Source organism: Apium graveolens, chromosome 11, assembly GCF_009905375.1.
Source record: "Apium graveolens cultivar Ventura chromosome 11, ASM990537v1, whole genome shotgun sequence".
NCBI classification, from domain to species: Eukaryota; Viridiplantae; Streptophyta; class Magnoliopsida; order Apiales; family Apiaceae; genus Apium; species Apium graveolens.
The window spans coordinates 26065334-26137422 of NC_133657.1; the positions used below are offsets into that span (position 1 = coordinate 26065334).

At 37.1% G+C, this 72089-nt stretch overlaps 1 protein-coding gene and 2 non-coding genes across 3 annotated transcripts; all 3 read right to left on the reverse strand.

Annotated features, from left to right (window-relative positions):
- Positions 1-16945: 16945 nt before the first annotated feature.
- LOC141698834 (small nucleolar RNA R71) lies at positions 16946-17052 on the reverse strand. Its single transcript, XR_012565334.1, has one exon. It is a non-coding gene; the product is annotated as a small nucleolar RNA R71 (small nucleolar RNA).
- An 18862-nt stretch (positions 17053-35914) lies between these two features.
- On the reverse strand, positions 35915-36376 carry LOC141695418 (uncharacterized). The gene has a single exon (XM_074499665.1). It carries the CDS (start codon positions 36374-36376, stop codon positions 35915-35917), a length of 462 nt encoding a protein of 153 aa, XP_074355766.1.
- Positions 36377-55132: 18756 nt separating this feature from the next.
- Positions 55133-55239, reverse strand: LOC141699390 (small nucleolar RNA R71). Its single transcript, XR_012565857.1, has one exon. It is a non-coding gene; the product is annotated as a small nucleolar RNA R71 (small nucleolar RNA).
- Between the last annotated feature and the right edge of the window lie 16850 nt (positions 55240-72089).

Genomic DNA, 72089 nt, shown 5'->3' on the forward strand with positions numbered 1-72089 from the left:
TGAAAAAGGTTGATTCACCTATGTTCAAGGCATGTGAAGTTAAGTTCAGTGAAGAAGAGTTGATTATCAAGCAAGGAATTGCTGATGAAGACAATGAGAAGAAAGATGCAGAAGTAACTCAATCTTTCAAAACTGAAGAGAAGCTCATGGATAATCAAGGTTCCAAGACACCTGGCAAAGAAATCAAAACTGAAGATGTAAGATAGAAAAAGAAAAATAGAAATGCAAAAATAGGAATAAACAAAAGCAATAATTTTTCGTATGTTGCAGATACTCTAAGAAAGAAATGTGAAAAATGTGGCTCTGTGAATCACCTAACTCACCTTTGTAAAAAGGTTGTTAGTAAGCCAGCCGAAGGAACCTGCAAATATAATGAAGCAGATGCAAATGATCCATACTCATTCTGTGAAAAGTTTGATTGCATCCCTTGCAACTTGAAAGTGATGAAAAGTTGTCACAAACTGAGAGTAGACCTTAAAGAAACAAAAATTGGGTCTACAGCAGATAGGAAAAATGCACAACAGTCATTGAATTCTATTTTATCTGAAACAATTCATTCTAGTTCTGCTAAATCAGTTAACAAGAAGAAAGTGCCCAACACTGTTTGGGTTGCTAAACACGCTTAAAACTCATTGTGTGTAGAGCTAAATGAAGAAGATCATATGGATCATATACAGTGGGTGTTCCAGACATATGACAGGTGATAAGGCCCTGCTATCACAGTTTGAGGAGAAGTCTGGCCCTTTGGTGACCTTTGGAGACAACAGTAAAGGATTCATAATGGGATATGGCAAGATTGTTTCTGGAAATGTTGTCATTGATAATGTAGCACTGGTAGCTGGTCTTGAAGTGAATCTTCTCAGTGTTAGTTAATTTGCAGATAAAGGTTTTGAAGTTTTATTCAACAAAGAATAATGCACTTTTATCACCAAGAAAACTGGTGAAGTTGCTCTGAAAGGAGCAAGAAAAGGAATCTTATTTGTTGTAGACTTGGACTCAACAAATAAGGATGATATTTGTTGCTTCTACACCAAGGCATCAAAAGAACAAAGCAAGCTATGGTATAAAAAGTTGTCTTACTTGACTTTCAAGGCAATTAACACCTTGGTCAAAAAGGAGTTAGTAAGAGACATGCCTAATCTGGAGTTTGCTCAAGTTGAAGTTTGTGAAGCTTGTCAGAAAGGAAAAATGAAAAGATCAAGTCACAAGTCAAAAACTGTGAATTTTATAGGTGCACCATTGCAACTTATTCACATGGATTTGTTTGGACCAGTAAATGTCTTATCAATTTTAACAAACAAATATGCACTTGTGATGGTAGATGATTCTCAAGATACACTTGGGTAGAGTTCATGCACTCTAAAGATGAGACTCCACACATCATAATTGAGCACATCCGGAAGATAGAAAAATAAGTTGAAGATCATAATTGTGTAAAAAGATTGAAAAGTGACAATGGAACAGAATTCGGGAATGCAACATTGAGTGAATTCTGCAAAAGCAAAGGCATTGTTCAAGAATTCTCAGCAGCTAGAACACCTCAACAAAATGGAGTAGTTGAAAGGAAGAACAGAACATTAGTTGAAGCTGCTAGAATAATGCTGCAAGATGCCAAGTTGCCAATAAGTTTCTGAGAAGAGGCTGTTAACACTGCATGCTACACTAAAAACATATATCTCATTAACAAGGCTCATGGTAAATCACCTTACTTAATCATGTCTAAGAGAAAGCAACTGTAAAGCATCTTCATGTGTTTGGAAGCAAGTGTCACATTTTGAAAGACAACTCTGAATATGTGGGAAAATTTAATTCAAAAGTTTTTGAAGCAATTTTTCTGGGATATTTATTGGAGAGAACTGCCTACAAAGTCTATGTGATTGATTAAAAGAAGATTATGGAAAGCACATATGTGACTTTTGATGCTGACAAGTGTTGAGGCTTGGAATGCCTTGATGAAAATTAAGCTGAAGACCTTGCATTTGAAAACCTCAATATTGATAGTGATTCTGATGGTGAAGATGAAGTCAATGCACAACAGATGTTGAATGAAGAAATTAATGAACAGGAAAATCATGTGAATGGAAGCTCATCTCAAACACCTGAATTTGATAGCATAAACTCAAGGGGAGAAAGAGAAGAAGGATCTAGCAGTCATACCAATAAGGAAGAAAATGATGAAGGCACAAGTCAACAAACTCATACAAGGAAGTGGGATAAAAGTCACACTAGAGAAGCATTTATTGGTGATCCTACTGCAGGTTTGACGAATAGAAGTGCAACTGCTAATGAGTGCCTACATGCATGCTTTCTGCCTCAAATAGAATCCAAGAAAACTGAAAAAGCTCTAATGAATCCTGATTGGATATCTGCAATGCAAGAGGAGCTTAATCAGTTTGAAAGGAACAAAGTTTGAGTGTTAGTTCCTGCACCAAAGAATAGAAGCATTATTGGAACAAAATGGGTGTTCAGGAACAAGATGGATGAAAATGGTATAGTTACCAGAAACAAGGCAAGGTTGGTTGTAAAAGGCTACTCACAAGAAGAAGGAATTGATTATGATGAAATTTTGATCCAGTTGCATGACTCGAAGCAATAAAGATTTTTCTAGCATTTGCTGGACATTCAAATTTTAAAGTATATCAAATGGATGTCAAGAGTGCCTTCCTAAATGGTGAGTTAGAAGAAGAGGTTTATGTGTAATAGCCACCTGGCTTTGAAGATCCAGAATTTCTAAATTTTGTGTACAAGTTACTCAAGGCTCTATATGGACTAAAGTTGGCACCTAAAGCTTGGCATGATACATTGTCAGAATTCCTACTGAAATATGGTTTTACTAGAGGTACTATAGACAAGACTCTTTTCTAGAAGAAACATGGTGAAAATATGATCCTAGGTCAGATCTATGTGGATGATATCATCTTTGTTTCTACAAATGAAAAGCTTTGCCAAAGATTTTTTAAGCTTATACAGGGTGAATATGAAATGACTATGATGGGGTAATTAAGTTACTTTCTTGGACTACAAGTCAGTCAAAGAAGTGATGGAATCTTCATCATCCAAACTAAGTATGTCAAGGACTTATTGAAAAAAGTTTGGTATGGTTGATTGTTCACCTGCTTCTACACCTATGTCTACAGCAACAAAGTTGGATGAAGATAGAAAAGGCAAGAGTGTAGATATTTTAAACTACAAGTAGACCAGACATCATGTTTGCAACATGTCTATGTGCAAGATTTCAACCCAATCCAAAAGAATCAAATTTGATGGTTGTAAAAAGGATTTTCAGATACTTAAAGGGGACTCCAAACTTGGAATTGTTGTATCCTAAGGGAACTGATTTTGAAGCTGTTGGCTACACAACAGATTTTGCTGGATGTAGGGTTGACACAAAGAGTACTAGTGGAAGCTGCAAATTTCTTGGACAAAGTCTTGTATCCTGGTATAGCAAGAAACAACAATATGTATCAACTTCTACAGCAGAGGCTGAATACATAGCTGCAGGAAGTTGTTGTGCTCAAGTGCTTTAGATTAGAAATCAGCTAATGGATTATGGTCTAGTGTTACACAAAATTCCTATCATGTGTGACAATACTAGTGCTATATCTATAGTAGCTAATCCAGTTAATCATTCTAGAATAAAGCACATTGATGTAAGGTACCATTTTATTAGAGAACATGCTACTAATGATACCATTGAGCTCACTTTTGTTCCAATAGAAAAATAATTAGCTGTAATAAACCTTTGGATGAAGCAACTTTCACTAGACTTGTAGGTGAAATCGGAATGCTTAATTCTTCATCCCGAGGCAAAAACTCAACTAATGTGTTGCAACAGATTAATTTCTAGTAAATCAAAATTAATTTGATTTAATTGGAAATTAACTTAAATATGAATTATAAATATTTCAGAAATCTCTGCATATTTATTTTTTAAAACAAAATTTTAACTTGGAATTTTTCAAATTCTAAGTAAATTACTTAAGTGTTAATTTACATCATTAATATGTAAAATTAATACAAGGCAGACTTAAATTGTTCAAATGTATATAGAGAACTGAGTTCTCGATAAGTAAAATTGACTTATCGACAAGTCATTTTAAGACTTCTCGAATGAGTTCTCGATAAGTCAATTTACTGACTTCTCGAGTGACTTCTCGATAAGCTTAATTGTGACTTATCGATAAGTCATTGTAGAGTTCTCTACAAGTATAAACTTACAGAGTTCTCTACAAGAGTCATTTTTAGACTTATCAATAACTTAAAACCATAATAATTTAATCTGATACATTATTTTGGTAAAATACTTTTGGCAAATTTATTCTGATTGTATTTTGATTTATTTAAATAAAAGTTGGAATTAATTCAGTCCATTTCTGGACAAACTGGGTATTTATTTGACATCTTGATAAGTCAATTTTTAGTTCTCTATAAGAATAATTTAAAATGACTTATCGGTATGTTTTTCATTCCTTAAAAAGACTTCTCGATAGACTAATTTCAAACGTCCATTTTTGAGTTCTCGACAAGTCATTTGCTTTTACTATAAATACCCAGACATCTTGATACATATACATACTTACAACTTTTGAGATCTCAAGTGACCTAGCTTTTCAATCCAAAACCGATTTCTCTCTCGTTTTCACTTCTTTCTCACCAATTTCTTTTACCCACTAAACTTCATACTCATATCAATGGCAGCCAATAATATTTTACCCTTCATCCCCAAGGAGACTAACTTCCTTGCATTTCTGGATGCAAACCAAGAACCTGAGAATTTCCAATGCTTTGTTACGTTCCGTTCTGAGACCTATTTGTAGGTGCTCTTACTGCTAATCCTGTGTTGTATTTGGATGTGTTAGGGAATTTCTGGAATACAACTACAACAAGGACAGTTGTGCATGAGAATCAAGCTGCAACCATTGTGATAAACTGCACAATCAAGGGACAACATGTGGAGATTCTTGAGGATGATGTAAATAGTGCTTTGGGCATTCCTACTGACAAACTGGTGGAGGCTCCAACTCAGGATGAGCTGTATGAATTCATGGAATTCATTAATTATTCTGAAAAGATCAACCTGGCCAGCATGAACAAGAAACATCTAAGGAGGGAATGGTCATTTCTGTTTGACTATGTGATAAGGGCATTCACCTATAGGAAGTCAGGGTTTGACAACATATCCAGTGTTGTCCAGAAGCTGGTTTACTCAATGGACACCAACAAACATATTAATATAGGACACTGCATACTGGAGGAATTGAGCACCGGGCTAACAATGCCATTTGAATCAAGTGGTAATGAAATTTTTCTACCTAAATTTATTATGTCAGCTTTAAACTATAAGGTTAATGACATACATATGTTAGAAGGAGTAAACATGTCATCAATTGGCAACTATAAATAAGTATCTAAAATTCTATTTGGATCACTTCTTACTAAGAATAAGGTTCCAGTAAGTCTTAAGTTAACACCTTTCATGATTGAAAGATTTAAGACTTACCCTTATTTTATGCCAGACATGAGAACTAGTGCAAGTCAACTCAGTGCAACAATGGTTCCTGAGCTTGTGGAAGCACAAACACAGGCACACCCACAGGAACCTATCCATGTTGTGCTTGTTCTTTCAAAACCATTAGTAGCTAGGAAACCAACCACCTCATCTTCTCAAAAGGATGAGGTGAGTAAGAGGAAGAGAAAGGAGGTAACCTTAACTGTTTTGACCGAGAGTGGTGAGGACCAAACAGAACCTGAGTCACCATTAGTCAAGAGATCAAAGAAAAGTAAGAAACATGAGCTGACCACTCAAGCCACCTCTCTATCCTCCCAACATGATGCAGTTATAAAAATGGGGACTAAATAGACTTTAGATACATCCTCTCAACAGGATGTGTATATTGAAAAGAGCACTCACCCCAATGCACATTGTACAGAGTCTGCACAACCTGCACTTGAAGTAATTCAAGTGTATGGTAGGAGAAATAGGGATGACATACACAGTGAGGGCACATCTTTTGAAGCTCCCTCATCCATTCAGGGTGAGCTGCCAACACTCATTTCTGAGCAACAACTTCCAATATAAAAAATTTCTTCTTTACCTACAGTACTTGAATCCATTTCTCAAGTGTAAGCTAAATCAAGTGACTTAGTTCAAGAAACCTTGCTCACCACCTAGACACAACAATCAGATGGTGAGAGGCTGCTAGTTGGGATAGACCTTGATGACACCATCAAAACCATGGGGAGTTCATCAGTTTTTACTGAAGACCCCGTGGAGATACTAAATACACCTTCATGTGCAAATCAGTCTTCATAGACTGTAAGGTTTGAGGGTAGTACTCTTGAGGGGAGCTATCTAAATCCTCTCCAATTTAATTTAAAGTTCCTCATGTAGGGACAACTCCTCTCAAAATCCTAGCAGAAATTGCTTTGGCAGTAGATGCTAGGAGTACAATTGCCAATGATCCTGCTATGGGGAGGCAAGGTTATCACATTCAAGTGACAGTGCCTTGTAAGAAGCACAAGAGTTTGAGACTGGTGCACATGACAGTAACCAAGTCAAACCCCCTCCAATTCAATTGGAGGTTCCTACTTTATGTGAGGAACAATAACTTGTCAAAACCACAGAACAATCTGTGAGTTAAACTGTGACTTCAGTCACAGGTGGTTCTGATTCACAACCTTCCATATCTCAATCACACCTCACCTCCCAATGGCTCCAAGACACTGAAAATCAACCTTCTGCAATTGAATATCTTAGAGTTGATCAACTTGGAGGCCTTGCTCAAATATCACAACAGCTACTCACATCCAACATATCAAATCAGGACTACCAAGCTATCATGCTCTCCTACCAGGATGATGTTGAAGATAATCAAGCAAAAATCATTGATGAAGCTGGTCAGGATGCTAACTGTGATGCTTGGTTGGACAAGGAATTCACAATTGAGATGGATGATGTGCTAGCTACATTTAGGGAGGAACACATTACAATTCTGGGAAGTAATGCCAGATCCCTCTCTCCATAAGAGGTGTATGATGCGATTAATGAGGTCTACAAAGCTCAAATCAAAGCTTTCCACAACTTTGGAAAAGCTCTACAAATCACATTGAATGGACATCAAGATAAAATCATGAAGATGGTCAGGGAAAAGATGGACCAAATCATACCCTCTCAAACTGAGATCAAAAACCAATTAAAATCCTTCTCAGAACAAATGTCAAGGTATGATCTCAGTGGGATAGATAAAAGTGTAAATCAACTCTAAGAATCATTTGTAGCCTTGCACAAAGTAGTTCAAGATCACATCACTAAATCCAATGACACAAGGTTGAAGTTGGATCAAATGCACACTGCAAGATACACTCCTTCACCTTTGGTCATAGATGAAATTCAGAAATTTGTGCAAGTTACTTTTGGATCGTCTACTGCTATCTCTATATCAAACTCTCATCCACCTGCATCTACTTCAACAAATCTTCAAATTCAAGCATTTCAACAACACGTCTCCACTCTGCAAACCTCTAATGACAATCTCACAGCTCAGGTGCAAGCTTTCACTACTCTAGCGCAGAGCCAACATGATGACATTCAAACATTGGTGGACTCCTACAAGCACATTCAAATGCAAAACTCTGTTGCCTTGGGAGCTATTATGGGAAAGCTAAACATTCCATTGCCAGCATTGCCTGAAGATGTGAGGCCAGAACTGCCAACTCCCCTAATCATGCCTGTCACCAAGACTAAGGGGGAGATAAAAGTTAGGATTCAACAATCCAAGGATGCTGGCAAGTCAAAAGAAGTCATCTCTATAACTCAACATGGTCAAAGCTCTTCAACAGTTCAAATCACCCATGATATTGGAAAAGAAAGACTCTTAAAAGCTGCATAAGGACCTTGTCAAGATAATGAATTTAATGAACTTCTGACAGTCTTGAGGGTGTCTCTTCACAACAATTATGCTACATACAAGAAAGCTTTGGCCAACAATATAAACTTTCTCAGAGTGGTGCTAGTCAAGGTTGACAACTTTCTAGAAAAGAGAATAGTGGCAAATGTAAATGACTGGGGACTAGACAGATGTCTCCAAGTGTCTCTCACCAATCTTCAAAAACTGAGAGCATCTGAGATGGATGTAATAATTGATAAAGTACACAGAGTTATTCCAAAGGACATCCAGCTGCTAAAGGAACTCAAAAATGCTCAGATAGCTGCTTTCCCTGAAGCCTATCTCCATCCAAGCAGGGGGGATTGCCTATATATGTCCACAAACTAGAAAGTGCAGACACTTCACAGTTCCTAAACACTGTGTGAGAAATAACTTGAGATTGATCGTGACCCTTGAAACTGATCTAAAGACCAAAATTAACAAAAATCCTGAAGATGAGGAAATGATCAGGATCTTAGGGAGATGTCTACAAAATGTAGAAACTATGTTGCCCCCAACAGACTATAATTTGAAGGAAGACGGGGATGATGATGAGTAGAAGGATGACAATCAAAAACCTTCTGGCTCAAATCCAAGTTAATCCAGTAGGGCAGCTGGAAGCAAGGGTGATGAGAAGAAGAATGATGAGAAAAAGAGAGTGCGTGAGAGGAGAAGCAAGAAGAATCATGATGGCTCAGAAACATATCAACGAACCCTAAAAATCCAAACAACTCTAGCTCAACCTCCAAAGTCAACAACCTCAATCATCACCTTCTCTAACCTCTAAGCCAAAGTTTCTATACAAACAAACTGTAAACACCTTTCTTAAAACACCAATCACCTCAAACCAAACATGTCTCAAGAATATCACTACCTTACCTTTAGAAAAGCCTTCACTCAGAATTAATTTCAAGTATGTTGGGAAGAAACCTAGAAAAGTCAAGCCTACAGAAAAAATAGAAGTCACTGAAAGGGCTATCTGGAATTATTTCAAGAAAAATGACTTTCTACCCTTGAATTGGTGCATCTCAGATGAAGATTGTTTTCAAAAACTAGTTGAGGAAATAGTTAGTGTCTGGCTTGTATCTTTAAAGGAAGTCAAAATTTATTATGCAGATGGGTCCTTTGGCTGTGCTGTAATGGATTCTCTCTTTCCCACAGAAAATTTAGAGTGTGATAAGTTTGCTATAAGACAAGGATACTGCTACAAGAGCATGTAGATCAGTTTTGGCTGTGAGATTACTAGAGATATGTGAGATATCGACAAGTCAAAATGTCACTAGAGATCTCAGATATATCGACAAGTCAAATATCACTAGAGATATTTGAGATAACGACAAGTCAAAATGTCACTAGAGATCTCAGAGATATCGACAAGTCAAAGTGAAGACATGAAGCTGAGAGATCTCGACAAGCCAAATTCTCTTATAGAGAACTCAGAGACCTCTACATGTTAAATCATCTATGGAGAATTAGAGATCTCGATAAGTCATTATACTTATCGAGATGTCAAGACCTCTATATGCCTAACTGGAGATCTCGAGGTAAAATCTCAAAGTACAATTTGCAGACCAATTCAATATCCAAGATTAATAATCAACAAACAATCCAACCAGTTGGATTGAAAAGTCTACAAAAAGAAGCTTGAAAAGTGTGCAAGATCAAGGGTGAAGATTAATTGACAAAGGAAGATTAAAGTTAACATAGTATGCAAAGATATGCTAAACCAGCAATGGAGGATATACTTTTCCTAAAATGGAAATGATTAGTGACAGTTTACTAAAGTAAATAGAATATCTTATTGTACACTGTGTAAACCAGCAGTTAACTAGAATATAAAGTTAACACTGGTCCTTTGTTATTTTGTAACAATTAGATCAGGAATTTTTGTATTTTCTGTCAAGTAGAAGCTAAGCTCTTTATCAACAAAGAGCCTACAATTTGTAGCAAAACATTTTTAATTTTAATATAAACTTAAGTGAGTTTTGAAAGATCAGTGTTATTCATAGCTATTCATAGCTGCATGTTTAACTTCTGGTATAACACATCTTACTACAATATTTGATTTACTTTGTTCAGAACCAAAACAGTTCAAGGAAAGCATAAAAACACTAAAACACATTCACCCCCTATGTAGTTCATTACCTAACAAGCTGCAAGTATTTTAAATCATCTGGGGTGCTCTGCAGTCACTCACAAGTAGCTCTTAAATGCTTGCGTATTGATAAGATTCCAGATCGTTATAGATTACAGAAGGACAAGAATATGCCCCTGGTCCTGCTAAAGGAGTTCATTCTACCGTGCAAATGAAGAAATTTCACAAGCTAAAGCGTGGACATGGGATTCTGAATTTGATGCCGGTAGATGAATTTTGTAATGCTTCAACTAGCCGGTACTTTGTAAATGACTCGTTCATATTTGGGGTAGAACTTTTTGTTATAAAGAACATGACTAGTAAGGCAGTGTGTTTGTCAAATGTTCAAATGCCAAAGAAGGGCCATTGTATTATGAGAGCTCATATTTGGAAGTTTGAAAACTTTAGCAAGAGGAAGAACAAAGTTTACTACTCCAATTCATTAACGGCCGGAGAAAGAAAATGGTATTATATAAATCTTTTTTCTATCTAACAATGCGGTGATTAATGTTCTGTAACAGATTTCTGATAGTTAGTGTAAATTTTACTTTTTAATGTGTCTAGGAGACTGCTACTTCATCCCAGATGGGATAAAAAGTGCTTAGCGGTTGGCATGGAACTAGCGGATATAATTAGATTGTTTGGTTTGGATAAATAGATTAAAAGGTCTTATTTATCATCAGAAGTTGTATGCAATGTTCATAATTGTCGTGCATGATCAGTTTGTCGACTCAGATGTAAACACCAACTTTGGAAAAGCATGTGAGTGAAGTATTTTCATTTCAAGCCAAAAGTATAGTTTATTATGTTTGTATATACAACCAACTTGAGTAAAACCCGAGTCCCCATGTCCGCTTTTCTCCGCTCGCAACCACAAATCTATTAAACATGTTTGTAGTCTGTTGCTGATATTAGTTTCTTTTTTTGACTAAGTATATATGCCAGATGTTGCATTTTGGGGAGTTTTCATTGGAGCAACAACCTGCAAAGTGCTTAGTTTATACAGTAAAATGCTTAGTTTATATAGTAAGAGACTCTGAGTCCTTAGCCATCTTCATTTATAGTTAATGATCTTGTCGGTAAACTTCATTGTCTTGCATGTAAATTCCCTTTATTCGTGCTTTTACACTTTACTGTGGTGCCAGACCTGCAGGTGAAGTGAATGCCGTGTTGTTCATGTTAAATAAGGGTGAGTATTGATTGACTAAAAATTATTACTAAATATAAATATATTAATGAATATTCGAAATCTGATCGGTAATTCATTAAATTAAATGGAGCGGATATGGATTGACATGTAAAATATCCGGATTGTGACCTGATCCGATTAGAATCCGGTAAATTTAAATGGATTTGGAGATGATTTAGGCCAATCCGATCTGTTGACAGGCCTACCTCCATCCCATCCAATTATTTATATTGGGTTTGGACACTGGGGTTAAAAAATATGATTAATTGATGAGAAGTAAGAAACGTGAGTAATAATGTATAAAGTGAGTTGAGTTGAAAAAATAGTGGATGTAGTTCATTTTAATATTATAAATTTTTAGTACTTCATGAAACTTTTGTAATAAAAAGAAATGAGAGAGACATTCAAAAAAGGAACATGTAAAGAAATAGATGGGACAAAATATATATTTTAACATTATTAAAACTTAAATTATTAAAAGAAGATACAAAATTTATATTTTAAAAAAATATTTTGCAAAAGTACGGGAGAAATAACTTTCTCCAAGGATATTTGGATCCAAAATAATTTTATGAAGTAGTCCTAAACATACGCTTTAAATCTGGTATTTTTTTGACGGAAACGCTTCAACTAGTATTTATTTTCTTTTAGGTTAATAGGCAATTTCTATCACTAGTAATCTTCAACTGATCTATCTAGTCAAAAACACTTTCAAACGAATCACTAACTAATTAAAAAAAATTAAATTTGTTATTCTATATTAGCCCCCGTTAACTTTTTGATAAAATATTTTGAAAAAAAATAAAAATTTACGAAAAAATAGAAAAATATTTAAAAAAATGAAAATTTTGGAGAATACTTTAATATTTTGGCTATATTTACTTGTGAATTTTAATATTATATTATAATATCTAAATTTGTTATACATTTAAGATTTTTCAGATTTTTTTCGGAGTTTTAAAATGATTAGATTTTTTAGAATTTTCAGATTTTTCGGATTTTTTTAAAAAATTATATTTTTTGTACGATTTGATTTTAGTTTTTTAGGATTATTTTTCTTAAATTTTTTCGTTTTTCCAAAATTTCTGTATTTTTTTAAATTTTCTTTTATTTTTTTCGAAATAACATTGTTTTCGTATTTTTTTCAATATTTTTTAAGTTTTCTGTTAAAAAGTTAACGGAGCTAACGAAGAATGATGAATTTGAAATTTTGTAATTATTTAATGATTCGTTTGAAAGATTTTTTGACTCGATAAGCCGGTTCAAAGTTGTAGATTACTTCAGTGATGAAATTGTCTATTAAACCTTTTATTTTCATTTCAAATACAATATACCACTATACAAGTATAAAGAGAGGTGCAAACTAACAGAAACCGAGCCTAAATTTGTCCGAAGCCGAGCATAATTTTTTTTTAAAATGAACCGAGCCGAAAAAATGTTCACGATCGGCTCATTTATAAACCATCAGAGCTGAGCCGAAAACGAGTTTGCTCACGAACAACCAAGTTGAGCCGAACTCGAGCCGAGTCGAGTTGTCTACTAGTAGTTCGCTTATATTTTTTAATAGACCAACCTTAAAGTATAATATATAATTTTACAAGTTATATAGAGATAAAGTACTAGTTTCATTTTATAATTATATACGCACACTCACACTCTACACTTGTTTCTTAATCCATATAATTTTATTAATTTATATTACAAGTCGAGTTTTAAGAACATAATTAATTTTATTTTAAATTATTGAGACATTCGTAACTTTAAAGATCGTACTTTACTTTTAAATTGTTGATGTCCATGGTCAATGATTTAGTAATTTTTGATATTTCAGTTAAATTGGTTTAGATTAGGAAAGACATATAAAATAAAATAAAGGAAGCAAGACCCCTTTAGCTGGCCGACAAATATAATTATTCAAAATTATTTTATCTTTTTCTTAAAAATATCATAATATTATAATCTATCTCTTCTATATATAATAGGAGAACATGGTGATGAATTCATGAGATTAAAAAGTCTCATTGAAATGACTAATTTACCCCTTTACTTTAAATTTATATAAAAGAAGTTGTTGGAAGGAATTGAACCCGAATCTTTACATTCACAAACATGTCACCTTACAACTACACCACACTATTACTTAAGTTTTTTTAACATACACATAATATGTGAGTGTCATAAATAGCAACAATTAATTTAACTTTAAACATGATTACTAAAATATTTGTAGAGTTAGTTTTGAACAATTGAATTTCAGATATAAAGTTAAGCATAGTACATAAACGGATCATTCCCTTATTTATTAAACAATATTTAATTTGAAAAGTATGTCTCGTACATTTTTAATATATATTTTTAATAAAAAATAAATGGTACATATAATTAATTTTTTTACATGTTAAAAAAATATACACTTATATAAATAATATATATGTGTACTACATATTTAGATAAGTTTTAACTAGCGTATTTCAATTTATTCCGAATTCAAAATCAGAACTTGACCCATTTTTTAAAAAATACTCGAAATTTGACTAAATGACCTGCCCGTAAATACCACGTCACTGCCTAGGTTTAACTTAAATTACGAGTTCGACTAGAAAATCTTACCAACAAAAAAAAGTTTTGTGATATCTTATGTTGGTAAAAGTTAATATCTTTGAGGTATCTATAGAATCAAGTCAATTGAAAATATGTATCAAAATTACTAATTTCAAAATCAGAACTTTACCCATTTTAAAAAAATAATCGAAATTTGACTACATGACCCGGGCAAAAATACATCATCACTGTCTAGGTTTAATAAATTTAAATTACGAGTTCGACGAGAATATCTTACCAATAAGGATAAATTTTAAAATATCTTATATTAATAGAAATTAAAAATTTTGAGGTGTTTATACGATCAAGTCAATTGATATTATGTATCAAAATTACTAACTAATTGGTTTTATATTACTACATCTGGAACTTGATCCAATATTTAAATATATTCAAAATTTGACATGACATGTCACAAGCTCCGTTAAAACTACGAAGATATACTAAATTGACTTATTTATTAATGTTTCACTTTAAAAAAATTAGGTTCAAAATGTTATTCAATGATGGTGAATTTCTAAAGAGGTGCTACTAAAATCCAATTTTTTTCATTCTCTTTAGAAAAAATTAAACTACAACTATAAAGTAAAATTAATAATATTTTATTAACAAGTTATTTGAAAAATGGTAAGACATTTGATGCTTTTCATAAAAATTAATAATAGTTTATTTATTGTAATATTTAAGTAAAGATATATTTATAATTTAAATATTTGTGAGACAAATCCTAAATTTTATAATATTCAATTTGATATGGTTATTATAAGTAATCATATACATAAAGTCCCTATATTTTTTTGTGGAATTCTGGAGTTTAAAATCCTAACTTTATATTACAATTCAATCTAATGGTTCAGGTTTTACGTTTCTAATAATTAAAAAACTAAAATAATAAATTACATGATATACACGTGTGTTATGGTGTTATATCTTTAATGTGCAGCAAGTTAAATATTTATGTGTTCTTGATAAGTGGCATTTTATACCACTTAGAACGTCTTAAAATGGCTTAAATTGGTGTCTTGAAATCAAGTATTTTGTGTATTTGATGCGTTTTTCTAGTGTTTATGCATTTCAGGGTATTAGTTGCATTTCGGAGGAGGAATCATCAAGAATAAGCCTTGGCATGTGTTCACCATTGCGAGAGGAAAAGAACGGGCAGATTACGGCGAAGAAACGGAGCAAACCTGAAAATTTTCCAGTAGGGTCCTGCGCGCCCGCGCAGCAATGCTGAGCGGCCGCGCAGCAGCCTTGCGCGCCTGCGCAGAAATGCTGAGCGGCCACGCAGGGTCGGGGAAAATAATATATTGTTTTAGACTTCTACTTCTGTTTGGCTTCCAACTTCTATGTAATCTGAGTTTTATGGGACTATTATATAAGTAGATTTGAGACGTTTTTCACAGAGTATTAAGAGGGGATTATGTTTTAGATTGTGTTACGCAAGAAGCGAAGGAGATAAGGAAGAAGACCGATTTAGCACACAGCAACGGAGAGGAAGCATATAATTCTTGTGATTCTTGTTTCGTTGTAACGTTGGATGCTAGTTTTCTTGCTTTGACTTATTTACTCTTGTGACGTACTCTGTTTTAATCTAATTAGTTTAGTTGTTATTTTCTTGTGTTCGTTTATCATGATTTCATATGAACCCATGATGACGATAAGTTCTATTATGGGCTAATCGTGATCATGGGGTTGCAACGGATTTATTATGGAATTCTTTAGTTAATTGTTTAATACTTTAGTGTGTGATGATTGCATGATATCTAGTATTGGTTGTGCGTATTCGTCTTATGTGCGTCGCGAACATATAAGATAGGGTGTTAATCTCTTGTGAAGCGACGGTGGATCTTGAGATTTAGAACTTGCCATGCTAGCATAGGTTCATGTACGTTGTGCATGATTAGTGGGTAACTCTAACAGTTTTATTTGCCCTATGTAATCAAAAGGAATAACTTGTGCTTAAATCGTTGTGTTGTCAATTTCTGTAGACATATAGGAACTCAACATAATTGATGACTATTCAATTTCTATCTTAATTGTGGATGTTTGGTAGAATGGTATTAGTACAATGAAAGTTGGCTTTTATTAGTTTCGTGTTATTCGATTAATATCATCACTGTCACATGCTAAAGGTAATAACTATGGCTATAGAAGGAAGTAATAATGAAGTTGTGATCTCATGAGTATTTTATTATTGATAAATTGAAGTGTTAGTTAAGTGGTTAATTAAGTAGTTAATTATAGTTAATATTTAATCAATAATTTTAAGTGTTATTATCTTAACATTGAGAAGTAATCATACATTGGTGAGTGAGTTAAATTAGACAATAAATTAGTCTGAGTCTCTGAGGGAATGAACTAGAAAGTATTCTATATTACTTGCGAACGCGTATACTTGCGTGAATATTAGTGCGTGATTTCGCCCTAACAAGTTTTTGACGCCGCTGCCGGGGACTCGGCGTATTTGTTTAGTTTATGTACTTACCATCATTGGTCATTAGGACTCAGTGATTAGGACGTAGTAGTTAATTACTCTTTTCGGTTGTGTTTCAGGTACTTTAGCAAATGTTTATGCAAACTCGTTCTCGTGCTCGCAAGAGGACCTTAGATACAGCTGAGGAGAAAGACGAAGTTCTTGATACACCGGAGAAGTTAGATTTTGAGGATTCGGATTCAGGAACTGAGCAGAAAGAACCAGTAAACATGGGAGATCATATTGTTCAAGCTGATCCAGCTCTTATGGATTTTTCTCGGCCTAAAATTGATGACATTCAGTCAAGCATCCTTCATCCGGCTATTCAAGCTAACACCTTTGAAATCAAGCCGGGCACTATTCAGATGGTGCAGAATTCTGTTTCTTTTGGAGGAGCGGCAACTGAAGACCCCAACATGCACATAAGGAATTTTGTCGAGATCTGCAGCACTTTTAAGTATAATGGCGTGACTGATGAGGCTATCAAGTTGAGGCTTTTCCCATTCTCACTGAGGGATAAGGCTAAAGACTGGTTACATTCTGAACCAGCTGGGTCAATCACTACGTGGCAAGATCTTGCGAAAAAGTTTCTGGTGAAGTTTTATCCAATGGCAAAGACTGCTGCTATGAGGAGTGCTCTTACTCAGTTTGCGCAGCAACCTACAGAATCTATGTGCGAGGCTTGGGAACGCTACAAGGAAATGTTGAGAAAATGTCCACATCATGGAATGCCGGATTGGATGGTAATCACTGGTTTTTATAATGGTTTGGGGGCTCAATCTCGGCCCATACTCGATGCAGCAGCTGGAGGCGCCTTATGGGCTAAAAGCTATACTGAGGCGTACAATCTTATTGAGACGATGGCTGCAAATGAGCATCAAAACCCAACTCAGAGGATGACATCAGGCAAGGTAGCAGGTATTCTGGAAGTTGATGCAGCCACCGCTATTGCAGCCCAGCTCCAAGTGCTATCAATGAAGGTTGATTCTTTGGCTACGTATGGAGTTAATCAAATAGCTATGGTTTGTGAGCTTTGTGCAGGTTCTCATGCTACGGATCCGTGTTCTCTTGTCAACGAATCTGTTCAGTATGTGAATAATTATCAGCGACAACAGCAGCCTGTGCCAGCGACCTATCATCCTAACAACAGAAATCATCCAAATTTCAGCTGGGGAAATAATCAGAATGCTATTCAGCCACCATATCAGCAAGGAGTGAGTAAACAGTTTAACCCACCTGGATTCCAGCAACCACAGTAGTATGCTACAAGACAATCATATCCTCAACAGGGAAGTGCAGCTGCACCTACTAGTGCTGATTTTGAGGAACTTAAGCTGTTGTGCAAGAGTCAGGCGGTTTCTATCAAGACCTTGGAAAATCAAATCGGTCAATTAGCCAATGCAGTGCTCAATCATCAACCTGGCACTCTTCCCAGTGACACGGAAGTACCAGGAAGGAAGGAAGCTAAAGAGCAAGTCAAGGCTATTACCTTAAGGTCTGGAAAAGTAGCTGATGCTGAAAAGGCAAAAGAAGTCGAAGCTGAAGTTCGAGATGAAGAATCTAAGCAAAGGGAGAAAGCGGCGGAACCAAGGAAGACTACTGTTGAACACACTCTGCCTGAGGCTAATACAGGGGAGAAACAGCTCTATCCTCCACCACCTTTTCCTAAGAGATTGCAGCAACAAAAGCTGGATAGACAGTTCGGGAAGTTTCTGGAGGTGTTCAAGAAACTTCACATCAATATACCTTTCGCTGAGGCTCTGGAACAAATGCCTAGTTATGCGAAGTTTATGAAGACTATTCTTTCAAGGAAGGTGAAACTGGATGACCTTGAAACCGTTGCTCTCACGGAAGAATGCAGCGCGGTTCTGCAACAAAAGTTACCACCAAAACTGAAAGATCCCAGGAAGCTTCACCATTCCTTGCACCATTGGCAATCTAACTTTTGACAAGTGCCTTTGTGATTTGGGAGCAAGCATTAATCTGATGCCGTTGTCGATCTTTAAAAAGCTGGACCTACCTGATCCAAAACCCACATACATGTCGCTACAATTGGCGGACCGTTCCATTACTTACCCAAGGGTCATAGTTGAGGATGTGCTCGTCAAGGTGGATAAGCTCTTCTTTCCTGCTGATTTTGTTATTCTGGATTTTGAGGAAGATAAAAAGATTCCCATAATCTTGGGGAGGCCTTTCTTGACGACTGGCCGTACCTTGATAGATGTGCAAAAAGGAGAACTTACTATGCGGGTTCAAGATCAGGATGTGACCTTCAACGTATTCAAGGCAATGAAATTCCCTACAGAAGATGAGGAGTGCTTAAAAGTGGATGTGATTGATTCTGCGGTTACTTCGGAACTCGATCACATGCTAATGTCTGATGCATTGGAAAAGGCCTTAGTGGGGGAATATGACAGTGATGATGAAGATAGCAACGAGCAATTACAATATCTGAACGCTTCTCCCTGGAAGCGAAAGCTAGATATACCATTTGAATCTCTTGGTACTTCTGACCTCAAGAACGCTGAAGGGAAGCTCAAACCATCAATAGAGGAAGCGCCTACCTTAGAGCTCAAACCATTACCTGAACACTTGAGGTATGCCTTTTTAGGTGATTCATCTACGTTACCTGTTATTATTTCAGCTGACCTTTCAGGTAGTGAGGAAGACAAGCTCTTAAGGATTTTGAGAGAATTCAAATCGGCTATAGGATGGACTATAGCAGACATCAAGGGGATAAGTCCCTCATATTGTATGCATAAAATTCTGTTAGAGGAAGGTAGTAAGCCAACTGTGGAACAGCAGCGAAGACTGAACCCAATCATGAAGGAGGTGGTGAAGAAAGAAATTCTGAAATGGCTAGATGCAGGTATCATTTATCCTATTTCTGAAAGCTCGTGGGTGAGCCCTGTACAATGTGTTCCTAAGAAGGGAGGTATCAATGTGGTCGCAAATGAAAAGAATGAGCTCATCCCTACTCGAACAGTTACAGGATGTAGAGTATGCATGGATTATAGAAAATTGAACAAAGCCACAAGAAAGGATCACTTCCCTCTCCCATTCATTGATCAAATGCTTGACAGATTGGCGGGACATGAGTATTTTTGTCTTCTGGATGGGTATTCCGGGTATAATCAGATTTGTATTGCACCAGAGGATCAGGAAAAGACTACCTTCACTTGTCCATTTGGCACATTTGCTTTTCGTAGAGTTTTGTTTGGGTTATGTGGCGCCCCGGCCACCTTTCAGAGATGTATGATGGCTATATTCTCTGACATGATTGGAAATAACGTCGAAGTGTTCATGGATGACTTCTCCGTCTTTGGACACTCATATGATGAATGTTTGAATAATCTGCGCGCCATACTCAAAAGATGCGTGGAAACTAATTTGGTGCTTAATTGGGAGAAATGTCATTTTATGGTGCGTGAAGGCATTATCCTTGGGCATAAGATCTCTAGCAAAGGTCTGGAGGTGGACAAGGCTAAGGTGGGAGTCATTGAAAATCTTCCCCCACCTAATTCAGTGAAAGGAATCCGTAGTTTTCTCGGTCATGCGGGTTTTTATCGGCGATTCATCAAGGACTTTTCAAAGATATCTAAGCCGTTGTGCAATTTACTTGAGAAAGATGTGCCTTTCAAATTTGATGATGAATGTTTGGCAGCATTCGAGACTCTTAAGGAGAGTTTGATCACGGCACCAGTTATTACAACACCAGATTGGACAGAACCGTTTGAGATGATGTGTGATGCGAGTGACTATGCGGTAGGTGCAGTTCTGGGACATCGCAAGAAAAATCTCTTCCATGTGGTCTACTATGCGAGTAAGACTTTAAATGGGGCCCAATTGAACTACACCACTACTGAGAAGGAGCTTTTGGCTATAGTCTTTGGCTTTGAGAAATTTCGATCTTATCTGCTTGGTACGAAAGTGACAGTATTCACTGATCATGCAGCTATTCGCTATCTGGTTTCTAAGAAGGATTCGAAGCCGAGACTCATTCGTTGGGTGCTTATACTTCATGAATTTGAGTTAGAGATCAAAGATAGAAAAGGTACCGAGAATCAAGTAGCTGACCATCTCTCTAGGTTGGAGAATCCCGATTCTACTTCACAAGATAGGACGTTAATCAATGAATCTTTTCCGGATGAGCAGTTGTTTGCAATTCAGGAGGAAGAACCATGGTTTGCAGATATTGTAAACTATCTTGTCAGCAATATAATGCCTCCCAATTTGACATCCGCGCAAAAGAAGAAGTTTCTGCATGAGGTGAAGTGGTATATGTGGGATGAACCATATTTGTTTAGACAGGGAGCTGACCAGATCATCAGGAGATGTATCCCGTTCTGTGAGACGGAGGGGATATTACGAGACTGCCATTCCACGGTTTATGGTGGACACTATGGAGGTGAGAAGACGGCAGCTCGTATTCTGCAAGCAGGTTTTTTCTGTCCTACTTTGTTCAAGGATGCTCATCAGTTTGTTTTAAGGTGTGATCGTTGCCAAAGAGTGGGAAATTTGTCAAGGAAGGATGAGATGCCATTAAATGTGATGCTTGAAGTCGAGGTCTTTGATGTATTGGGAATCGATTTCATGGGGCCTTTTATCTCATCTTGCAATAATCAGTACATCTTGCTGGCAGTCGATTATGTCTCAAAATGGGTCGAAGTTAAAGCTTTACCGACAAATGATGCAAAGGCAGTGCTAAATTTTCTTCATAAGCAAATTTTCACAAGGTTTGGAACACCGCGGGTAATCATAAGTGATGAAGGATCGCATTTTTGCAACCGTAAGTTCACTTCTATGATGCAGCGTTATAATGTGAATCATCGAGTAGCTACTGCCTATCATCCGCAAACAAATGGTCAAGCGGAAGTGTCTAACAGAGAGATAAAGCGCATTCTAGAGAAGGTTGTTTGTCCATCAAGGAAGGATTGGTCTTTAAAGCTCGATGAAGCTGTTTGGGCTTACAGAACAGCATACAAAACTCCACTTGGGATGTCACCGTTTCAGTTGGTGTACGGTAAGGGATGTCATCTACCGGCGGAGCTTGAGCATAAGGCCTACTGGGCATTGAAAAAATTGAACCTGGATTTAGATGCAGCTGGTAAGAAAAGAATGCTTCAGCTTAATGAACTTGATGAATTTCGACTTCAAGCGTACGAGAATAACAAAATGTATAAGGAAAAGGTGAAAAGGTGGCACGATAGGAAGCTACATCCTAAGTTGTTTGTGCCAGGGCAACAAGTTCTGTTATTCAACTCTCGGCTCCGACTTTTTCCTGGGAAGTTGAAATCAAGGTGGTCTGGACCTTTTATTGTCAAAACTGTGTTTCCACATGGAGCGGTGGAAATTTTTGAGAATGATTCGGACCAAGCATTCAAGGTTAACGGTCAGCGGTTGAAGCACTACTATGGGGACATGGCAAACCGAGAGGTGGTTAGTGCCATTTTGTTGACTACGTGAGAAAGGAACGGAACGTCAAGCTAATGACGAAAAAGAAGCGCTGCGTGGGAGGCAACCCATGAATTGTTGTTACAGGAACCCTTAGAAGTTAATAACCTATCTAAAAACACAAAAAAATCAGAAAACAGGGGCTGAAAAATTTTTTTTCCAGAGACCCTCTGCGCGCCCGCGCAGCTATGCTGAGCGGCCGCGCAGCTTGCTGCGCGCCCGCGCAGAAATGCTGAGCGGCCGCGCAGGGGTCGAGTTCCAGAAATTTTTTTTACAGTTCAGAAAAAAAAAAAAACAAAAAAACAAAAACACAAAAACCCATTACAGCCCATAAACCCCCGAATTCTTTTCCCATTACCCCATGATTTTATCCCTCAACCCGACTCCTAATCTAATTTAACCTACTCCACACCCTATATATACATACACCTATCCTACATATCTCCCACAATTTCCTACACTTAAACCCTCTCATAAACATCAAAAATCAGTTCTTACACACTTTTATTCACAAATCAATGGCACCCAAGAGAGCACGCACTATTGACAGCAGCAGCACAGTTCCTACTGCTGCTTCATCAAGGGGTACTGCTGCGAGGCCTCGGTTAACTGACAGAGCCGCGGAGGAGGAGTACACTAGGCTGTTGGGGAAGCCGATTCTGAAGGAGAGGGGGTTTTTACCATCAGGGAGGGATGGTGAGTTGTTGCCCATGATTGCAGAGAAGGGGTGGATAGCTTTTTGTGAGTCACCCGAAGCAGTACCGATGAGTGTTTTTCGCGAGTTCTACGCGAACGCGAAGGATGAAAAGAATGGGTTTTCTGTAGTTCGGGGGCTGACGGTTGATTATCATCCTGCGGCGATTCGCCGAGTGATTGGACAGCGAGAGAGGAAGCCCGAGGAGGAGAACTGGAATGAAAAGACTGCTGAGGATTTTGACTTGGATTTGATTTGTGCGACTCTCTGTCGACCGGGCACAGTTTGGAACCGCAGTCCAGCCAATAATGAGTATCGTCACTTTCCGGCGATCGCCATGAACAGGTATGCCCGTGCATGGAACGCATTTATATGTGCTAATATTTTGCCTTCTTCACATGCACACGAGGTCACAGTTGAGAGAGCACAGTTGTTGTGGGGAATTCTGAATGAGGAATACTATGTGGACCTTGGTGAGTTTATCTACCAAGGAATTCTGAAGTTTTTGAGGGGAGCAAAGCATATGAACATCCCTTATGCATCCACGGTTACAAAGCTATGCCGTGCAGTAGGAGTGAACTGGCCGTCTCATGAGTAGTTGCAGTTGCCAGCAGCTCCTATAGATTCTGGCACTCTGAATGGGATGCAGGAGTGGACCGGTGGTGAGCCTGAGGAGCATGGGCTGGGTTATCGTCTTCCAGGAGGGCGTCCAGCACGAGGTGCTACTATGGCCAGGCCAGGGCGTGGTGAGGCTAGTTCTTCGAGAGCTCAGGAGGGTGCTGGGATGGGTGATGCCCAGTATAGGAGGCTTTCACGACGGATGGATGCCATGTATGAGACGCAGAGCAGGTTTGCTCAGGAGCTCACCCTTGCGTTAGGGACTGCTTTTCGAGGCCTTGGAGCTGATATCCAGTGGCCAGTTTTTGGTGAGGACTCTGCATACCCGCCGCCTGATACTCCACCCACTGAGGGTGATGATGATGATGACTCCGAGTAGGTATACCCTGTGTTCCTTTCTACTACCTTCACTGGGGACAGTGAAGATTTTAAGTTTGGGGGTGGTAGTTAAGGAATATTTTGTGTGTGTCATATAGTTGCATATTCATGATAGTTAGTTCATATAGTTGCATAATTTTTGCCATATAGTTTTTTTTATATATAGCTTTATTTGTTGTCATATCATATAGCTCATGCATATACCATGATCCCTTTTGCAATGATTTATCGACTGAATTGTGATATTGATGCGAGTGTATAGCATTAAAGTGATATTAAGTTCTGTAGGTTGATATGCATGCTAGAAGCACTTGTATTGTCACTAAGTCTTAGAGAATGCTGAAGGACTAGATTGTTGTTATGATCTGATTATTTTCGAGGATAATCTATTTATTATGCTTAGAATTTGATAATAGGTTCTTAGTGGTAAAGGCATGAAAAAGAAAAAAAAATAGAGTAAAAATGGAATTTGTTGCTAGTTGTGGCTAGGCGTCAAATGGCTAGTAGCCGGCTCGCATGTTATGCGAGTAGTCTAGGGTTGAGCAAGATGGAGCGAAACGCACTTGCTCAGAGTTAAAAAAAAAAAAAATTACGTAATTGATCAAGAGTGGGCTCTTTGGTATTCGAGTTATTAAGTTCTTAGGGGACTTTGTGCCTAGTGACCTAAGGCTTTTAGAGTCTGGGATCCGCTAACCTAACGCTCGTTACATGGATACCATTGTATAAGTCTTTTGTGGACCTCACTCACTGCACGGTCAAATAAGCATTTGCGTTGTAAATAAAAAGCACGATTCCGTAGTAAGCTCCAAAGTTCTTGTAGTGTTGTATATCACTTTGTGCCTAGAATTTTTATTCTTTGTATAATCGTAGGATTGCCTTGAGGATAGTCTAGTCATAGTAATTGGTCTAGTTCCGAAGCATATCTGTTAAGCATTTGCACACACCACGTTTCTGGTGGTATGTCCGTTTGCATGAGTTTCTTGATCTTTAGTGTCTAACTGCATTCGTTGAGACGTGACAATTTGGTTGGTTAATTGTAGTAAGGGGGATCGTTGCATTTTCATATAGATTGCATTCATGCATATTTTTATTTGTTTTTGAGTCTGTGACGCTTGAGGACAAGCATCGATTTAAGTTTGGGGGTGTGATAAGTGGCATTTTATACCACTTAGAACGTCTTAAAATGGCTTAAATTGGTGTCTTGAAATCAAGTATTTTGTGTATTTGATGCGTTTTTCTAGTGTTTATGCATTTCAGGGTATTAGTTGCATTTCGGAGGAGGAATCATCAAGAATAAGCCTTGGCATGTGTTCACCATTGCGAGAGGAAAAGAACGGGCAGATTACGGCGAAGAAACGGAGCAAACCTGGAAATTTTCCAGTAGGGTCCTGCGCGCCCGCGCAGCAATGCTGAGCGGCCGCGCAGCAGCCTTGCGCGCCTGCGCAGAAATTCTGAGCGGCCGCGCAGGGTCGGGGAAAATAATATATTGTTTTAGACTTCTACTTCTGTTTGGCTTCCAACTTCTATGTAATCTGAGTTTTATGGGACTATTATATAAGTAGATTTGAGACGTTTTTCACAGAGTATTAAGAGGGGATTATGTTTTAGATTGTGTTACGCAAGAAGCGAAGGAGATAAGGAAGAAGACCGATTTAGCACACAACAACGGAGAGGAAGCATATAATTCTTGTGATTCTTGTTTCGTTGTAACGTTGGATGCTAGTTTTCTTGCTTTGACTTATTTACTCTTGTGACGTACTCTGTTTTAATCTAATTAGTTTAGTTGTTATTTTCTTGTGTTCGTTTATCATGATTTCATATGAACCCATGATGGCGATAAGTTCTATTATGGGCTAATCGTGATCATGGGGTTGCAACGGATTTATTATGGAATTCTTTAGTTAATTGTTTAATACTTTAGTGTGTGATGATTGCATGATATCTAGTATTGGTTGTGCGTATTCGTCTTATGTGCGTCGCGAACATATAAGATAGGGTGTTAATCTCTTGTGAAGCGACGGTGGATCTTGAGATTTAGAACTTGCCATGCTAGCATAGGTTCATGTACGTTGTGCATGATTAGTGGGTAACTCTAACAGTTTTATTTGCCCTATGTAATCAAAAAGAATAACTTGTGCTTAAATCGTTGTGTTGTCAATTTCTGTAGACATATAGGAACTCAACATAATTGATGACTATTCAATTTCTATCTTAATTGTGGATGTTTGGTAGAATGGTATTAGTACAATGAAAGTTGGCTTTTATCAGTTTCGTGTTATTCGATTAATATCATCACTGTCACATGCTAAAGGTAATAACTATGGCTATAGAAGGAAGTAATAATGAAGTTGTGATCTCATGAGTGTTTTATTATTGATAAATTGAAGTGTTAGTTAAGTGGTTAATTAAGTAGTTAATTATAGTTAATATTTAATCAACAATTTTAAGTGTTATTATCTTAACATTGAGAAGTAATCATACATTGGTGAGTGAGTTAAATTAGACAATAAATTAGTCTGAGTCTCTGAGGGAACGAACTAGAAAGTATTCTATATTACTTGCGAACGCGTATACTTGCGTGAATATTAGTGCGTGATTTCGCCCTAACAGTTCTACAACGTGAATACTTATCTTTTTCAAACTGATCATGTTCTATAAAATCATATGTTTTGCATATGTTTTGCAGTGTTCAACTTGTCAAATGTTTGAGATTTGCATGATATTTATTAAAATAGTGATATTTGTGGAACATGATTCACATTATAATACGTTTTACAAAATATTTTACATTATTTTACTTGTAGAACAAATATGGACCCCCGTACTCAACTAAAAATAAGGACTGCATCGAATTTAACTTATATATATATATATATAAGAAAATTAAAAAATTATATAATTCAATTTTTTGAAAAAAAAAATATATTTAAAATTCATAATAATAAATTTTATAAAAAAATATTTGGTGTTGGAAAATATTGTACAGCTATTTTGAATTATTTGAAAAATGTTAAAACTATAATGTATTGTACTATTTGATTTAATCCATTTATGCTATCTAAATAAAAAAAATTAATATTAGTCGATATTTTGAAAGGATTAACAAGTTCAACTAATATTTAAAAAAATTCATCAAATTGAAAATATTTAAATTTAGAAAAATAATATGCAATGTTATCAAGTTACCATAAAAAAATATTAGAATCATAAATGAAAGAAACTTCAAAATGATTTGAATGATGATATTAGTACAAATTTATCTTCAGATTCTTGAAAAAAAAAACTTTTGAATATGAGTAGTTAATATTTAGGATATATGAATTATTTTTATGTCACATCCATGACTGATGCTCCGTTGAATAAAAACAGATATTGTTTGATTGTTAGTGCTACTACGACTACGATATATAAATAATTGTAATCATAAATACATGTTATTTGAGTAATTTACTGAATAACAATTAGATATATACATGACCAAGATATCTAGCATATAAATAAACGAGACCAACATAATTTAGTCGAAAAAATAATAAATAATAATTTACGTACACACACGTGACTTTACCTTTACCAATATTAAAAGATTCAATTTTAATGGTGTATTTCAGAGTTATTGATATATATACTAGAAGAAAATAACAAAAGCCTTTTATGGTTTCAAAATAAGAATGATCGATTAAATTAAGTTTTTTCAATGTGTTCAAAACTAAATAGATTATGTCAATTTTAATTTATGAATTGACAATTATCTGACATCTTATAAAATTAACTTTGTATAATAGAAATGATTAAAAACTAAGTACACGACCGAGATCAACTTTAGTTAATGAATTAAGACATTAGCAATGATATTAAGGCTCGGTTTGAGATTGCTGTTAAAAAATTGTTGTGTTGTTAGAAAAAATGCTGTTGAAAAAAGTGCTATTGTAAAAATCAGATGACTGTTTGGTAATTTTTTTGATATGTACATGTTTTGATGCAAAAAATTAAAAATAATAATGTTTTTGATAAGGTTTGATGGCGAAATCAACATCTGCTTCCCGCAAAAGCTAAAAACAGCTTTTTCCAAAGGTATGGGGGACTTAGGCCCCATTTGGTATTGCTATTGCAGACAGCTGCAGCAGCTTGTTGCTGAAAAGCTGTCAGAAAGGTGTTTGGTAAATTCTAAAAGCCGTTGTCTGGAAAAGCGTTTCTGGTCTAAAAGCTGCTGTTAACAAAAGCATGTCTCCCATACTTTTGAAAAAAGTTGTTTTCAGCTTTTGCAAGAAGTAGCTATCAGTTTCACCATCAAACTTTTTCAAAAATATTATTTTTATATATTATATCTCAAAATATGCATAAATTAAAAAAAGTTACCAAACAGTCATCTAATTTTCCTGACAGCACATTTTCGACCAGCACATTTTCTCACAGCACAACAGTTTTCAACAGCACTACCAAACGGAGCCTTACTTTCTCTAACAGCAGCTTTTAGGCCAAAAGCACTTTTCCAGAAAACATCTTTTGAATTTTACCAAACAGTTTTTTAACTGCTTTTCAACGAAAAGTTACTGTTGCTGTCAGCAACAGCAATACCAAACATACCATTAATCAACATAAACGTAGTAAAGAATAAACTTATATTAATTATAGTGTAAATTTTACTTTGTTGAATATTACGATTGCAGGTCTTGACCACTTTAATTATCCATTACTAATCCTTTTAAATTAAGCAAGATAATTATAAATTAGTAATAATTTTAGTAAGAAAATATCTCATTACTCCGGGTTTACTTGACCAAAACTCAAAAAATTTACTCGACTCTATAATATACATATATGCTAATTTTTAGTTTTTTTAATAAACATATTGACACTATATGATGGATTAACTTCAATCTTTCCTTTTACACGTACAGTGACTATCCTGCTTGTATTCATTTAGTAAATACAAATTACACGACACAAACAAGAAAATATGTATTATGATTAATGAGATATATTTGTAACGTTATGAACGTAATTAATGTTTTACATACACATTGATAGATATACTCAACTTGTATTTGATAAAATCTAGAAATGACCCGTGCCTCGCACGGGTTATTATGCTAGTTATATATATATTAGAGCAACTAGGGGGTTGATTGAGACATTTTTTCCTTGTAAAATTACTAAAATACCCCTCATAATTATATATGTTAATAACTTTTTATTTAATATACACATATTAATTACAACTAATGTGAATATATTAATTAGTCTAACTCATTATGACATATATTTATTACTATTTCATCATTTAAAACAATTTATAACTATATATATTGATTACATTATCTTAATATATTTTAAAAGTGAACATAATTTTAACACAATTTTAAAATTTTATTATTTTGAGTGAATTTATTAAATACGAAGACAATTTTTAAGAAAAACATAGGTTAGTGTACTGAGACTGCATGGTGAAAACTGAAAAGCACAAATTATTTTTACATGATTGGTATAAGGAACTATCATAAAAAAACATAGTTGTCATCAGACGACCAAAATTTAGCGTACCCAAATATTAAATCGAAAGGTATATGTGATATAATGTTGAAAGTTTTAAAGGCATAATGTAACAAATATCGAACTTCAATGTATATAAAAAAATAGTTGAGCAAATGTATGGGGTCATTAATCTTACGACACATACTACTCGGAGATTATTAATCCCACAATACGAAGATTTCAGGGTGACGAACACAAATTATTTTTATGGGAATGTTATAAGAAACTATTATAAGAAAGCATAGTTGTCATCATACGACTAGAACCAAACGTACACAAATATTAGATCGAAAGATATATGTGATATAATGCTAAATTTTTTTAAATGTATTAATATATAACAAATATCGAACTTTCATGTATATAAGAAAACAATTGAGCAAATTTGTAGGATTATTAATCGTACGACATAAATTTCTCGGAGATAATTAATCTCACAATACATATTTTCGCCAAGATCAATAATCATGTAACTTATTTATCACACAGTGTATTCGTATTTTAAACAAATTCGTGCCTTATACGGTGTTGACGGAGGAATCTGGTAACAACAAAGATTGAGGTTTCTCTCCGAAATTAAGATCTACGACGGTGGTTCTTCGTCAGAAAATCAAGCAGGGTGTGGTGGTTTATGATTGTTTTGGGCTGAGATTGATCAGAGTCAGTGGTGGCTCCTTTTCAGCTCTCAACTTCTTACCCCTCTCAATGTGTCTACGTACCCTTTATATAAGGATCAAGCCTGACTTAGTTCTTGTGGAACAAGAAATCTAATGGGCTTAGACTTCTTATTCCTAGGCCCGATAGAAGCCCATCCAGAATCCATCTTCCGCTAGCTTTAGGAATGTCCAACTATGAGGCCCAACCGCGAAGGCCCAAGGCTCGTCCGTAATCGCAAGACTTTACGGATAGTGTATCTCCCTGCACAAGGATAACACTCCGCTACAGCTATCTCCCTTGATTTACGGATGCATGTATAGCCACAGTTCACCCCAAGTGCATGACGCATCCCTGTCCCCCGAATGAGGATAACCCACCGGATAACAGGACAGGTGATCCCAAGCTCTTGGGTGCAAAATGCAGGATGACTCCAAAGTTCTCCAACAAGGACACCCATTGAATACAAGAACAGAGTTCTCAAAGCACACACCAATGTTAACCCCGCATCCCCAACGGGGACACTCGTTGAATACAAGAGGAGGCCTTCAATCATCAGGCATACCCCTGGAGGCCTTCAAGCTTTTCACGGACACCCCCCTCATTGACCGTCTCAAGGAGGGAATTCTTCAAAGAGTACCTGCAACAAATACGTTAGTAAAAATAATCCTCCATTTCTCCTTTCCATGCATACTTTATCCTGAACTCACCCCTGAAAATGCATTTGCCACATATGGGACGCGTCCTAGGTCAATGGGCGCGCCTTAACCTTCATAAAGCCTACATTGGCCTTTCAGAAACTACCCCTCATAACATCCCATAGAGACAGGGCGTGTCCTCCATTACTAGGCGCGTGCTTCATTCTTCATTGTTAAAATGACCATATTTGCCAAGTACTTCCACTACAATGGACACGTCCAAAATACCTGGGCGTGTTCTACACTAATCAAGTGCTTCAAAGCATTCCTATCATAAGACCCTTCATAAAGCACTTCTTCAACATTGGGTACATCCTGTTTACTTTGACGCGTCCTCAACCTCTACAATGCAACACCGAGTTTGACTATGGTTATCTGCGTTTGACCCGAATTAACCCAATACCAAATTTTGGGTATAACAACTACCCCCCAAATTCCATTTGCATTTGAAAACAAAAGTGGAATTTTTGTCCTTAAATCCAAACAACAAAATTTGGTTTACAATCATAGGACGCGTCGATGTACCAAGACGCATCTGATTATTTACTTAACACCCGTTGCGCTACAGATGTCATCCACGTCAGCATGCCCCCTTCTATAAATACCCTAAAATGAAATTCATATCATCACTTTACACTTCTCAGCAACACCGTCGCCATCATTTAAGTAGATTTTCTAAGTTTCAAAAATCCGACCATTTATCCACTCATTTCCCGATTTCCTTAGCTTAAACGCATCCTCAACTCGCAAGGTATGTGAATATTTCATTATTCTTTAATTTTATCAAGTAAATCTGTCATAATAAGTAAAAGACCTTTTGTATACCTTTTATTTTCATGAACTGTTCTTATTTTCCCCGTGTATGTATATGTGTATATATATCATAAAACATCCTATTTTCCTTGTTTGATTCTAGATTAAACGTTTCTAGGGTTTTAATTAAATTTCCCCAAATTGTCTACAATCGTTTCAACTTCTGCTTATATTCCCATCGTTGTGGACGCGTCTACCGCTCAGGGAGCGTCCTATATTTTATCACAATTTAAGTGGCTTCAACCAAGAGTTACATAGACACACTTGTTCATCTAGGACACGTCTCCCCAATATACTTCATGCGATAGACATTTAGGATGCGTCCTCACCATCATTTCTTCTCCCTTGTCTCCTTTTAAATATTTTCAGTATATATTTTTTATAAACATGGACGCGTCCTCAAGATATTCTTCCTTCTTTTTCCAGCTGGAGGATGCGTCATCCTCATCACCTTTCCATCCATTCAAAGTTATCAACGCCTTGGGATTTACTCCCCACATTCCATCTCTTGCAAACATGAGCTCCCTGAATTTTACAGGACGGGATCCTTCCTGGAAGCAGAAAGACGCGTCTTTAAATCTCTCAAATCAAAGATTTCAGTAATGTCAGATTCCAGCTCCGACTCTATGGATCATGTCCCTTTAAGCAATAGGATGGGAAAGAGAATAACAAAATGTAAGAGAACCCCAATCCTCAATTCAAGAGTGGTCATTGAAGATTGGACTGATGATGAAATCATCCCAACAACCAGCCAACAGCCCTCCTGCACAGGACGCGTCACCCTCTCAGGGCGCATCCCCTCCTCATAGTGAAGGTGATTTTGAACAAAGGGCTCCTGATCCCGAGAAATATCCCATTTCTCCTCAAAAATATGACACTCCACTCGAACATTGGAAAATAGAAGACATAGAACTTGATTTTGACCGGAAGGAACTCGGGGACCTTCCTGAAACAGAAAAGAACGTTTGGCGGAAAAGAGAAAATAAGATGTCCTATGTTGGCATGAGTTCCACAGCCACAGAATTGGAGATTGGATGGAACATGAAATACTACGACATGGAGGGGATCTGGGCGCATCTCTTAGGATGATGAGGCCCCATATCTTTAATGTAGAAAATCTGAGAATTCCCAGGATGTTCCTAACTCCAAAACTCATCTCTCTGGGTGTGGGCGCGCCCTTGCACCCATATATCAAGAAATTATGAGGTGGTTTGATGTTGCCCCTGCTCAACTATCTCCCAACTCATACAAACTGGCCTGGGCCTTATACATCATGTACCACAACTTAGAGTTGGACGCGCCCTCCAAGAAAGAATTCAGCTATTTCTTCAGCATCAGGAACTCTATCCCAGGCTACCACTTCTTTATTGTCAACAAATGGTTGAACAATAAAGGGTTTAATGAGGGCAAGATCAGCCATGAACGAGACTGGAAAGAGCCATTTTTCTATATCTATGATGTCAAAAGGACTCGCGTTCGTTTTAACTTAGAGCCAAGTAAGTGCGACATCTAAGATGCGTCCTCTCCTACATGGCGCGTCTTCTCTTTTGTAATCTTCCTCTTTTTCCCTTTTGTAACCCTCATTTCTCTTCCTTAGATAAAAGAACCCAGAAATAGCTGATAGGAAGAAAGAAAAAAAGAGCAGAGAATGTGTTGAATTATGCTGAGAAGCATTTTAACCTTAAGGATATGATCACGGAGGCCAATCTCAAAAAGATTGGGGCTTTGTCTGCAAGGGTTGGTTTCATTTGTAAATACCGTGATTTTTACAATGGAAAACCCGTCCTAACTGCTTCTGAGAAAGCTAGAGGACTCAATGCAACAGAACTTGTCCAACTGGACATTAGTAGACAAGTAGATTTAGAGCAAGGTAAGAATCATTAGGACACGTCCTTGGTTCATGACGCGTAATGCATATGTTCGCCCTGTCTCTTACATGCATAACCTTAATCTAACTTGCAGATGTTTCCCACATCCGTATTTTTGCTTTGGGCGCGCCTTAGCATTAGGGCGCATCTTTCTGTAATATTTGTGGCTAATATCGTTAGCATGTCAATTATATCTTCCCCATAGTCCATGTTATAGTTGATGTGTCCCTAGGTAGGAAGTGTCGTATGCTCAGGACGCATCATCGTCTCTTTGTTGGAAATATATACATGCATTCTTCGTATCTTTGCATACATTTTAACTGACATATCTTCATACATTTACATGTCTTTATATTCTATTCCCGACACATCTTGCTATGGGGACGCGTCCTCTTATCTTGGTGTATCCATGACTGACACTTCCTATCATGTTTTATGTTACATATATGACTTCTCTTCCCAAGGGATTTGCCATTGGGGCTTCCAAGAAGCTGAGAGCCAGGAAGCAGGCTTCTGTGAAGCCTGATCAAAAGGTTTAAAAACCCTACTCCTACTGTGACTCCTTCCCCTCCACCAAAAAGCATTGAGACTACAGTGTTCATGCATAACCTTAATCTGACTTGCAGATGTTTCCCACATCCGTGTTTTTGCTTTGGGCGTGCCTTAGCATTATGGTGCGTCTTCCTGTAATATTTGTGGCTAATATTGTTAGCATGTCACTTATATCTTCCTCATAGTCCATGTTATAGTTGATGTGTCCCTAGGTAGGACGCGTCGTATGTTCAGGACGCGTTATCATCTCTTTGTTGGACATATATACATGCATTCTTCGTGTCTTTGCATACATTTCAACTGACATATCTTCATGTATTTACATGTCTTTATATTCTTCTCCTGACACATCTTGCTATGGGGACGCGTCCTCTTATCTTGGTGTATCTATTACTGACACTTCCTATCATGTTTTATGTTACATATATGACTTCTCTTCCCAAGGGATTTGCCATTGGGGCTTCCAAGAAGCTGAGAGCCAAGAAACAGGCTCATGTGAAGCCTGATCAAAAGGTTAAGAACCCTACTCCTACTGTGAATCCTTCCCCTCCACCAAAAATCATTGAGACTACAGTGTTGGACATCCCTGAGAAGGAGGACGCGCCTTCCAAGCACCAAAAGACACTGCCAGATGATCAATCCTTCATTCACAGATATCTGGGCACGTCCTCGGCTGGCGACTTCACTGAAGTTCGAGGCCGGACTTTCAGGACAGAGGAGTAGACAGAACAAGCCATGGTAAAGGCTACAGCCGAGCTCCACGTGCATGCTAGGCAAAGTGCTAACATGGCTGCTAGGCTCAGGGCGCGCCTTGACATCACTGATACTTCTAAAAGCCAGGTTGAAGATAAGATCAAATCCTTTGAAAAATACATTAATTTGCTCGCCCAAGAGAAAGATGCTGAGATCAAGCGGTTGCAAGAGGACATGACGCATCTTGAGGGGGAGAAGGCGGTGCTGGAGGGTAATGTCTCCTCTATGGAAAAGGCCATGGAGAGTGTTGTATCCTTGATTTCCGTCATGAAACTAGAGCTGGATACTCTGAATGATGACAGGTTGCATGGATGGAAGGAGGAGAAGAAGCTGGTATATAAGAATGGTTTCGCAACTGGGTTCAAGGAATGGTGTTCTGGGTTTATAGAAAATGACCCAGAATATTCCTTCTCCAAATTTGATGAAGACACCCAGAGATGGGTTAGTGACTTCAAAATCAGAGCTGCGGATTCCATCAAAAGCAAAAGGGTTTTTCTAAGCTTGGAGGAAGATGACGCGTCCCCGACGCCTTCTCCACTTAATACTCAGCCTCCTCCTCCAGACAACCAGGGCAAGCCTCAGGACGCGCCTCATGCTTAGGACGCATCCTATATTTATTTATGAAGTTTTCATCAGAGCTACTTTAAGGGTGCAGGCCCTTTTAAGCCTTGCAAGTTGTAAACTTTGACTTACGATTTTCTGGATTTCATCTACCTGTACTTTTCATAAGGTTTTCCTTTCTTAATTACCTCCATATGCATCCTTTTACTTTCTTAATCTTGTTTTTTCATAAATATGGGCGCGTCATATGCTGAGGACGCGTCGCCTTTGAAATTATGTTATTATCTCTTTACTATCACCTGCTAAGTAGATGTCCTTAAAGGGCGCATCCTCATTATTTTGATGCGTCTTTGTTTGTTTTATTTTTGAATTGTCTGGATAATATATTCCTAATGAACATGTTATCATGATGTACTTGTGTATTTAGATAAGGCACAAAACATGAGGGGCACATCCTAGTTTCTTGACGCGTCTACCCTTTATTTCTAAATAAATTTTCAACCTTTCAGACTTGACGCGTCCTTCTTAAAGACGCGTTTGAGTTTTTAGTTATGGAGTGCCAAAAGTGGAGCACGAGGTTAAAGGAGCATCAACCATGATTAGTTGGGCGCGTCCTTAGACACAAGACGCGTCTTAGTTCCATTTTTACTTAAGCCCTGTTGTTCCCTTTACCAATCATTGCTTCCACAAATATATGTACAAAACTACTCCTAAGGGCGCGTCTTGTGATTAGGACGCGTCACAAAGCCAAGCAAATCAATAATTAAACAACCCTTTGGAAAATTTCAAAGTTTTTATTAATAATGCGCTCTAATGTCAAAAGTGCACCAGTCCCACGACTACTATGCTCTGTGGGGAATTTATTTGAAAAACTGATCCTTCAACTAGTTCTAAGGTAAGGAGTACACACACTACCGCCTTAGGCTAGGAGGAATTTATTTACTTCTAGTCTATAATCTGGGAACAACCCTAAGTATAAAATAAAAAAGATATGTAAGGGGCCAAAGCCGCGCCTTACTGATAATACTTTCGGAGGTGCTCCGCGTTCCACGCTCGCGGAACCAGCTTTCCTTCCATATCCTCAAGGTGATAAGTCCCTTTCCACAAGATTGCTTTTATCTTGTATGGTCCTTCCCAATTAGCTCCAAATACTCCATGCTGGGGATTCTTTGTGTTTGGCATCACCTTCCTGAGCACCAAATCCCTTACCTTCAGCAGCTGTCCCTTTACTTTCTTGTTATAGTACCTTGCAGCACGTTGTTGATATGCTGCGAGCCTCAGCTGAGAATTTTCCCTCATTTCTTCCAAAAGATCCAAATGAAGTCTTTGATTAACCTCTGCATCTTCAACCGTGTAACGATCCCTACGAAGCGACCCTGAATCAACTTCCACATGGACCATAGCTTCATAGCCGTAAGTTAATATAAACGGAGTTTCTCCTGTAGTAGATCGTGGAGTAGTGTTGTAGGACCACATCACTTTTGGGAGTTCTTCAGGCCAATTCCCTTTGCGCTCTTCCAGCTTGGCTTTGAGGGTATGCTTTATTATTTTTTTCACAACTTATGTCCGCCCATTGCTTTGAGGATGATAGACCACTGCAAACTCCTTTTTTATTTTCAAATCCTCACACAGTTGTCGTAACTCCTTGCTGTCAAACTGCTTTCCATTATCAGATACAAGCTTGTAAGGGATTCCAAACCGGCACACAATGGAGTTGAAAATAAAGTCTCTAATTTTCTTTACGGTGATAGAAGCCAACGGCGTAGCCTCTGCCCACTTAGTAAAATAATCAACCGCGATTACCGCGTACTTGACATCCCCTTTAGCCTTAGGCAGTTCTCCAATAAGATCTATTCCCCACATGGCGAATGGCCACGGGCTTACCATTGATGTCAAGAGCGTCACTGACATAGATGAGTAGTCGCAAAACGCTGGCAGCGATTGCATGATCTGACGAAATTCGCGGCATCTTCTTTCATCATAGGCCAATAATACCCTTGGCGCAAAATTTTCATTGCTAATGAACTACCCCCCGAGTGATTACCAAAAATTCCCTCATGAACCTCCCTTAAAATATAATTTCCTTCTTCTTCATCGACATATCTGAGCAGCGGTTGGTTGAAGCCTCTCTTATACAAAACTTCGTCGTACACCATATATCTTACAGCCTGGTAGCGGAGTCGACGAGCCTTGAACTTATCATCGGGGAGTGTTCCTTTATGAATGTAGGCAAGAATGGGTGTCATCCATGTTTCCTTGGGAGCCTCATCTACTTGCATCGCCTCTATCTCCGGGATACTAGGAATTTCCTGGATTTCTAAAGGTATGGATCCCAATAACACAGCCTCCTGTTGTGACCCCATTTTTGCTAAAGCATCCGCGTTGCTGTTCTTTTTTCCGCGGTACACATTTCAACCTAACCTCTTTGAGCTTTCCGATCAGGCGCTGCGTGCACCTCAAGTACAATTCCGTTCGCGGGCCTCGCGCTTGAAACCCCCCATTCACCTGATTCACCACCAGCTCTGAGTCACTCCTCGCAATTAGGTTTCGCACCCCCATTTCCAAAGAGATCTTTAGGCCATTAACCAATGCTTCATACTCCACATCATTATTCATTGTATAAAATTTTAAGTGAATTGCGCTCATCAGATGATGGCCTTCTGGAGACACGAGCACTATGCCTGCACCTGCTCCTCCATTGTTAACTGCCCCATCTACATGTAAGATCCACCAGGGATGTGGGAATTCTTCCAGAGATTCCTCGCTGTGGAGGGGCTAGTGCACCACCAAAGTCTTATCATCAACAACAGAGTTAAATTCCAAAAAGAAATCAGCTAGGGCTTGTCCTTTAATTGCTGTTCGGGGAATGTATTCCAAGTCAAATTGTCCCAACTCCACAGCCTATTTCAACATTCTTCCCGATGATTCTGGTCTGTGAAGGACTTATCGCAGCGGATATGCTGTACGGACTTCAATTCTATGGGCCAGGAAGTATGGCCGTAACTTCCTTGACGCAAGGATCAAAGCATAAACCAGCTTCTCCATGCTTGTGTAGCGAGTTTCAGCATCGTGTAATCGTTTGCTCACATAATACACTGGTGACTGTTGCCCATCTTCCTCTCTTACTAGAACAATGCTGATTGAATACTCCGACACTACAAGGTACAATATTAGAGATTCTCCATCTAACGGTTTTAACAACATGGGAGGGTTTCCCAGTTGTTCCTTGATCCTTCTAAAAGCCTCTTCACATTCTGATGTCCATACGAAGTCTTTCCCTACCAACTTAATCGCCTTAAAAAATTCCTTGCATATGTCGGACGATTTGGAAACAAATCGAGGCGATCTTCCCAGTTAAGCTTTGTACTTGTTTCACATTAGTAGGTGATTTCATATCCAGCAGTGACTTGATCTTTGCGGGGATAGCTTCAATTCCCCTATGGTTGACAATGAATCCAAGAAACTTGCCTGTCTCCATGCCGAATACGCACTTTTGTGGATTCAACTTCATGCGAAACCTCCTTAGAATGTTAAGCATTTCCATCAAGTGCTCGATATGGTCATTCGTCTCCTTGGATTTTACCAACATATCGTCCACATATACTTCTATGGTTCACCCAATCTGGTTTTTGAACATCATGTTCACCAACCGCTGATAGGTCGCGCCCGCGTTAATCAATCCAAATGGCATTCCTATATAGCTGTATAGCCCCCTATCAGTGATGAAGGATGTATGCTCCTGATCGGGACCATACATGGGAATTTGATTGTAGCAAGAGTATGCATCCATGAAACTTAGCAAGGCATGCCCTGCCACCGCGTCAACCAACTGATCAATTCGTGGGAGCAGGAAACTATCCTTTGGACAAGCCCTATTGAGATCTGTGAAATCTATACACGTCCTCTACTTCCCATTCGGCTTTTTCACGAGCATTGGATTCACAAGCCACTCGGGGTAGTAAGATTCTTTGATCAACCCTACTTCCAACAGTCGGTCCACCTCTTCCTTTAATGCTATCGCCCTTTCCCCGCTCACTGGACGATGCTTTTGTTGTATGCCCGTGTAATTAGGGAAAATGTTCAACCAATGACACATTACTCCGGGTCGATTCCCACCATATCCGAATGACTCCATGCGAAGACATCGAGATTTTTAATCAGAAAATGAGTAAGTCTTTCTTTCATTTCGTCACTTAGCTGAGATCCCACTTTCAAAACCTTGCTTGGGTCACCCTTGTCGACTGGAACAGATATTGTGTCTTCAACCGGCCCCGTCTTCTCGGCAGGCATAGGGATCCTGGGATCCAGATCAAAATCAAAGTCTCGGGGGTCCTCGACGCCCATTCCTGCATCTGAGGGCGCGTCCCCATATGTGGGAGCATCTACCTCAGGACAAGGCATGGTCTTGTGCAACGCAGGTGTGGAGGGCGCGTCCTTATTTTGAGGAACATCAACCTCAATTCCATTCTCACTCTTCAAGGGCGTGTCCTCTTTTTGAGGAGCATCCACCTTGAGGATACTTTTGAGACTTTATAAAATCTCACTTCTTCCTTCCAACTTTTCTCCGTTAACCTCCTTTTGCATGATCTCTTCCATATGGTTCAACACAACCTCTTCCACACTACGGATCCTCGAAATATTCCCTAATGTCAAAACAGGGGTCTTGACAGCAATGGTTTCTTCTTCCTCTATATTTTCCATAAAATAGTGGGTATGAACCTCCCCACTTGGTTTTGTATGAATGTCCTCTGCATCTTCAAATGGAAGACCCTTTCCCTCATACCTTCTCCTGCGGAATTCCTTAACAGCCTTGTGATAATAGTCACGTGACTCATATTGCGACCCTCTCAGACTGCCTCCGTTAGGTGTTGGGAACTTTATCATCAAGTGATGTATTGAGGTTATCACCCTGAACGCTCGCAGCCAAGGTCTGCCCACCAACACGTTATGTGCGGAGTCCTGATCTAACACTTTGAAATCTATCATTTGAGTGACAGAAAGAGATCCTTCCCCAAGTGTGACAGGAAGCTTAATCGAACCCATAACTCTCACTGCCTCTCCAGTAAAACCATAGACGTGTGCATCTTCAAAATACATGTCGCTATCCGGGAAACCCAATTTTTTGTACGTGCTGTAATACAGGATGTTCGCAGAGCTCCCGTTGTCCAAGAAGACCCGATGCACGTTCAGTGCCCCAATAAACATAATTATTACTAGTGTATCGTTATGGGGATGATGTACCCATCTTGACTCTCTCTTCCTAAACGTAATATTAGCCGATTCCCCTTTGAATATTTTTGGAGGTCTATCTTCCAATCTATGAATGTTGGTGAGTGGAGGGTGTCGTGCTTCTCTTGCATTTCTTTCCAACGCCCGATTACTATCACCGACAAAGGGGTCTCCTCCAAAAATTGCCCTAATACTACCAGCTCTTTGGAATTTAACCTCTGCTGTCTTTTCAGCGTCCTCTTCTTGTGGGGGTTGCCTTTCATCTTTCCCCTTGTCATCATTCCCCATACGTCGTTTCACCTTGTCGATCCATTCCCCCAGGTATCCCGCTTTGATCAATTCTTCAATTTCATGTTTCAGGTGACGACACTCATGGGTGTCATGACCGGTGGACTCATGGTAATCATAATACTTTTTCTTGTCCTTACTTTGCCATTAAGTCAGACGGTCTGGTTTCTTGAAGATTCCTCTGTCCTTATTTACCTCGAAGATATGATCAATGGACGCTGCCAGTGGAGTGTAGTTGCTGACCCTTCTTTCATAGTTAGACGGCGGGCTCCATTCTCTCCGTGTATTCACGGTGTTCACCCTATTAGGGTTTTTGGCATTCTGCCGATAATCCGGGCTCACGGATCTATCTCTTCTCTTGGCTCGCCCCTTAGAGTTATGGGTGTTATCATTCTTCTTTGTTTCTGCAAGCGACTGCTCAATCGCTTTGAATGATTCTGCCTGCGCAAGTACATCAGCTTACGACACAGGGTCCTTTCCTTGCAGGTGCTTCCAGAAATCTGTTCCCACACGCAGACCAACTATAAGAAGTATTTTCATTGTTTCATCAGTTGCGCCCCTCACCAAAGTAGACTCTGCATTGAACCTTTTAAAGTATGAGGTCAAACTTTCCCCCTCTTTCTGTTTCACATTGGCCAGCGTGGTAACTGGCGGTGTATACTTCACCGCAACTTGGAACTAAGTTAGAAACAAGGTTTTAATCTGTTCCCAAGATGTGATCACCCCTGGACCAAGTTTCTGAAACCATTGCTGAGCGCCCTCTCTAAAAGTGGCCGCCAGGAAACGGCATCGAGCCAAGTCAGGTACTTGATATACATCCATCTCAATGTTGAAACTCCCCGAAAATTCCACAGGGTCAAAATTCCCATGAAAACACAAGTCATTGGTCGTGTTCCTATATCCTGCGGCAATTGCGCCTCCATCACAACAGCAGCAAAAGGGGAAGGAGCCTGCGTTGTCGCCGTTACCCTACCTCCCTCAAGATGGTTGAGCAACCTCTTAAGATCGTTCACATTAAACGTTCCCACTCCAGGAATGGTTTGAACGTTAGGTTGTTGGGGTTGCTCCACAATTTGTTGTTGTTCCCCTTGATTACCCCCGGGTGTACCGGTGGATCTTGCCGCCCCTTGCCCTGAGGCTACGGATGTGGTATGTTACCATCTCAATTTTGAACATTCCCCCGCACGCGAGGTTCCCCCTGAACGCGTCACAATATTTCCTCATTGTTCTGCAACCATTCTTGAATTCGCACGCCGTCACGATAATGAGGAGGCGTCCTGGACCTATTGCCCGTAACACTGTGGGAAGCTACATGGACAATAACAGGAGCTTCTTTCGTGGAGGGTGCGCCATCTCTCCTACCATTGTGGGTGCCCTTCCATGTTGGTATCCCATCCTTCCTCGTCCATTCCTTTGATAGTCTCGGTAATAATTCCCCAACCTTCCTCGCAGAGGGGCACGCTCGTACTCGCGGTGCCGCACCCTATCATCCCTTTGGTATGTAGGGGTAGACGCATTGTGTCACGGGGCCTCACTTCTCCAGCGTTTCCTTCCTTCTGCCATTCTACCAGCAGCATTCTCAAATCGTCATCCTCCAACCTTATGCCAAGTCTTCTTTTTAAGGTTGAAAAATCTCTTCCTTCCTCATCTTGATTCTGATTATTTTCCGCACGACGACGCTCGTCCATCGTACGCTCGAACATATGTGGGTGTGGCACAACCTGATTATCAAGACGAGGCCTTTCTCTACCGTTAGTGTCCTCATCAACAAGCTCCACAATAGGTTCTGCATTATCAGAATATTCCAAGCGTTACGGAGTGATTCACGGGTTTTCTCCGCTGGCATGGGCATCTCCTTCAACTACGGGTGCCTTCCTCACGGCGTGGCCGCGATGGAGAAAATGACGACCCTTCCTCGTCTAGTGGCGCTCCATCGTATTCAGCCTTGAGCGAAAACTGTTAAGAGTATCCCCCATGCGGTACAACTGCTCCAAGATATCAGCGTTGCTAATGAGAACTGGAGGTGTCCCTCCCACATCCGGAGCTCTCGGTGGATCTGCCATATTTCTAGGCACGTAGGGTTCATGGCGAGTGTAGCCTCCCTCGCCTTCTCCTTCAGATCTGCTATTACTTCTATCATAAGAACTTCCATCATGATTGTAAGACATCTTTTCCTCCCAAGATTACCATCTTAATCTGCACCCCTCCTTCTAGCGCCAGTTTGTTGACGGAGGAATCTGGTAACAACAAAGATTGAGGTTTCTCGCCGGAATTAAGATCTACGACGGTGGTTCTTCATCGGAAAATCAAGCGGGGTGTGGTGGTTTGTGGTTGTTTTGGGCTGAGATTGATCTGAGTAAGTGGTGGCTCCTTTTCAGCTCTCAACTTCTTACCCCTCTCAATGTGCCTACGTACCCTTTATATAGGGATCAAGCCTGACGTAGTTGTTGTGAAACAAGAAATCTAATGGGCTTAGACTTCTTATTCCTAGGCCCTATAGAAGCCCATCCAGAATCCATCTTCCGCTAGCTTTAAGAATGTCCAACTATAAGGCCCAACCGCGAAGGCCCAAGGCTCATCCGTAATCGCAAGACTTCACGGATAGTGCATCTCCCTGCGCAAGGATAACACTCCGTGTGACGCCCCAAAATCCGGAGTTAGGGATCTGGGAGGCCACGACATCTCAATCACTATAAACCACATATCTCACATCATAATATATAAATACTCACACTTTAAGACCCCACACTTATCACACACACACTTACAGGTTATTATCTTGGAAACGAACCATTCATTACTAGAGTAGATCAACCACAAAGTGATAATTATTACAACCCAAAAGTAATTAAGTCTTACCGGGGAATAACCTTTAAGTAAGGCTAGTCCGTCGGCCAAATATGCGTTTCTTATTTATTACTTTACATAACTCATACTTATAAATAAGCCGAACTAAAAACAACTGAAAACCAATCCAGCTTATTCGGACTACCTGTGGTACAGCGCCAAACAACCTACGGAACAGCTGGCCATTTCCTACCCATTTCCTGGCTGTGGTTCTCATGGTAGGCATCTTGATTCACTGTTGTGTTGTGTCAATTTAAGAAAACAAGTGTGAGCTATAATGTCCAGCATAAAAATATACAGTATGAAAATGACTATTTGATAACTCACGTAAAACATCATATATGATAATTATATTTTATTCTAAAATAGTTTTCCTTGGTGATACACACCTTCTTATGAAAACAATTCTTTATTGGATTTTATTATCCTGCGAATACCTTAATAGTAAACCCAGCACCTAGGTTTGGGTTACGGTATTGCATCACAATTCCAATTGGAAGAATAGGACATTCACCGGAGCCACCGTATACGATGATAAGTCGTACTACGGAAATAGTAACCTTTTCTACATGTAGATGGACGATTCCTTTTTATTATTGATTATCACCCTGGCCGCATTTGGGCCTTTTCTATGTCCGTCCCTCTCAGGTACACACTTCGTGTCTATCCCTCTCAAGACACGGTTTTGCGTCCATCCCTCTCAGGTACGCATATTCCACATGTTCATTAGTATATAAGATACCTTCTCATCTGGTAGTAAATTGGTAGTCTCCCCAGTCCACGAAGTACTGGAGTCTACCCCTCCTTATCCTTTTAAGAATCTCATCATCAATCTGGAACTTATATTGTTCCCAAGCATATTGCTTGTTGATAGGTACACTTTGATTTGTACGTATTTATATGTACTTCCGAGAATTTTCGGAGGAAGTACTAGGGATGTGAGTTGACCGTTGTCAATATATTTGTTATATAAGGGGGAGTTTCTTTTGAAACTATAATCCACATATTTAAAATAAGTCGAGATAATATTCTCCGATGATCTGAAATTATTCGAATGATTTTCCGAAAATAAGAAAGTATTTTGAATCAGGTTCTAGGATTTTTAAATCATAATTAAACCATTAAATAACTAATGCTTAATAATCAAATATTAATCGTTGAAAAATTAAACCTCGAATAATTATACTTTTAAAAGAATATTTGAAATAATATTCCTCAACTAATTTATGTTTAAGTAATTTAATAATCTTTAAAATTTAATCGAGTCTGAAATAAATATTCACTGGAGAATACTTCTCCCATAATAAATGAATAGTAAATAGATATTTATTATTCGAATGATAAAGTATAGTTGAGGGAATATGATCTTTAGAAATCGTTCTAATAAAATTTCGAGGTGCTTAGTATTTTGTAAGTGGACGTTGAGTCCTTTTAAACCGTACTACTATGGACTTTTAATCGTCCTATAATATCACCGGGATGATCACAGGGATGATCACCGGGTTTTTATCTTAAAATCCCAACCGACTCACGGTCTTATACTTATCCGTCACGCTTAAAGCGGAATTAAACATTCTACGATACTTACTTATCGTACAACATCGCTATATTATGCGAAAAATTCAATTACTACGCATCATGGCAAGCATGGTATTTATGCAATGATAATAAAACAATTCTTTCACAACACAACAGTAAATGAAGTTGGGTTCGTAAACTTGCCTGGGTATCTTGAGGTGGAGGATGCTCTATGTTCCGCTCGGAAATCTATAATTATAAACACAATTCGTTTCGTTAGGTCCTGTTCTAATTTACGGCTACTCGCACTCATGCGCTAATTATTATGCACCCTCTCAACTTATATTACCCTTATTATTCCTTTAAGTCCTTATTTACATCATGGTCTCTTCCTTTTTCAAAGTATCTTAAGTTCATTTTTATTTTCGTCGTCGGCTCCGCTTATGGATTCTACGGTTTCTAATCGCGCGGTCTCGGCTCCGATATTGTTATAAAATTGAAAATTATTATTTTCACTTGAAATTTTTATGAAAGTTAGAAAACTCAATATACTACTCTCTGTAAAAATTTCATGATTTATGAACATTCTTAAGTCGATCCTTTATATTTTCAAAGTTCGTAATTCGTAGCAGTTTTTGTCTCGTAAATCACGTTTAGTAAAACGGCCATAACTTTTGATCCGTAAATCGGAATAAAGCGATTCAAGCGCCTAAACTATCCTTATAACATTATATATCATAATAAAGGGTTATTTTTCAAGAAACGACAGTTTACCTCTTCGGGACTTTCTGCAGAAACTTAAAGTTGTGTTTTATTCATTTTAACGAGATTACGGTTACGATCAGAGTTTCGTTTATGCCTTAAATCTTTATACTACCACCAATAATCGACATATCATCATCACCACACTAACTCCTCTCAAGAACATCATGTTCTTGAGGCAAAAACAATCAACCTTAAATCTACTTAGGTAAACATCAAGATTATAACAATACTCCCACCAAAACTAGGTTTACAACTATATACTGAAAGGATCTTGAACTTAAATCTTAAATAAGGTAGGGTCAAAGATTTATACCTTTATTGAGAGCTTGAGATGTGTTCTTGATGATGGTGAAGTCTTGGGAGTGTTTAGTATAGTTTTTGGAACCATAACAACCATTAAAATCAAGAAACCAAAGAAGAGTTACTATTCACACTATTTATTATCAGCTTTCTTGATTTTATTTTACCCATCAAACCTTGATAAAAAGAGCTCAAAGATTTATCTTACCTTAGTTTGGTTGGTAGGAAACTTGAGAATGAATGGGAGGATTTATCCATGGATAGAGCTTGAAGTTTTGATTTTAATTTCTTGGTTGAAGATAAAAAAGCCGAATGGAATGGTTGGGAGAGAAAGAGAGAGTTTTTGGTGATGCTTCCTTGGTTGCTTCTTGGAAATGAGGCTTGTGATATATTTTTATTTGATTGTTATTCCTTAGTATCTATCCTAGGATTTGATCTTTGTTGCCAATCTTGGAGACAAATCTAGCTAGTATTGGTAGATTACAAGTTAAGCCAGTTGTTTAGCTCTTTAGCTTACTATTTGATAGCCTTGGTTGATCATCCTACACTTTAGCTCACTATTTGATAAAGTAACCATGGTTACTTTTCTACCATGGTTAGTTAGTGCGTTACGTTTATTTAATCGTTTACGCGTTCGCTCGGTCGCTTAAACGTTTTCGTAATACTTCCTCGTAAATGGTTCGCGACGTAATTCCTATCGTATTTATTCCTTATGTTTTGAATTATCATACTTGGATATAAATCCGTAGGGTTTTAAATTCGTAATTATATTGTGATTCCCGTAATCCTCGATGATTCGTAAATATGGTCGTTTTTCAAAGTTCGTTTTCTTCGAAAACTAATAGCGTTTACATACACTCATTTGGTATGTATAATCATAATATCAACTCCGAAACTCATTTTCTCATGCACTACATAGTGTGGGCTAAAAAGTTTTCCTCTTCCGTTAGGGTTACTGTTCATTAAACGTTTTACAAGGTCTCAAAAATTCGAGTTATTACACTCCGATACAGCTATCTCCCTTATTTTACGGACGCAGGTATAGCCACGGTTCACCCCAAGTGCTGGACGCATCCCTGTCCCCCGAATGAAAATAACCCACCAGATAACAGGACAGGTGATCCCAAGCTCTTGGGTGCAAAGTGCAGGATTACTCCAAAGTTCTCCAACGAGGACACCCGTTGAATACAAGAACAGAGTTCCCAAAGCACACACCAATGTTAACCCCGCATCCCCAACGAAGACACCCGTTGAATACAGGAGGAGGCCTTCAATCATCAGGCATACCCCTTGAGGCCTTCAAGCTTTTCACGGACATCCCCCTCCTTGACCGTCTCATGGAGGGAATTTTTCAAAAAGTACCTGCAACAAATACGTTAGTAAAAATAATCATCCATTGCTCCTTTCCATGCATATTTTGTCTTGAACTCACCCCTGAAAATGCATTTGCCACATATGGGACGCGTCCTAGGACAATGGGCGCGCCTTAACCTTCATAAAGCCTACATTGGCCTTTCAGCAACTACCCCTCATAATATCCCATAGAGACAGGGCGCGTCCTCCATCACTAGGCGTGCTCCGTTCTTCATTTTCAAAAGGATCATATTTGCCAAATACTTCCACTACAATGGACGCGTCCAAAACACCTGTGCGCGTTCTACACTACTCATGTGCTTCCAAACTTTCCTATCATAAGACCCTTCATAAAGCACCTCTTCAACATTGGACGCTTCCTATTTACTTTGACGCGTTCTCAACCTCTACAATGCAACGCCGAGTTTGATTGTGGTTATCCGCGTTTGACCCGAATTAATCCAATACTAAATTTTGAGTATAACACACGGATTAAAGAAATAGTATAAATCACTATTTTTTTACTAAACGGCTATTAATATTACTTCGAAATAAATATCTCTTACAACCGGTGGGAATAGCGAATAAAAATGCAATTAACCTAGGAAAACGGTTAAAATCTAATTGGCAAGGAAACAAAGAGCGTGAGTCTTAATACGGACTAAATAGCATATATTCTAATTAATCTTCATCATATGTTGCCAACAGCCTAACAACTCACTATTTTAATTTATTTAAAATAGCGATATTTGATTAATTTTTTAATAGACTTCTTTAATAAAATTATGAGATGAAATTTAAACTTAAGTTTAATTATAACTATTTGTTAAAGTAACTGAACTTTAGTGATATATATTGAATTAATTAAATTATAGCCCGTAAGGGTTTACTCACTTAGTTAAAAATGATATAATTATTCTCTTGGTCACATGTTCGAATCTCACGGGAAGAAAATTTATGATTATGTCTCTTGTATCGCTTAAGTGTGTTTTACTTTGATTCACGTGGTTTGCAGATTATTGCGTGAACCATGAGTTTTACCCAGTGCGCACCCGAATGATAGCGGCTCCGGTTTCCTACGATAAAAAAAAATTAATTAAATTATTTATTTTATTTATTATTAAAACGTGTATGAAATTTTAATTAAATTAATCATTTTACTTTAAAAATATATTAAATTTTAATTAAAAAAACTAAAATCTTTATACAAGTAACTAGTAAATAATTATTTGTTATATTTATAAATTTTATCCGAGTTGAATCGAGTTATCAAGTCCAAACTAAATGAGTCAAGTTTAGGTTAAATATATAAAAAACTCGATTCAACTTATTTATTTATTTGAGCTTATTTTTATTTTTATGATTGGCTCGTTTAAACTAGCCGAGCAGAGTTCGTCGATGTCAAGTTTTGTCCATAAACGAACTAAGTATAAATACTGAGAAAGTTGCAGTTAACTCTTCAAACTATCGTTGAATCATATCTATGAACATGTCTTATTAACTAAATTAATTTCAGCTTTTTATGAACCACACGTGAGTTGACACCTCCTTCTCATATATAGTACTGTTATTGTTATGAATGAAACCCTCCTGATGTGGCAACTATACCTCCTCTGAGAAATTTATGGTTCGCCATTGGCCCTCTTCGGAGAACTGTTTGTAAGCGGCTTATTGACTTATAAACTCCTAAGTAATTATTGCTTATAAGTCAAATAAATAATTTATAAGCTAAAAAGTTAAATGTTAGTAATGTTTTATTTTTTCTCAACTTATTTTGATTTTTTTTACTTCTTCATTAATTTTTGTTTTAAAATAGATGTTTGTAAATGTTTTGTTAATTTAAAACTCACAAATTAAGATAATTATATTTAAAAATTATTTATTTAAGTTAAAAAAATTCCGACTTGTAAATAAAATTATCCAAACACTTATGTAACTTATAAGTATTTATTTACTTTTTACTTAAAAGTCAATTATTTATTTTAATTCATAAATTATTTATTTTAAGATTTTCATATATTTCAGGATCGTGTTTTCCAGAGCAAGAATGGAATACTAAGAGGAAGTACAAGTGTGTTGTAAATGCACTAAAAATATTATAAAATATAATATTTTATTAATTTAAGATAAAATTTTTGCATATTAAATCCAATAATATGCTTTATTTTTGTGCGTTATTATTAAAATAATAATATATTTAAATAATAATTGGAGCGAAATAAAAAAAAGAGAAGAAAGTGATGTTCAAAAATTGAGGAAAATAAATATTTTATTGATAGAAATAATATAGGATATGCAAAGTGGTGTCTTATAAATAAGGCATATCATAAATGTCCTAATATTTTAATACAACACTAAAAAATTGTTGAATTACTTAATTATTTAAAATGTCTCAAAAATTAGTTTAGGACAATAATTTGGAGTAAACTTGAGCGTGTAAAAAGTGATATTTTTGTATCTTCCACTTTTTAGAGTCCCGGACCAATAAAGTATTCAAGAAAAGCTTAAATTTGGTACGTATACTTAATATTGCTACTTAGCTTTTAAAAATCAATAATGCATGCAGTCAAGCCAAATGAGTATTATAAATAGTTTGATTTCTTAAAATGGAGAGCAGTTGAATTTTTTTCTATAATCTTGGTTTTTTATATTTTATAAAATTTAATAGAAACTAAAACTGTATAAGGATTAGAGTACCGACTGAATTTTAGCTTAAGACAAAAAATAATATACATGTGATTTAGAAGATTTTTCTTAAGAGACACCGAGTAAATTCTTTAAATATCCTCTTACTTTTTTATTTTTATTAATAAAAATTCATAAAATAATATTTTGGGGGACACGTGTTTCCCGTGTCTTTGTAGATCCGGTCACTTATTAGATCTTCCCCTCTTATACCCCGTATGCTCCCCGGCACTAAGCAGTCTATATGTTTTTCAAAATTGAGCAACGGTGAAATAGATTGGCAGGGAGGGGACGATCCCCACAGATAACTGGACCATCAATTGATAGGCGGGTAACAAATTTGTAGGCCTGAGTATGATGAGCTTTCCCTAAAGTTTCCATTTATCTACTCAAAATTGGCAAGGTTTTCACATGCCTGTCAGCTTCACCAATGTCACAGCCTTTTCAGTTCGACTTTACTTCTTATTTTTATTTTTGCTTATATTTTATATAATGTTGAGTAGTTGAGATCAGGAACTAAATAAAACGATATATACATTCTAACTTTCAAGCCAAAAGAGTTTAAGAATGTTGTTTATGCTCATACTTTACACGTGAGTATCAGAGTATCTGAATTTAGTTGTCAAGATTGTGATGATCTAGGCTCTAATTTGAATCGAGCTGATTCAAAATCGACTTGATAATCCGAGCTCAAATCGATTTAAACTTCTTTCTGAGCTCAAATTTAAACAAGATTTGAATTCGATAAAAACTCAAGTCGAGTTTTTACTCGACTCTATTGAACATTTTATCTCACATTCAAAATCACCGGCACAGCAGAGGAGCAAAGACATTGCATATATCATTCACAATAATTTATTAGTCAAAATAGTAAAATTAAGCATCCTCCTGTACACCTTTTTACTTTCTGTCTATAGAAGTTATTTATATATATTTGGAAAGCAATGAACACTGCAAATAGTATAAATAGGATAGATTCAGTAGTCATTCTCTCTTGAGACTTTTTTTACACATTTTCTCTCTCATGTAAAAAACTTTTAAATATTTTTAGTGTAAATACAAGTGTATCTTCTTGATCAATAATCTCTGTTGTTAAATTGAAGTTTGATCAATAACAGCAAAAATAACATGGTATCAGAGCTGGTCATCATGATTACGATCTTATTAACGACTGATTTCGTGATGTTCATCTTTTTTTCCGCCCGAATTTGTACTTTTTCGCCCGTTTCTGCATTTTTGAGGTTTTATCTTCTACATTTTGCAATTAATACGTTCAGTTCGATTACGAGATTGCGATTCAATTGTTGATAGTTGTTGATCTATTTGTTGTTATTTTGTTATTGCGATTTTCTTAGTCAATTGCTGATCTGATTGATCGATTATTATGTATCATCTAGTTCTGAAAATTGTCGAATCAAACTGATAATGATGCAATAACTCAACCTCTTTCTAATTTAGATCCTTTAAACGTATATTACATTCATCCTTCTGATGCTAATATAACTCAGTTAGTTTCAGTCAAATTTAGTGGTAGGAACTTTAATAAATGGAAGAGATCAATGATGTTGATCTTATTAGCAAAGAACAAGTTAGGATTTATTAACAGAAAATTGACTGCACCTGAATCAGATTCACCTGACTACGTTGCTTGGGAAAGATGTAATTCGTTAGTGATTTCTTGGATTTTGTTTAATTTTGATGAGACTATTGCTGGAAGCGTTTTATTTTTCAAAACTGCAAAATCAATTTGAAAAGATCTAGAGGAACGTTTTGGATGTTATTCTATTAATGAATTGTATTCTCTGGAACAAGAACTGATGGAGATTACTCGGAATAATCAAACTGTATCTGAGTTCTACACTAAGATCAAAACAGTATGAGATAGCATTGATGATAAAAATCTTGTTCCTACATATACTTGTGAGAAGTGTACTTGTGACTGGGGCATAAGTCCATTAATAAGCAAAAAGTAACAGAGATTATTTTAATTTTTACTCAAATTAGATGATAAGTACAGTGCAATCAGGGGTCACAATATGATGATGCACCCATTGCCATATGTATCCGAAGCTTATAGAATGATAGCTCAGGAGGAGAACCATAAAGACATTTCACGGAATTCACACATTGATAATGTGGCTTTTATTTCTGATATGAGGCATTACAGTAATGTCAATACTCAGAAACCTTTTGTGTCCAACAATAACTAATACTTTTAGAGGCAAACACAAACTGGTTCAACTTACAACTTGAAACCTTTGAATTCAACTTTTATCTACAACTTAAGACCTCAGAATCCAGCTTTCTCACCTAGAAGGCCTTCTAAACCAAGAGCTAATTAATTTTGCACCCACTGTAATGTACATACATGGGCATTGCATTGATAGGTTCTTCCATATTCATGGATTTTTACCAGGATTTAAGGGATTTAAGGACAATAAAAATTTCTCCTACTACTACTACTACTACTACTACTACTACTACTACTACTACTACTACTACTACTACTACTACTACTACTACTACTACTATTTTCCAGAATCAGATTCAAGCTTACAATGCTAGTGATCAGATTGTTTCTCATCCTTTACATGTCTCTAATCCTATTCATCATGAAAATCTCACAGATGAGCAATATAATCAAATATTGGATTTGCTTAACAATAAGTTACCTTTTACTAATTAGTCATCTAAAACTACTTCAAGTCATGCACTCTTGGTAGATATATGCTTAGTGGTTTCTTCCATGACTAATTGGTTGGTGGACAGTGGTGCCACCGACCACATCTGTCCTAATATAGGACAATTTGTGAATTACAAATCTGTTTCTGATATTTATATCACAATACCAGATGGAAGTAAAATTCTTGTCTTACACAGAGGAACAATTATTCTTAATGATAAAATCACTATGACTGATATCCTACATGTGCCTGATTTTAAATTTTATCTTATGTTTGTCACCAAGCTTTGCAAGGATCTAAATTTCAAAATGGTTTTCTCTGACAAACAATGTGTTCTACGTGTCCATTCTAAAAAAGAACCACTGATCCTTCATGGTAAACTGAGTGATGGATTGTATACAGTATATCCTGGAAGAAAGAATGAAGATAACTCACAAACACTTGTTGTTTCAATGCTTCTCTATCACACAACTCAAATATGTTGAGTGGCATTTATGACACTTTATTACGCTCCGTAAAGCTTTGGATTGGTGTAATTGTACTCAAGTTATTGGTGTTTTAATCAGTTTTCTAGTATTTTTGCATTTCAGGCATTAATCTGGGAATAAGGTGAATTAGCAATGATTAATGCTAATATGGTGTTAGGTTGGTGTCCAAGGAATAAAGCTCGCGAAGACCAGCTCAAATCTGCAAGAAAAAAGAAGAAGTCAAGTTTTGGAAGAAGCCCAGCGCGGCCGCGGCCGAACATCAGAAAGCCAGCACGCTAATTAAGCGCGCGGCCGCGCCAGGTCGGGTTTCATGAACCTGTTTTAAATAGAAGACTGATTTTTGGACTTCTTTGCTGATCAGGGCTGCTATATAAATAACTTTAGGTCATTTTTTATAAGATATCAAGCCAGAGACATATCAAGGATAGCCATAAGAAGACCGTGTAGTACGATTCAACGAAGACGAAGAAGATCTTGTTCTTACTTGTGAATCTTTGTTTTAAGTTGTACATGGATGCTAGTTTTCTTATTTGTGAACCTTACTCTTGTTTCGTACTTGGTTTTCTTACTTAAGTATAAAGACTACGTTTATTATACCATGTTTTCATCGGAACCCACGTTGATGATGAATCTGATTATGGGCTAATCGTTATCGTGGGGTTCTAACGGATTTATATATGGATTTTTTTAGTTAATTTATTTCGATACCTTAGTATGTGGTGATTGTATGATAACCTAGTATTGGTTGTGCTTATTCATCTTATGAGCGTCGTGAACTTATAAGGTAGTGTATTAATTCTTAATGAAGCGAAAGTGAATTTAAGGGTTTAGAACTTGTCATGCTGGCATAGGTTCATGTATTTATTGTGCATGATTTGTGGGTAATTTTAACCATCTTACTTGCCTTATGTAATCAAGATAGATAACTTGTGCTTAAACCGTTATGTTGTCAAATTCTATAGACATATAGGGTCTCAATATAATTGGTGTCTATTCAGCTTCTATCTCTTTTGTGGATGTCTGGTCGTATGGTATTCGTGCAACGAAAGTTGGCGTTTATCAGTTTCGTGTTATCTGATTAGTGTCATCACCATTGCATGCTAAGGTTAAGAATAATAAGGCTAATGAATGAAGTATTTAATGAAGTTAGAATCCCATGTTTGTCATATATGTTAATTCAATCAATCTTATTCCCTTAGTTATAATTGTTAGTTTAATTCTTAGTTATAAACAACCTCAATTTGTTATCGTCTTAGCATTGAATAATGACCATACATTGTTGCTTAAGTGCATAAATTAATTAGTTAACCAAGCCAGTCTCTGTGGGAACGAACTAGAAAAGATTCTATACTACTTGTGAACTCCTATACTTGCGTGTATTATTAGCGCGTGTTTAATGACTAACAAGTTTTTGGCGCCGCTGCCGGGGACTGCAGTGTTACTTTACAGTTTATGTGCTTTCCATCAGTGGTCGTTAAAGTTCATTTACTCGGACATTGTTACTTATTCGTTTCCTAGTTTTATTTCAGGTACTCTAGCGAGGGTGTATGCATACGCGTTCGCGTACTCGTAAGAGAACTTTGGATAAAGCCGAGGAAGAAGTTGTGGTGGTTCGAAATGAAGTTTTTGAAGAAGAAAAGAAGGTAGAAGAAGAAGAGAAAACCGAAGAACCAATTTTAGTAGAGATGGGTGATCAAGCAGAAAATCCTAAGGCTTTGATGGACTATTCTCAGCCTAAGATCAGTGACATTCCGTCAAGCATCATCAGGCCAGCCATTAGGGCTAACACTTTTGAGATCAAGTCAAGCACGATTCAGATGATACAAAACTCAGTTCAGTTTAGGGGTTCTCCTACCGAAGACCCCAACATGCACATCAGGGATTTCATCGAGATCTGCGACACTTTCAAGTTCAATGATGTAACCGACGATGCTATCAAGCTGCGACTCTTTACGTTCTCTCTGAGGGACAAAGCTAAGTGCTGGTTACATTCTTTACCGGCAGGGTCTATCACCACTTGGGAAGATCTTGCTGAAAAGTGTCTCACTAAATTCTTCCCTATGGCGAAGACTGCTGCAATCACGAATGCTCTTACTCAGTTTGCTCAGCAAACTGGAGAATCTCTGTGTGAGGTTTGGGATCGATATAAGGAGATGTTAAGGAAGTGCCCACACCATGGCATGCCTGATTGAATGATTATTAACTGTTTCTACAATGGATTGGGTGCTACTTCTAGACCCATGCTCGATGCAGCATCAGGAGGAGCCTTGTGGGCTAAAAGCTACGATGAAGCTTATGAAATTATTGAACTGATGGCTGCTAATGAGTACCAGAATCCTTCCCAGAGACTGACTCAAGGAAAGGTAGCACGAATTCTAGAGTTGGATGCAGCAACAGCTATAGCTGCCCAACTTAAGGCTTTGACGATGAAGGTGGACACTTTGGCTAATTATGGAGTTAATCAAATCGCTAGTGTCTGTGAGCTTTGTGCTGGTGCCCATGAGACTGATCAGTGCGCAATTTCTAGTAAATCAGCTCAGTTCGTGAGCAACTTTCAGCGTTCGCAGCAACCTGTGCCAGCCACTTATCATCCCACAACCGCAATCATCCTAATTTCAGTTGTAGCAACGCTCAGAATGCGGTTCAACAGCCTTATCAGCAGTATCCAGCTAAGTAGTACATGTAACGTCTAGGAAATTTACGTCTGTATTATATCATATTTATAATAAATTATGTGTGTTAGTGTGTCATTTATATGGAATTAACTGTGAAAGGCATATGTCATAGCCTATTTGTTTATTCGAGGATTTAACTCAACTCAAATAAGGATGTAACAAGTAAATAGTGGTCCTATCGTCCGAGAGATCTCTCAGAGTAACATATGTCAAAGGATTAAGTAACATTGTTCTTCTATAGACTTGATGACTTAATTCACTGGAAGAAGATCAAGAAATTGATCAAGCCTCAGTGATATAAATCAAGATTGTGGATTTAATCAAGTGACAGAGATCTCGTCAGGGTATCAATTAATTACAAGGATTTAGTCTGAAGAAAATCAAGAGTATCAAGGTCAAGGCATGAAGAAACGTCACGGAAGTTAGTCACTCATGAATCAGATAGTACATCGAGTGTCAATATTGAAGTGGTGGAATTGATTCATAATTGACAGTGATTTTCAGAAGATTTTCAGAAGAACGGTTGCTGCTCAAGATTAGTATTAATTCTCTATTAATTAAATAAGTCATATAAATTAATTAAGAGAATAAATTAAATCTGCAAAGATTAATTTATTGATTAATTAAATTAATTGATTAATTAATTCAGAATTATTATTTGATTAAAATATGTTTTAATCCAGCAAGACTATCTTTTGTATTAGCAAGACAATCAGTATGACAATTAATAGTCATACCGAAAGTCATGCTAGTGCATTTAGATTGTCTTGCCGAAAGTCCTATCAGTTCAATTGATAGTCCTACCGAAAGTCTTACCAGTTCAAAGGATTGTCATGCTGAGCTAAATGGATTGTCTTGCCAGTTAAAAATCACAGGATTCATTATTAAAACAAAGCAGCTGTTTTTCAGGAGATGCAGAGAATTGAATATCAAATTCAGCAGAACACAGAACAAAAGAAACCTGTAGAGAACTTATTGCAAATTACACAGATCATTTATTTCTAGTATTTATTGTTAAATCTAATCCACTAGAAATCCTTTTCTTGTTCTTGTGTAACTATCTAGCGGATCGAAATCCCTAGAACTTAATCTCAAATCGCTTTTAGCATTTGATCTTTTTATTTCAAAAATAGAAAAAGTTCATGTCGAATTTATTCTAGATTTGTAATAATTGATTTGAGATTAATCCCTTGTAAACGATACCGTTTGTTGTAACACCTTTCAAGTTTAATAATAGTTTTATTTAACTTGAATTTTGTTTCACTTTTTTATTCCGCATTTTATTCGATTAAACGGTATTGTTTCTATTCAACCCCCCTTCTACAAATATATTGAGACCTAACAATTGGTATCAGAGCCTTCTGATTAACGAACAAATCAAGATCCTAGACTTTTGTGATTCTTTCACTCCTTGAATTTTTATTTACTCAAAAATTCATAATGACTACACAAAAAGTTGGAACCGTTAAAATTCCACTATTCGATAAAGAAAATTATGTTATGTGGAAGAAGAAGATGCTATTGTTTTTACAAGTTGCAAATGCCAAATATCTGGAAGTGTTAAAGAAGGGTCCAAAAATTCCGATGGTTATTGAACCAGAGGTAATAGAAAATGATGTGGTGATTACCAAAGCAAGAACTTATGTGAAAGATCCTGAGGATTTTTCTCCTGCTGAAAAAGAAGAAGCCTCCCTGGATGCTAGCCTTCAATTAATTTTAGTAGATTCCCTTGATCCCTTGATGAATAGACATGTGATGAACGGTAAAGATTCCAAACACATCTGGGAAACTATTGAGGTTATTAATGAAGGCACAGAGGAAGTTAGGGAGAACAAGTTAGAAATCCTAACGTCTGAGTATTAATACTTTAAATCCAATCCAGGAGAAGGAATCACTGAAGTGTTTGAGAGGTACAATACATTGATCAACAACCTGGACATTAATGGTAAATACTATTCCATCAGGGAGGTTAACAAAAAGTTCCTTTTAACACTGCCAACTCATCTCGAACATAGAATCATTGCCATAAGAGAAGCAAGAGATCTGAGTGAGATTTCTTTGGAAATGCTCTATGGTGTGTTAAAGACTTATGAGTTGGAGCAGATTCAGCAGAAGGAAGTTTACGGGAAAGGAAGAGTGGTCAGCACGTCTACTGCTCTAGTAGCTGATGAACAACAACAACAACCACAATATCAACAACAATCTCAACAGTCAGAAAGAATGGTACAGTCTTCCAAGGTTGAAGAAAATGTGATAGTAGCAGAATTTGATCCTCCTACTACAAATCAATCAGGAGATGATTTTTATTCCTTGGAAGAACTGGAGCAATTGGAGGATGAGTCAATGGCATTGATTGTCAAGAGATTCTCAAATGTCAGATTCAAAAGGAATCCCAAGTTCAAGTACAAGTCCAACTACAACAGATTCCAGAAAGGTGGATCTTCATCCTCTAACACCAGCAGTGGTGGGTACAAAACAGGGATGGTTGATCGAAGCACCATTCGATGCTTCAACTGCAATGAGTTGGGACACTTTGCCACAGAATGCAGGAAGCCAAAACAAGTTAGGAAGAACTCTTACGATTCTAATCAGAAGAATAAATCTGAAAGGGCTTACCTGGCAAAGGGAAGAAGCTGAGATGATACTGACAGTGAAGATGAAGAAGTTGGGAATCTTGCTCTCATGGCTAGTGATGCAAACACCTCATCGGCAAGAAAAGAGGGCATTAAACAGGTACAACCGGTAGTGTGGATTCTTGACAGCGGATCGTCAAGACATATGACCGGAGATAGAGCCCTGCTATCAAATGTGGTTGAGAAAGCTGGCCCAGTGGTTACCTTTGGAGATAACAGCAAAGGTTTAACGGAGGGATATGGCTGTTTGCTAGCTGGAAATGTTATCATTGAAAATGTGTATGTTGTGCAAGGACTTGAACACAATCTGCTTAGAATTAGTCAGTTCTGTGACAACGGCTATAATGTTTTATTCGACAAGCTGAAGTGTCAGATTCTGCACAAGAAAAATGAAAAACCCTCCTTGATGGGAATCCGGAAAGGAAATCTGTTCGTAGCTGACATGAACTCTGGAAGCAATCCTGAAGTCAATTGTTTCTATGCAAAGGCATCGTCAGATGAGAGTTGGCTATGGCACAAGAGACTTTCTCATCTCAATTTTAAAACAATGAATTCTCTTGTCAAAAGAAAATTGGTCAGAGGTCTGCCTCAGCTGGAATTCTCCCCAGAAGGACTATGTGAGGCTTGCCAGAAAGGAAAGTCAAAGAAAGCAAGTCACAGAGGCACTGACACATCCTCCATAACTGGTGTTCTGCAATTATTGCACATGGATTTATTTGGACCAATTAATGTTCTTTCGATGTCAAAGAAGTGTTACTGTCTTGTGATAGTTGATGACTATTCCAAGTATACGTGGGTTTTATTCCTTCACTCTAAGGATGAAATACCACAAGTTGTGATTGATCATATCAAGTTGATCGAGTTAGATTCTAATGTCCCTGTTGGAGCAATAAGGTCAGATAATGGAACAGAATTCAAGAACTCACTTCTCAATGGATTCTGTACAGACAAAGGGATTACCAGACAATTTTCAGCTCCTAGAACCCCTCAACAAAATGGAGTGGTAGAAAGGAAGAATCGTACATTGATTGAAGCTGCAAGAACGATGTTAAGTGAATCAGGTCTTCCAATGTACTTTTGGGCTGAAGCTGTCAATACTGCATGTTATACTCAGAATCGAACTCTAATCAACAAAGACTTCATGAAAACTCCTTATGAGATCTTGAATGAACATAAACCTTCTATCAAATACTTTCATGTATTTGATGCCAGATGCTTCGTGCTCAAGGATGGAGATGATCGTCGTGGTGAATTCGAGGTAAAGGCATATGAGGGTATTTTTGTTGGATATGAAAGAAGATCATACAGAGTGTATATCATTGATCAACACAAAGTAACTGAAAGTGTCAATGTTACATTTGATGAAACTAAACTCCCTAGTATCCAAACTGAAGATCCTTCTGAGAAACTGAAGTTTGATGACATGTCAGATTCAGAATCAGAACATGATCAAGAACCTGAGGTTGTTGCTGGTGAAGAACCTGTTAATCATGATGATACTCAAGGTAATGGTGATGGAAACTTTGGCAACAATGGAGATACCACTGCTACTGACGGAGAATCTTCAAGTCAACATGGCAATAACTCAGGGGGAGATGCTGAAGGATCAACTAGTAGGACACAACATCCCATTGAATTTCAAGGCGAATCATCAAGATCAAATCTTCCAAGACAGACTGTCTGGAATAAAGCTCATCCTTTTGAGTTGATTATTGGTGATCCAGATGTTGGAGTCAGAACTAGACGTGCTACTCAAAATGAGTGTCTGTTCTCAGGATTTCTTTCTGAGATGGAACCTAAGAAGATTGAGGAAGCACTGACTGATCCAGATTGGGTGATTGCTATGCAAGATGAACTCAATCAGTTTGAACATCAACAAGTCTGGAAACTGGTACCTAGACCTACACACAAGAAAGCTGTTGGTACTCGATGGGTATTCAGGAATAAACTAGATGAAGATGGTGTGGTTACAAGAAACAAAGCAAGATTGGTAGCTAAAGGGTATTCTCAAGCTGAAGGCATTGATTATGATGAAACCTATACTCCAGTGGCTAGACTAGAGGCCATCAGGATATTTCTGGCATTTGCAGCATTCTCTAACTTTAAAGTTTATCAGATGGATGTCAAGAGTGCCTTCCTGAATGGAAAGCTGGATGAAGAGGTATATGTAGAGCAACCTCCTGGTTTTGAAGATCCAGATCATTTGGATTTTGTCTACTTTCTTTTCAAGGCTATCTATGGACTCAAACAGTCTCCGAGGAAATGGTATGACACTCTCTCTGAATTTCTTATTGAAAATAACTTTATTAGAGGTGTCATAGACAAAACTCTCTTTTCTAAAAAGCATAAAAATGATACTATATTAGTCCAAGTCTATGTGGATGATATAATATTTGGGTCTACTAATGATAATCTCTGTAAGAGATTTGCTAAGTTAATGCACAACAAATTTGAAATGAGCATGATGGGAGAGCTGAAGTTCTTTCTTGGATTACAAGTAAATCAAAGGTTAGATGGAACTTTTATTTGCCAATCCAAGTATCTCAAAGAACTCCTCAAAAAATACAATCTAGAGGATTCTGCATCAGCAAGGACTCCGTCAACTAAAACTGTCAAGCTTGGACCATGTGAAAACTCCATTAAGGTAGATGTCACAAGCTATAGAGGTATGATTGGCTCGTTACTCTATCTTACTGCAAGTAGACCAGATATTATGTATGCTACATGCTTATGTGCAAGGTTCCAAGCGGATCCTAGAGATATTCATCTCGTTGCTATTAAACGAATCTTAAGATATCTTAAGGGAACACCAAATCTAGGTATTTGGTACCCTAAAGAATCTGGTTTTAACCTTGTTGGATATACATATTCAGATTACGCAGGAAGTGTTGTTGATAGGAAAAGCACCTCAGGGAGTTGTCAATTCCTAGGTAGCAGACTAGTCTCATGGTACAGCAAGAAATAACAAACAGTTTCAAATTCAACGGCCGAGGCTGAATATATTGCTGCTGGAAGCTGCTGTGCTCAGATCTTGTGGATTAGGAATCAGCTACGGGACTATGGCTCTGTATTGAACAAAATACCTATTCTATGTGACAATACAAGTGCAATAGCCATCACCAACAACCCTGTGCAGCATACAAGGACCAAGCATATTGACATCAGGTATCATTTTATTAGAGAGTGTTGGATTTTAATCGCAGCGGAGGCATGGTAAAACACTTTTACACATATAAAATCCAAATAAAAGCATATAAATCGTGGTAAATATATAGGGATCGATTACTAACCTTTAATATGCGATCCAAGAGCAACGATCGGAGATCCTTAGCAGCTGCTCCTCAAACGTGAAGCACTCCACCGGTATCCACCAAGAAAACGACGTCAAGGAGGAGGAGGAGGTGGAGAGAATTAGGTTTTATAAAATTTTGGGGTTTGAATAAAAATAGGGTTTATAATAGTATATTTATAGGCAAAATTTTCAGCTGAAATTTTCCCATAAATATTATTATTATTATCCCATTTATTATTCTCATTAATAATTAAAACACCTTTTAATTATTAATCCTTTTTCTAAACACTTTAGAAATAATTCTCTCTCTTGATTTAATTTCCAAAAAATTAAATCCTTAATTAATAATATTAAGAACTTTTCTTAATTAATTTATAATCAATTAAATCTCATTTAATCAATTATTAAATTTGCCAATTAATTATTTATTTCACAAATAAATAATTATTAGCCATTATTAATTAATTCCTCCACCATTAAATCATTCTCTTTTTATGGTGTGACCCTGTAGGTTCAATATTAAGCCGGTAGTAGAAATAAATAATAATAAAACTATTTTATCATTATTTATATAAATTCTCTAATTTATTAAATATGATTAATTAATTAATCACATTTATTCTACATCGTGAGGGATACTTCTCAGCATATCGCGACTATCCGGATAATACGAATTCACTGCTTAGAATACCAAGAACCTATTCAGTGAATAGTTACCGTACAATAAACTCCTTCTACCCTACAATGTCCCGATTAAATACAAGGCATGGATCTCGTGTCAAGCCTATCTAATTTAATCACTTGCTTACCATTTACTATGCTTAGTTCTATGCAAATTAGAAACTCCTTTCTAATTTCATTTACTCTGGCCAGAGATTCCTGAACTAGCATAAGTGGATCAGCCTTGAACATTCGCTTCCTTCACTGGAAGGGGTAGATCCTTTATTGATCATACACTATCTTCGTGTACAAATTCCTATACCCAGTAGAGCCCTAATAATTGTCCCTGGAGACTAAGAACTAATTCAAAGCATAGTTCAGTGTACACAAGATGACTATGATGACCTCAAGTCTAAGGATACTTGTACAACTATCACTATGTGAACAACTGCTGACACGTGAGTGAACTCCATCAGTTGTTCAGCTGTGCGAGTCATGTTCAGTAAACTTATTCTATAATTAGCACCTACATACTAGCTATAGTGTCACCACACAAATGTCTATGAGAACAGACATCCTTCATAATGAAGCAAGCATAGTATGTACCGATCTCTGCGGATTATTAATTACCAGTTAGTAATCCTACGACCAGGAACTATTTAAGTTTAGAGTTATCATCTTTTAGGTCTCACTATTATGATCTCATCATAATCCATAAAAAGCTTTACTCTAAACTATGGTATATCTTATTTAAACACTTAAATAGATAAAGCCCGTAATAAAAAACAAAACAAGTCTTTTATTAATATCAATGAAATCAAAATAGATTACATAAAAAGTTATTCCTAAATCCTAATACATGATTGGACTTAGGACATATTCCTTTCAATCTCCCACTTGTACTAAAGCCAATCACTCTGGTATCTAATACCCATCTAGTCTTTATGACGATCAAAGTGACTTTCAGAAAGTAGCTTTGTGAGTGGGTCTGCTATGTTGTTATTTGTGTCAACTCTATTTCAATACAATACAAGAAATGTTACCGCGCTCCCACTAACCCTTTCGTAGACACATGGTTCATCTACGTTTTTGATAAAATCAAACTCTTTGATTGTCTCATCAAAACGAATGTTCCATCTTTCGAGAAGCTTGCTTTAAACCACATATGGTTCGCAGCAGCTTACACACTAGGTTTTCATTTCCCTTGGAAAGAAAACCATCTGGCTAATTTCCAGATCTCATAGTCGTAGTAAGCAGCAATCGCAAGCAAAATCCGAACTAATTTTAACAGGGCTACAGGTAAAAGGTTTCATCAAAGTCAATCCATTGCCTTTGTCTGAATCCTTTTGCCAAAATCCTGGCCTTATAGGTCTCCACCTGCCCATCTGCTCTAATCATTCTTTCGTATACCGTATACATAGATTCCATTCCGGATTTCATGACACTTTGCCATTTCTCTGAGTCAACACTACTCATAGCCTCATTTTAGGTCACAGGGTCGTCATCATCAATGATCGACAACTCATTGTCATTCTTAATGACAAGGCCATATTACCTCTCAGGTTGGCGAGACACTCTCCCTGTTCTATGAATGGGCTGTTCCACAAAAGGTTGTTCAGTCAGAACAGGTGTTTCCACTTGATCCGTAGTAGTTTGTGCTTCTTGAACTTCATCAAGTTCAAATTTTGCTCCCATTGTTTCCTTCAAGGATAAACTCCTTTTCCAAGAAGGTAGCATGTCTGGAGACAAACACCCGATGATCGGTATAAAAGTAATACCCTAAAGTCTCTTTAAGATATCTCACAAAACTACATTTTACGGATCGAGATTCCAGCTTATCTGGGTCAACTTTCTTGACATAAGCTGGACATCCCCAAATCTTAACGTGTTTAAGACTCGATTTCCTTTCTTTCCATATCTCATATGGAGTTTGAGGAACAGATTTGGAAGGCACCTTATTCAGTAAATATGCTGAGGTTTCCAATGCGTAACCCCATAGGAATACTGGAAGATTTGCATAGCTCATCATGGACCGAACTATGTCTAACAAAGTTCGATTTCTCCTTTCAGATACCAATCTGGAGGAGTCCACTGGGAGACTATACCATTTACTTTGAGATAATCTAGAAACACTCCATTAAAGTATTCACCACCTCGATCTGATCGAAGAGTTATAATATTATGTTTGGTTGTTTCTCCACTTCATACTTATACTCTTTGAACTTTTCAAAGGCTTCAGACTTGTGTTTCATCAAACACATATCCGAATCTAGATCTATTATCCATGAAAGTAATGAAGTATGAAAATCCACTCATGGCTTGCGTAGACATTGGTCCACATACATCTGTGTGTACCATTCCTAGCACATTTGCAGTCCTTTTTCCATGTCTACTAAATGGAGACTGCGGTGCCACAATGAAGTGAGATTTTCATCATCCCTTTTCTTTTATTAGTTTGTTCAATCTGAAGTAAATTATGTCACATTTATACAGACCATTATTTAAAGTACCACGTCCATAAAGAATATTATCTCTAAGAATAGAACATTCATTATTCTCAATAATAAATGAAAATCCAGCCAAGTCTAACATGGGAATAATATTCCTCACAATCGAGGGAACAAAATAACAATTATTTAAAACAATAGTCTTGCCCGTAGGCATATGTAAATGAAATGATTCTACATCTTCAGCAGCAACTCTTGCTCCATTTCCCATCAGTAGAATCACCTCCTCTTCCTCAAGAGTCCTACTTCTCCTTAGTCCCTGCAACAAATTGCAGATATAAGAACCACAGGCGGTATCTAATACCCAAGTAGAAATTTGATTTAATGACATATTCACTTCTTCATGAACATACCTGAATCAGAAGCGGTAGTCTCACTACCCTTCTTCTTCTTCAATTCTGCAAGGTAAACCTTGCAGTTCCTCTTCCAGTGCCCCACCTTGTTACAGTGAAAGCAAACAACTTTGCTCTTGGGGTCTTCAGCTTTTGGTGGAACCGGCATTTTCTCACCTACTTTCTTCTTCTTGGAAGGGTTCCTCTTCCTTTTCTTAGGTTTGGAACCTTCACCAATTAGAAGAACAGAACTCTTCTTAGGGGGAAAATTCGATTCCGCAGTCTTCAACATGTTGTGGAGTTCAGGCAGGCTGACATCCAACTTATTCATGTGAAAGTTCACAACAAACTGCGAGAACGAACTCGGAAGCGATTGCAAGACCAAGTCTTGGCTCAGCTCCCCATCCATGGCAAAACCAAGTTGTCCAAGACGTTCAATCAAATTGATCATCTTAAGTACATGGTCATTCACAGATGATCCCTCAAACATCCTATAACCGAACAGCTCCTTCGATATCGCATATCGAGCTGTCCTCCCTGCCACATCATACAACTCTTGTAGATGCCTGAGGATAGTGTGAGCATCCATATGCTCATGTTGCTTCTGTAGCTCAATGTTCATGGAAGCTAGCATGATACATTGAGCAACATTTGCATCATCTACCCATTTACGATACACAACATGTTCATCATTATGTGCATTATTAGCAGGTTCAGTAGGCTTAGGTGAGTCAATCACGTATTCCAGCTTCTCAATCCTGAGAACAATTCTCAAGTTTCGAAGCCAGTCATCATAATTAGGACCAGTCAATTTGTGAGCATCTAATATGCTCCTGAGTGATAGTGCAGAAGACATAATGTATGTTGTAAATCTGTAAATGATAAACACATAACAACACTTAGCAAATATTCGATTTCATTTTAAAACACTATATGAATCGGGTCTTTATTCATAAGTGGCTCCCACTAGTTTATCTAATTTATTCAACCCCCTACGTAAAAAATTAAGCATTCATAATGCTAGTGGGAATAGGGATCCTACATTCCATTACACAACCCCGGCTGTGGCACGAAACGCCATGTAATGTTCAATAGGCAGACAACTCTTGTCAATTACATCTAATGTTATTCCCTAATCAAACTTTAGCCTCTTGAATAATTGAGTCACGGCTGTGGCACGACAAACTCAATATTCTAAGTCAAGTCTAACCCAACATTCCGTACAATTGAATCAGTCCCCAAAGGCCCACGGCTGTGGCACGTAACGACCTTTAGATTCTTATTCAATGTACACATCTCTATGTAATAGACAAGTATTTCTTATTTCAAAATCAAAGCCCTCGGCTGTGGCACGAAACGATAATGATTTAAAAATAAGAACTACTTTCTATCATGTTGGAAGGCTGTGACCGACACAAGCCCGTTGTGTCATTGGCCAATTACTACTTTATATTATTTAATTTTAGAGGGATTATATTACGTTACAATAATAATCATATTATAAAGAGATTCTTCCTTTTAAATTAAATATTTCAAATCAATAATCAATAATCAGATGATTCCCAGATCGGGTGGAGCATTGTCAAGATGCGTCACTTAATAACCCTTTCTTACAGATAGAAATCTGTTGTTGACAGAATCATCCTTTCTCTCATATCTAAAATTCATATTCAATTACGTGTTTCATAAACACAAGAATCTCATGATTGTATTCATAATATTATTATTAAGGTTATGAAACAATTTCACTATACTAGGTTGTCTAACAAACGCCTTATGTTCATTTAAGTTCACCTAAATCTATCATCGCATGATAAACTAAGCATATATCACATATATAAACATGAATAAACATCAAGGTAGGCATGTTATATCATCTAGCACATTAGTCTAAGCATTATACATCTCTATGTATCACATGAAGCATTTAAAAGCAATTAAAACAGTTAAAAATAGCTTAAAAACACTTCTGTTAGCTATAAACAGTTCGAAACAATTTCATAAAATATCATATAATATACCATTAAAAGCGTCTCGAAAAGACGAATCCAACGGCACCAAAATCGCCCAATTCTGAGCTGCCACGCGCCCGCACGCGCCGAAAGAAGGTCTCCTACGCGCCCCCACGCGCACACGCGCGTCACGCGCCTAACCCCCTATGCTGACGTCAGCATGACGTCATCAGCGCGTGTCTTCCACGCGCCGCGCGTGGCACGCCAGCCCGTGAGCCCCACGCGCGCGTGGGCGACGCGCGGTCCTTCGTTCTGTTGTGAGTCGCCGCCTTTTTTTTTTTTGCTTTCTTGGTCACCGTGCCACCGTACTGTACTCTGTGCCTGTCTTTTCTTTCTCCGTGCATCACAGACAGCATTCAACATCAGATATATAGCAGATATATATATATATACAACTTTATATACATATATATATATACTTATTTAATTACGAATTTAATTACAACAACTTCAAAAATTCATAATAAATAATCTATACATCATAAAATTATGAAAAAAATACCCAGACGATCTACAACACTTGTAGAACCCAGATCAACATTCATAATTATTCTGAGAAACGATTTCTCATCAGACAAAATTAATTCATGATATAACTTGTAAAAATCATAATTAATTCATACAAGCACATAAAATTCTGGAATTTTTACCACAGATCTATATACATACAACCTAAGCTCTGATACCATTGTTGGATTTTAATCGCAGGGGAGGCATGGTAAAACACTTTTACACATATAAAATCCAAATAAAAGCATATAAATCGTGGTAAAAACATAGGGATCGATTACTAACCTTTAATATGTGATCCAAGAGCAGCGATCAGAGATCCTTAGCAGCTGCTCCTCAAACGTGAAGCACTCCACCGGTATCCACCAAGAAAACGACGTCAAGGAGGAGGAGGAGGTGGAGAGAATTAGGTTTTATAAAATTTTGGGGTTTGAATAAAAATAGGGTTTATAATAGTATATTTATAGGCAAAATTTTCAGCTGAAATTTTCCCATAAATATTATTATTATTATCCCATTTATTATTCTCATTAATAATTAAAACACCTTTTAATTATTAATCCTTTTTCTAAACACTTTAGAAATAATTCTCTCTCTTGATTTAATTTCCAAAAAATTAAATCCTTAATTAATAATATTAAGAACTTTTCTTAATTAATTTATAATCAATTAAATCTCATTTAATCAATTATTAAATTTGCCAATTAATTATTTATTTCACAAATAAATAATTATTAGCCATTATTAATTAATTCCTCCACCATTAAATCATTCTCTTTTTATGGTGTGACCCTGTAGGTTCAATATTAAGCCGGTAGTAGAAATAAATAATAATAAAACTATTTTATCATTATTTATATAAATTCTCTAATTTATTAAATATGATTAATTAATTAATCACATTTATTCTACATCGTGAGGGATACTTCTCAGCATATCGCGACTATCCGGATAATACGAATTCACTGCTTAGAATACCAAGAACCTATTCAGTGAATAGTTACCGTACAATAAACTCCTTCTACCCTACAATATCCCGATTAAATACAAGGCATGGATCTCGTGTCAAGCCTATCTAATTTAATCATTTGCTTACCATTTACTATGCTTAGTTCTATGTAAATTAGAAACTCCTTTCTAATTTCATTTACTCTGGCCAGAGATTCCTGAACTAGCATAAGTTGATCAGCCTTGAACATTCGCTTCCTTCACTGGAAGGGGTAGATCCTTTATTGATCATACACTATCTTCGTGTACAAATTCCTATACCCAGTAGAGGCCTATTAATTGTCCTTGGAGACTAAGAACTAAACCAAAGCATAGTTCAGTGTACACAAGATGACTATGATGACCTCAAGTCTAAGGATACTTGTACAACTATCACTATGTGAACAACTGCTGACACGTGAGTGAACTCCATCAGTTGTTCAGCTGTGCGAGTCATGTTCAGTGAACTTATTCTATAATAAGCACCTACATACTAGCTATAGTGTCACCACACAAATGTCTATGAGAACAGACATCCTTCATAATGAAGCAATCATAGTATGTACCGATCTCTGTGGATTATTAATTACCAGTTAGTAATCCTACGACCAGGAACTATTTAAGTTTAGAGTTATCATCTTTTAGGTCTCACTATTATGATCTCATCATAATCCATAAAAAGCTTTACTCTAAACTATGGTATATCTTATTTAAACACTTAAATAGATAAAGCCCGTAATAAAAAACAAAACAAGTCTTTTATTAATATCAATGAAATCAAAACAGATTACATAAAAAGTTATTCCTAAATCCTAATACATGATTGGACTTAGGACATATTCCTTTCAGAGAGCACGTCATGAATGGTACTGTTGAACTATTTTTTGTTCCAACAGAAGAACAAATAGCAGATATTTTCACTAAACCTCTTGATGAATCCACACTTACCAAATTAGTTGGTAAATTGGGTATGTTGAATAGCTTTAGTGATTAATCTTGTGAATATCTGAAATTTGTTCTTGAGTGAATTTACAAATGAATTTTTCATAAATAAAAAATTCATTTGCAAATTTATTTTATCATTTTCCAAAATCTCTTGCTTATTTCTATGTAATTTTTATTATCTTATCTTATTTATTTACTGAACTTGTTAATTTTAATGTCTCGGAATATTTGATTTTCTCTAAAAATATTTTTCTATGAATTTTATTTGCTAAAATTCAAAAGAAATCTATTTTTGGACTGAAAATATAATTATCTCTGAAATATTTTATTTATGTAAATATTTTCTGCCATATTCATTTCAGGTTTCTGTAATTGTAATATTTTCTATATTCTGTGTTTTTATGTGTTTTTAACTGAAATGACAATCGGCAAGACTATTACAATTATCTTGCTGAAAGTCATTCTAGTTTAACAGTTTTTATTTTAATAATTCAGTTTAATTTTATAACTGGCAAGACAATCGGTATGACTATTGATTGTCATGCCAGTAATAAAATTAATTTCAGATATTTTTTATTTTATTTTGTACTGGTATGACAATCGGTATGACTATCAGATTGTCATATCAGTTATATTGGTATGACTATCGGTATGACAATCGGTAAGACTATCCCGAATTGTCATACCAGTTGTCTATTTAACGTATCTTTATCTTGATTAAATCATTCAGTTCAGTTTTTGTTCAAAATTCCAACAGTCTTCTTTTTCTCTCTTATTTTACTCTCTCTCTCTCTCTCTCTCTCTCTCTCTCTCTCTCTCTCTCTCTCTCTCTCTCTCTCTCTCTCTCTCTCTCTCTCTCTCTCTCTCATTTCAAACAGATCAAAACCGCCATTGTTCTCATTGTCTTCCTTGCTCGAGTTTTTACTCAGCTTCACAAAACATCACTCCTGTTATATACATACACGTATATACATACAGAAGTGCTGCCCATTTTATTGTTTTTAAATTTTAATTCGATTTTTCCCTAAAATCAGTTTGTTTTGTGTATTTCAATTAGGTTTTGTGTCTTGTGATTTTGCATATCTGCTTTTGTGAGTTAAGAACTTTAACGAGATACATTTCTCTCTAAATTTTTTGAATATAATTGATTTAATTCGAATTATTAAATTAATTTAATTAATTCGAATTTTCTTAATATTACTCTTAAAATTCTGAAAGTGTGTGTCTTATTATTATTTTTAAATGGCTCTCAATTTCCAAATTATTTCGCATAATCTTGTTGGTTATTTTAATCCAGATAAATGTGATGTGGAAAAATTTAAGCCATGGATTAGATATTTAAATGACCATTCGATTGTTAGCTCTGCTATTAAATCAAATGTGATTTTAAATGTTGATCTGCTCAGACTGATTTGCACAACCTCTACTGTGGCCGATGATTTTAAATCTTTTTCATTCACCGTGGCAAACACATAATATATAGTTGATGAAACAGTCCTCAATCGAGCGTTAAATTTTCCTATGGACAATTTCTGTAATTTGCCCTCTGAAAATGATATTTCAAACTTTTTCCATGCTATTCACTATCAGGGGGTGATTAATTTAACCAAGTTGTCTAAATCCAATTTGGTTTCTGAATGGGACATTTTCTTCGATACACTTTCTAAAGTGTTTGCCAACTGCACTAAATCCAACTTTCACAACATCACTTCCACTCTGCAGTATATTGGTCTTGCGGTTGTTTTCAATCAAAGGATCAATTTTGGCAAACTACTTTTACCCATTCTTTTGAGATGTCTCACTACTGCTTTACGTGATCATTCTACAAATCGTAGGGTCTCGTGCTACTATGCTCGTTTTCTCATGCTTATATCAGAACATATTCTCTCACCTGAGCATAAAGCCCTTTTTGCTAACTCCTCAATAACCGAACCCCCTCCAGTAAGCAAAAAGATTTACACCCGCCAAGACACAACTTTCAAATTCATGCAAGTTCCAGTACTTGTATCTGCTTTCATGGCCACTTACATTCCTTTACCTATCTTCAATCTTCCCGGTCATGAACAGCAAGCTCAACCTCCAGTGGTTCAAACCACCCAGGCTCAAACATCAGATGCTCTTCCTCTACAGGTAATAATTCCTCAAACTCAACCTATTCCTACTTCTGTTGAAAGACCCCCAGTGGTTGATAGGACTGACCATGAAGTTGTAGAACCACAGCTTCAATCCCAGTCATAGAGCCAAACACAGAGTCACAACCTATCTCAACCTCTCCCCCACTGTCTAAAATGTTACCTGGAAGGTTAGTAGGAAGTAGTATGTTAGTGGATGTGAATGAACCCTCAGCTCTGCCTCCACCCAAGAAAAGAAGAACATTTACTGAGGCATCTGAAAGCCCATCCTTGTCCTCTCAACAGGACATGGACTTTGAAATGGCCACTGAACAGTTACTAGAAATATTCTCTCAACAGGATGAATC

Bases quoted from the DNA above. Each gene is read 5' to 3' on its own strand.
- LOC141695418 (XM_074499665.1), bottom strand. From the start codon at position 36,376: ATGTGGTCCTACAACACTACTCCACGATCTACTACAGGAGAAACTCCG.